At 46.0% G+C, this 72,089-nt stretch overlaps 1 protein-coding gene across 2 annotated transcripts; it reads left to right on the forward strand.

Moving 5' to 3' along the window:
* Positions 1-8,635: 8,635 nt before the first annotated feature.
* On the forward strand, positions 8,636-55,580 carry LOC126522293 (thiol S-methyltransferase TMT1B-like). 2 transcript variants are annotated; one of them, XM_055066329.2, is made up of 5 exons: positions 8,636-8,812; positions 13,238-13,453; positions 13,523-13,848; positions 49,742-49,891; positions 55,259-55,580. In XM_055066329.2, exons 2-5 carry the CDS (start codon positions 13,399-13,401, stop codon positions 55,490-55,492), a joined length of 765 nt encoding a protein of 254 aa, XP_054922304.1. In that variant the 5' UTR covers positions 8,636-8,812; positions 13,238-13,398; the 3' UTR covers positions 55,493-55,580. The 2 variants fall into 2 exon arrangements, with proteins under 2 accessions (XP_054922304.1, XP_050026973.1); XM_050171016.3 differs by having other exon boundaries at positions 8,643-8,812; positions 13,238-13,848.
* The last annotated feature ends 16,509 nt before the right edge of the window (positions 55,581-72,089 follow it).

Below are 72,089 nucleotides of genomic sequence, written 5' to 3' on the forward strand. Positions count from 1 at the left end.
GTAACATACTTACTTGCTACAAACCTGTGTTTGCGCACAAAACGTTTTAAGATCCTCTACAACAAAATGAAACGCACTTAGCCCTAAAGTGAATATTAAAAATTTTGCATATATCATCTTAGTTGATGAACGAATATAGCAGGACATAAAAAATTCTCTAAGGAGCGCCACATAATGACAAACCATACGCCGTTGGTTTCATTCAGCTGCCGCTAAACACCTCTATTATATCCGCATAAGTTACGTGAAACACCCTGTATAGCCTTGTCAAATCTTTCCCCTATGTTTTCAAATGTCTTCGCTCGTGCTGCTGTAACCAGTTGCGTTCTTTTCGCCACCGTTCAGGTGTCAGCTGCTGCAGCCAGAAAGTTCTGTGAGCAGTAACGTCCTTCCCCATTTTGACACCACGTGTTTTACGTCATTCGCAAAAGAACATCAAAAATAGGGTGATATACATTTGTAGCCGTCTTGGGTTCATCGTCATCATCGTCAGCCTGGTTACGCCCACTGCAGGGCAAAGGCCTCTCCCATACTTCTCCAACTGCCCCGGTCATGTACTAATTGTGGCCATGTTGTCCCTGCAAGCTTCTCAATCTCATCCGCCTACATAAATGTCTACCGTCCCCTGTTACGCTTCCCTTCCCTTGCAATCCAGTCCGTAACCCTTAATGACCATCGGTTATCTTCCCTCTTCATTACATGTCCTGCCCATGCCCATTTCTTTTTCTTGATTTCAACTAAGATGTAATTAACTCGCGTTTGCTCCCTCACTCAATCTGCTCTTTTCTTATCCCTTAACGTTACACCTATCATTCTTTTCATAGCCCGTTGCGTCGTCCTCAATTTAAGTCGAACCCTTTCGTATACCTCCAGGTTTCTGCCCCGTACGTGAGTACTGGCAACACACTGCTGTTATACACTTTTCACTTGAGGGATAATGGCAGCCCGCTGTTCATGATCTGAGAATGCCTGCCAAACGCACCCCAGCCCATTCTTATTCTTCTGATTAATTCAGTCTCATGATCCGGATCTGCGATGACTACCTGTCCTAAGTAGATGTATTCCCTTACGACTTCGGGTGCCTCGCTACCTATCGTAAACCGCGGTTCTCTTCCGAGACGATTAAACATCACTTTAGATTTCCGCAGATTAATTTTTAGACCCACCCTTCTGCTTTGCCTCTCCAGGTCTGTGAGCATACATTGCAATTGGTCCCCTGAGTTACTAAGCAAGGCAATATCATCAGCGAATCGCAAGTTACTGAGGTATTCTCCATTAAGTTTTATCCCCAATTCCTCCCAATCCAGGTCTCTGAATACCTCCTGTAAACACGCTGTGAATAGCATTGGATAAATCGTATCTCCCTGGCTGACGCCTTTCTTTATTGTGATTTTGTTGCTTTTTTTATGGAGGACTACGGTGGCTGTGGAGTCGCTATAGAAATCTTTCAGTATTTTTACATACGGGTCGTCTACACCCTGATTCCGTAATGCCTCCATGACTGCTGAGGTTTCGACTGAATCAAACGCTTTCTCGTAATCGATCGAAGCTATATATAAATGTTGGTTATATTGCGCACACTTCTCTATCACCTGATTTATAGTGTCAGTATGGTCTATTGTTGAGTAGCCTTTACGGAATCCTGCCTGGTTCTTTGGTTGACAGAAGTCTGAGGTGTTTCTGATTCTATTTGCGATTACCTTAGTAAATACTTTGTAGGCAACGGACAGTAAGCTGATCAGTCTATAATTTTTCAAGTCTTTGGCGTCCCCTTTCTTATGGATTAGGATTGTGTTAGCGTTCTTCCAGGATTCCGGTACGCTCGAAGTCATGAGGCATTGCGTGTGCAGGGTGGCCAGTTTTTCTAGAACAATCTGCCCACCATCCTTCAACAAATCTGCTGTTACCTGATCCTCCCCAGTTGCCTTACCCCTTTGCATAGCTCCAAAGGTTTTCTTTACATCAGGTGTTATTTGTGGGATTTCGAATTCCTCTAGATTATTCTCTCTTCCATCATCGTCGTGGGTGCTACTGGTAATGTACAGATCTCAATAGAACTCCTCAGCCACTTGAACTATCTCATCAATATTAGTAATGATATTGCCGGCTTTGTCTCTTAACGCATGCATCTGATTCTTGCCGATTTCTAGTTCCTTGTAATGGCACAGGGAGCGTTATACAATCTTTTTGCACGCGGAAGTTTGTGAAGAATAAAATAGATTACCGTACGAAGTACGGATGGCAGTTTTATTGGTCGTGTAAACTTGTATTTGCTTGCTAACTAAATTAGCTATGATAAAATGTATAAGCGTGACTCAGCGAGGACGCAGAAAGAAACAGACACACAGAGACAACGCTTTCTTTGTGTGTCTGCTTCTTCGTACGCCCTTCTTGAGTCGTACTTACACATCCTAGCATAGTTCAAAACCAACTAGCCCAACAGCGAGTTTTACCTAAATTACCCACCGCGGTGTCACGCGCGCACACTTAAAAATGCTCGATGTTATCGCTCGATGACCGCGATAACCCGCTCTCAAAATTCTGGAGTGAGGAATCGCTGCAGCAGGAGCAAGCCAATTGACTTACGTGCATCTGTCGCTTCAACGCGAACGAAACGTCGAAAACACAGCGCATAGGAAGATACCGACACTACGCGCACTCTGCAAACATCGCACATCTCTTTCAAGACACATACACGGACGCCGGCAACGCATCCCCATGGCGGCCGCCAAAGGCGTCTACTACAACGCCCACGATTTCCGTGGCCAACGCTGCAGTAGATGCCGTGATTGTCTCCGCTCTGTACGGAGCAGCGAGCGAGGCAGACATAAAGGGACCCTGGCAACCACCGGACAAGACCGCCCCTCCTCCCTCGCCTGACCACCCTACCTCACGCGCGACGGGAGAGGGCAAGCATTCGGGCCGCGTTTCTCGCTCGCGCACGCGAGATTGAACCGCGTTCGCCGGCTCACCCTCGCAGGCTTTTGCTCATACGGAAGATCACGGCGATGCCGATGGCAGGAAAGCGCCTGGAGTGTCCACATGATTGCTGTCGGAATAAACATACAACTATGACTGCTAACTTTATTTCACATTCTTTTTTTCCGACGCTCCGGGCAGCTAACGGTCGCCATCAATACTATAACGTTACGTATTTCATGTTGGCATTTTTCGCCGAGGGTCCCCTCCTGTTGTCCAACTGGTACAACTGGACCATTCTCTTTATGGTCCAACTGACGAGGGATGCTGATATAGCTGCACGGACGCTTGAGCGCCGTCTCATGCTTCACTCGAAAAACATCATATTTTCACGTTATAGTGCCGATGAAGAACTCAGCTATAAAACTGTGAATCAGGAAAGTAAATTTTATTGAACCAACCTGTGCCCGCAATAGGAACTAGACTTGAGGCACAGCGACACCAGTGAGCACAGTGCGCAGTCATTGAAATCTGATGTGCGCGACCAATGCGTCGGGTTTTATACGTCACTCGTTGAAGGTTCCGGAATAATTGCTGCTGTCCGTGTGCCTTCCAGAAATTACCGAACAATTCGCGTCATGAATATAATTAGATAACACAAGTTTCCATGACAACACCCAGCTGATAGAACCAGCTATAACACACGAGAAATTTCATGTAAAGAAAGGTGCGTCTTGCGCTGGGCGATCACTTTCAACATTTGTTAGCCGGTGAAAGGTCACCATATAAGGTAATAGGTACACGCGCCAATATTTTTAGATGTCTTCGTGAACGCCGATCAATGGTATAGTGACTATAGACATGTGAGTTCCAATGCAACAGATTGTTTGCCTCTTTGCGGAACATTGCAGTAGGTTCCTGTGTCGCCTTGTATGGGGCCTCTTCAATTGAAACGAGAATTTATACAGCAGCAGTATTAGAACTAGCATATGTTAGCTCATAGCCGGACGCTCTACCAATAGGGTTACTTGCGCGGACATATAATCGGCCAATCACTGTCAATGTAATGCTTCGCACAGCACTGATTCTTGTTGTTAGTGGATTCTGCTTAATTTTCTTTCTCTATTTAATGATAACGCCTAAAATTCACTTTGTGGCGATTTAATACAATTATGGGCTCCTTATACACTGCCCGCAAGCACCCATGTAATTCTGACGCCAATATTGTTTCAGTCGCTACAAGTACTAATATCGTCGCTGTGCTGGTGCAAAATTATTGACGGCATCATGATGGAGGGGGGGGGGGGGGTGGCAGCGGAAGGTTCTTACGCGAGGGAACAATAATTTACCTACGACTGAGACCATCTCTATGACTGGTGAACCGAAGATAATTAGCGCAGAAGTACAGTCTAGCGGTCGCACTCACTTCTATGTTTAAGTCTTCCTTTCCCTTTACACTTTCAATATAGGTCTGCAGTACTGCGCGTTTGTTCAGAGCTGCTAAATTATACAACGCAGTTCATGGTGACAAGCGCTTCTATTTAGACGAACATTCCTTTTTGTTTATTCATCATGTACCGACAATTAGCAAAAGACTGATCAGTATAATTAGTACATTGCCAAGAATAAAATAGTGCAATACTCTGGATACAGGGTGCTCGCGTTATTTTGTTTTGCGTTCGGTCCTGCATATTGTGCTATTTTCTCGGGGATAATGTTTGCTTTTCAAGAGTTTCCAGAAAAGATGACTCGTCTCTGTTGGAATGCTGGCTTATTTTAATAAAGTAAGCCTTAGAAATGTTACGTGACTATTCATTTGAATGCATTTCAAATTCGATTTTTCGCTTCTCGGCGCTGCCAGCCCTGATTGCTATATATTGTGGCATGCCTTTTATGAACAATTATAATTGCCGTAGAGAAAAGCCTACTTCTAATGAAGACGAGTTACTTTAGAGATTTAATCAGGTGCGCGGAAGCATTTACGGACGCCAGGCTATGCCAATTTCCTCGCGCGCTTGCCCGAATTACTTTGTTCACAAATAAGCATGAGAAAGCTACCAATAAACTACTTGATAGTTATTGACCTATATGTCCAGGGCCTTTAAGTGAGCCTTTCATTGCACAATTTCTCGTGAAATTGAAAAACAATCTAAGGCGGGTGAGTAAAAGTGAGTTAAGTGAAAATTCTCTGCTCAAGTAATAACCACATGTGAAACTGTGACGCAGAATGAATAGGACATTCAATTCAATTTATTTCCAGAATTACAATTGTTCTGGAGGATACCAACGGCTAAAAGCTGGTGGAAAACAGCTTGACTAGGCGTATGGTCCGTAACAAGGCATACATGGTGGTTGCATCAAAATCGCAACATTGTTAGACACTCAGAATAAATTAATTAGATAAATGCATGATAACAAGACTGAAAATAATATAGAGACTAAGAGATAAGAACATATTCGATACATCAGAAAAATGGAAGTATTTATGTAAGGGTTACTAACAAAGCTAATACAATTCGCTCTCATATAGACACTAGATAATACAGACTAAAAAATGTAGAAACATTCTATACACCAGAAGATAGAAATAAATGTGTTTGGGTTACAAAATCAGTAACATGTACAGTTATCTCTGAACAACGATAAACAATCACTGATCACATGTTTACAAAATGCATTCGCAGTTCCTTCGATGAAGAAGTATATGTACCTTTATATTTATTTAAAATATGTTGTAGATTATGTTTTCTACAATGCTCCTAATGTGTGCGCCTGCTCGTGCCTCCGTATTTGCATTTTTATGCGCGCGAGTGCGTGTATGCGTGTGTGAGCGTCCTCGGCGTGTATGCATGCATGAATTTGCATGTGCGTGTGCGGGCGCGTGTACGCGCGTGTTAGTGCATGCGTGCGTGGTTGCGGTGCATTGGGTTTGCGCGTCTGCGAACGTGGCTGTTCGTTTTTCAGCATGCATACTTGTGAACAAATGTGTGCGTGCGCATGAAGATCTGTGCGTGCGTATTGTGCGCATGCAAGAGAGAGATAGATTGTGTGCGTTCGCGATCGAGAGAGAGAGAGAGAGAGAGAGAGAGAGAGTGTGTGTGTGTGTGTGTGTGTGTGTGTGTGTGTGTGTGTGTGTGTGTGTGTGTGTGTGTGTGTGTGTGTGTGTGTGTGTGTGTGTGTGTGCTTGTGCACGCGCGTGTGCGAGGGTCCGAGAGTGGAGACGTGCGAGTTAGAGAGAGAGTGTGCGTGTGTGTGTCTGGTACAATGAAGGTGAGACCACTGTAATGGCAGAAGTGCATGGTTGGGCAAGAGCGTTTATGTCCATAAGGTTGAATTGCGCCAAGAAACCCGGACCCAAGCTTTCACACTTGCTTTATAAGACGCGTACTACACCATCAATATGCCGGCTGTTAATAACTGCACTAAATAAAAAATTAAACCGTTATAACTTTTGCTGACATTTTATCATTTGCGTGTTCAAATCAGTAACCTCTAGATAAGGAGTAAGTTGAGCAGTTGTTTGCACAATAAAGAAAACGACGGTAGTGAACTTGTCAATAATTGATCTTAGCTGGCAAGAGGAAATGCGTAGTTTAGAGCAAGTCCTAGAGATTATCTAGATGAGCGCATATATGTTTGTTAAACCTGCTTCTGTAAGAGTCACGCGAACAAATACTTTGCAAATAAGCTCTTTGAAAGCAGAACTGACGCAGAAAAAGAACACCTGAAACAGCGAACGCGCCGCGCCGAGTAATTTGTGATAAGATATGGCTCCGGGAGCATGTTCCTTGCGGTCAGTCCGCTTTCGACATACGAAGTGTACTTACTATCATGGGCCGAGATTTTAATATATCCAAACGCCCCGTAGCTGGACAGCATCAAGGTAATGTTGTTTGCCGTTACTTGGAGACACTCACGCGCATGTTTTTATATTCCAGCTAAATACAAATTAGTCGTTAATTAATAAACTTATCATATATTATAGTTAGGTGTAAAGTGCCAATGAGAAAATTGTAGTGTAACAAGAAAAACTCCCGAAACAGCTTTCTGCTGCTCAATGCATACTACGTAAACGCGCTTTTTTCTGAGCGTGAATTTTTTTCTGAGTGTTCATTGCCGCGCGACTGGCCACTCGAGGCATTTTGCGTGTGTTCGCGGCCTTCACAGCAAACGGATTTTCTTGCGAAGTTGTTGAACATCGATGCTGCAACGGAAGAACATGCGGTCGTGCATGTGCGTCCGTTCACGACGACTGCAATGAGAACAAAACCCGAAATAATACCGGGAAGTAACAAGGTATTTAACACTACGAGCTAAAGCGCGTCTGGAGTACGTGCTTTGTAAAGGACAGACACAACTGACTCCATTAGCATATTCGAGAATATGAGCAGCACAAAGGAACACGCGAAGCTGAGGCTGAAAAACAGGATGCGCATGTCGAAGCGGTATGCGATCATCTCTTGGTGCCTGCCGTTCGCTCGGCAGGCAGACACCCCTGCTTGACGGTGACATCTACTTTTGATGCGAAAGCATTTCATGTCCAATCAGGTAGAAAAGACATGCGTGTCCGTCACGAGTGGTAACAAAAATAATCATCGGTTACGTCATCAGCGTATTGTCTGACGTCAGTGGTAACAAAGAAATAAAGTTGGATTAAGTTCACTCAAGGTGGAGCAAAGTTAATTAAAGTGAAGTATACTGAATACATGCGACTTAAAGTGGAATAAGGTGAATTAAAGTGGACTGGGGTTGTTACAAATTCTAGCAAAGTGGATTGAGGTTGGTAGAAATTACAGCAAGGAGGATAAAGGTTAGTACAAATTAGAGTTAAGTGGGTGAAGGTGGGTTACGGTAGACCTGTGAAGGACACGTGACAATGTGTGACCTCACGTATCCTGGACGTTACCAATTAATTAGAGAAGTCTTATTGCTTTCGCATTAAAATCACGTAAGAATACTTAAGTGTCTGTCAATTTATTCCATCTAGGCAAGCCAAGTTAAGGTTTTCGTTAGCATGCTCCGAGTCTCGCCATGCAATTATCATTGTCATATAATTGTCATTTCATACATGGCCCTTGCGCCATTAAACACCAAACATTGATTCATTCATCATTGTCATTTCTGTAAAACTATATATAATATACATGTGTCCCTTTGGCACTCGCCGTAATATTTCTGATATAGTTTTAGGCCAACGTCAAGCCACATCCTTCCTATTTATTTTCTCAATGGGACATCCACGATAGTCACACGGTGACATATTTCACTCGCTGCCTCAACCGTTGGCTAAAGCCCCCGCTACAAAAGCATGAATGTTAAAAGACACTCAGGCGTTAACTTCTTCTAGACCTTGACACGACGCCAGCAGTTAGCGCAGCTTCTGCTGCCAACGCTGAGCTCGACTGTCTGGCGTAACATCGTGAATAAATTTAAAAACCAACAGCCCCTCAAGAACGACACAGAAGCGGCCTAGGTAGTCTGCGACAGACATACCTGGGTATTTTTTTTTTTAGAAAACTACGTGGGCGAAAACATGATGTCCTTTTCATGGCATATAACGACGACTTCGCATTCCCGAGAGCGAAAGCGGTAAGTGAGAGAGAAAGCCTAATAGACCATCATGGTGCGAGAGGAAGAGGCGTGCTTTTTTGGCGCGCATTTTTGGCACGCGGGCATCTTCGATAATAGGTCGTCCACAGGATCACGGACTGACAGACGATAGGATCAACGCTACGCCACAAAGGCCTCCTTCCTCTTGGAAGACGACTCGTGCGCAACAAAATCTCGCCTTTCAGTCGTTCCTCGCCGCTCCTCCGCAGCCCTCGCGGGGTGGACACAAGGGCGGAGATTGGCTTTGAAATCGAACACCAGGCAGGATCGTGCCGTGCTTCAGGTAACTCTGCAAGATCGTCTCAGTTAATATTTCTTCATTGCCTTCGCGAACACTCTCTGCGTTTTATGCTGGGTATTTCTTTCCCTGCACGCAATTATTCAAGTGAGACTGAGCGACGGAACTGTAAACAAAACGAGCAGAAACGGCGGGGCCCTATTTTGCTCAACAACAGTAGCCATGAGGGTTTCTTGCCGAATCATGAACGAAGTGTGTGCGTTGTATTTTGACATGTGTCTTTCTTTATGTGCCTTCTTGTGTCCGAATTACGTTTCGCGCTGCGTCAACATTATTTCGCTGTTCACGTTGCATTTCTCAGTGCCACATGCAGGTACTGGCCCGATGCATTTTGCTTTATTGCTGCATATTTTGTAATTGCAAGAATGTACATGTCTTGTTGGTCATTTTCTTCTTAGGCATGTAATAAGTATGAGATAAGGAGTATCGTGCCATTATTAAGTGCATCTTTATCAAGTCATCTGACACGTTCAGCCATTGCACGCTGAATAACTAATTCTCGCTTACAGTTAAAATTATTGTCATCTAGCTTCAGTGCGACATCTGTGCGGAATTATTATTTTTCATCCGCAATGTCAAAAGTTCTACCTGACTTTAGAGTCGCACACTTGTCGAAAGCTTATCTAGGTTCTACTGGATCTCGAACGTAAAGCTTGTTTCTGTATGCTGCACTTTATCGTATACTCACGAATTTGTGCTAAATATATTAGTATCAACAAACACTGACACGTTAGAACGATCCAGCGCTGAAAACTATAGTAACCGACAAAAAAACATAAAACTCAGCAGTTAGTTTAGGAAAAGGACAAAAACAAAGCATGCTACCCACTTCGCGTACACATAAAGAAAACAACTTTTTAAGGAAGGTTTCTCTAACGACTAAATAAGGGGATTTTCTAATTCATGGACCCTGCAATGAATGTTCTGCTTGACAAGTGTTTCGGGAAATGACGAACTTCTCCTGCTTCTGGTCATGAGCCGTGACAAAGTATGCAGCCTATCTCTCTCGCACATATTTCACTTTCAAACCTTAATTCATATCTCCATATATGGAGGTGCTTGTGTACGCGCTCGCATGTGGGTCTGTATGTGTCTGCTTGCATTTGTGTGCGTTGGCGTGTATACAGGGTGTTCTTTTATCTGCACCAAATTTTTAAAATTATAGAAATATAGAAAACGGTAACATTAAGTTTACCATTTGAGTGCACGGATGCGCAACCTCTATATACAGTGCAGATTCCGCACTTACGTACGTAACTAGCGAAGTTACGGTAATAAACTTTCTGATTATCAACCGTAGGTGGCTACAGCGAATGAGTATATTGGGGCCCGTCCTCGACATTATACCTATCCTACCGATCAAATTCTGAATAGCGGACTTCATGTGGGAGCTACACGAACAATTAGTTCCTCTTGGCAGGCTCCCTGAAACCGAAACTGGCTGGAGAAAAACAGCGTGTGTGCTGTCGATGTCGCCGCCCCCAGTCTTGCGTCACGTCTCCGAGGTCACCGCCGGTCCGGCCCCGCGAGGAGCTTGCGTTATCTCCTTGCTGTCTGCGGCGTTGGCCCAGCGCTTCAATGCTGGCGGGCCGCCACATTTTCTGTCAATCCGTCTGGCGCCGCATAGGCGTTGTAGGTCCAACCCCTCTCTTGAGGCCTTTGTGTACTGCAGGTACAGCGCCATATCAGTCTGTATCGTTCACTCGAACGACACAGCTCAGAATGGCATCACTGGTCGACACTAGGCTGTCAGTCCAAGAAAAAAATATTGACATAGCGATCGTTTATTTGCCTATGAACGGAAACGCGTGTTTGACGTTCCGGACGTGCCCCGAAACAACCATTTGTTGTGGCTACCTATCGTTGATAATTAAAAGGTAATTACCACAAGGTCGCTAATTACGCACGTGAATGCGGAAATTGCACTGTGTCTAGAGGCTGCCAATCCGTACGCTCGAATGGTAAACATAACATTACCGTGATTTATATTTTTCTAAATTTAAAATTTGGTGCGCCTTAAAAAACAAACACATTGTATATTTGGGTTTAGTTGTAGGCAATACGACAGCGAACAACAATTTTCTTTTCAAGCAGATTATTCGTGGCGTCTGTATTTGAACATAATGTGTTTATGTGTTACAAGTGGCTTTTCTATCGAATATATAGTGGCATCAAGAACTTTAGTGCGAGAATTTCGTGTTAGCCATTACGGTATCCTGAAAGCAATTAAGGTGTTCTATCTTATACGGCATCTTGGGATATGCATGTATGTATGTATGTATGTATGTATGTATGTATGTATGTATGTATGTATGTATGTATGTATGTATGTATGTATATATGTATGTATGTATGTATGTGTGTATGTATGTATGTATGTATGTGCTCCTCTAAACCTTGCGCTGCTGCTTTATATACGCTCGTAATCCACGGTTAAACAGGTATCTTTCTAAGCGTTTGTTGGTTTTATTAAAATATAATTTGTCTTTTTCTCATTACTCCTACCCTAACCTTTACCGCTAAGGCAGCTTTAGTGAAAAATTAAAATATTCAATATTGCACTGTCCCAACGCTCATTTCCCCAGTTTAACGCTAACAGGACCAATAATTACACATAGTGCATGTCTTTGAGCTTGAAAGCATATGCTGATTGTAGTAGCAAGTGCGAATGTAGTATGCAAGGTGATCAATTTTAGGTTTTATAGAATTTAAAAAAGATCACCTGTGGCAAAATAGCATACCTCGTTTCGTTGAGCGGAATTATACAAAGATGTGGACAATATTAACACAAGAGATCGAAAAACATACTCAACAAATTACAAAACATCACTAATTAACCTATCAATCGTAAACATACTGCACATATTGCAATTACCAGATGTAGCCGGAAAACTTGCAATACGCATCCATTCGAAATAAATTTCCAAAATGACACCACGTTCTAAATATGATTTTCCAAAGTAGGGTACGAAATGCATGGGCGTTCCTGTTACGTTTGTGCTTCTATGCAAAAAGCGGTCCATTCTTAGGGTGAGTTTGATGGCGCATATCTCCTAACTGGCGTGATCCTGGAAATTCATTTGCAATAGATACGTCTTGCAAACTCACCGGCTGCAATTCGTAAATTGCGGGTGCTTTAACGCAAGCAAAGGCCACTCTTTGCCCAAAATATTGTAGTTTAGCTACAAATAAATGCTCAGAGAATTAAATCATGCACAGGTAACGCAGGTAGCACAAGGCTTGCCATTCAAGCAAATATGACATGTTCGTTTTGTGCATTAGATGATCTTATAGGTGCGATTTATGTTTAGTGCAGCTATGCAGTTGCAGGCTGTAGTACATAAATTGTTTTAGCGCTTTTCTAGACCATGTTCTGGTGAAACCTGATTCACATGGTGGTTAACTGCTGCATACAAAACAGCGACAGTCGCTCAACTTAACTGTTTAAAGGCGATTAGTTGTTCTGGCACGTGATTAGCACAGGTCAATAATGTTTTCTACATTGGTGCTTTCTACACGACAGTTTTAGCATTCTTTGAAGAAAATGAGGGTTTCTTCAACGTACTGCTACTGCCACTCACAAACAAAAGGGAAGCGCTAAATGATTGAAGAGTAAGTAAAAAATGTAATAAATTATTGGGCGGGTATGCAGGAGTCTTTACATAATCCTTGAGCCTTATTTTATTCAATGGCGCACTGACGGGTCTAAGATTTTCATTCTTCCCACTTTAGCTATACAGGGTGTCCTAACGATCACGCACCCAGGTTTAAATATATTCAAATGCCACGTGGCTGGACAGAACCAACGTAATGTTGCTTGCCCTCGCTTGGAGATACTCAGGTTACTTTTTTTTGCATTCCGGCTAAATACATAATTTGTCTTCATTGCACTTATTCAACTGCTGAAATATTGTAATTTGATAAAAACTCTGAATCGGAAAATTGTAGAGCAATATGGAAAACTACCGACACAGCTTTCTTTTGCTCAATACGTGTTATTTAAGGGTGTTTTTTCAGAGCGTGAAAGAAGATTACGAATACACAAAAAACTGCCGCGCGACTGGCCTCTCCGGGCACATTGGGATTATCCGCGGGCTTCTTTCACGCTCGGAAAAACACTTTTATGTAGCCCGTATTGAGCAACACAAACCAAAATGGGGAGTTATTTATGTTGCTCAAAAATTTTCATCCCATTGTTTCTCATCTATCAAGAACATTTCGCCTCTGTCGCAAAAAAAAAAAAGGAGCATGCAAGTAGAGCTCTTCATCGACATATTTAAATCTTAAAGAGTCTCGTGGTCGCCTGTAATTGCAAAATACGGCATTCATTAAACACTCATCTGGAGTTACCTTGGTGAACTATTTGGTGTCGTTTACGAGGCTTTGTTTTTTCTTTCTTTCCTGTTTCAGAGGCGCCTATGTTGTCGTGACTGCTCAAGGCCCTTCTCTTCTCTGCTTCAGATTTCTTCACGAAGTGCTGATTCGAGCTTTTAAGCGATACTGCACGATGCGCGTGTGACGCCCTAGTAAAGTAACCTCTGCCATTACGAGCTTGAGGAAACTGAACAATTATGAACGGCAAGAAGGGTGTCCAATTGGCCAAGCAACGGCAACATCTGTGCCCAGGTATTGCAGTTAAGTATGCCATTGATAAATGGCTATACGCTTTTTTGGGGCACGCTTTCATCATCGTAGGAGGCCTCGTCGGTCTTTTGCTCCTTCCTGCGCTGCTGGTCAGCCACCACTTGCATCAGGCCTTCTTCGCCTCAATCTACAGAATGGGCCAGTGGATCTGGGGAAACAGCTTTGCTGAAGTACGACGCACACTACTGACGCAACTTGACGGCTTAGTGTCGCACAGCGAGTCGCTCAAGGCTCGAGGAGCTGTGCGTGTGCTTGAGGTAGGCGCAGCATTCGGACCCAACCTAGAATTCATGTGTCGACCTGTCGAGTACTGGAAGATGGAGCCAAATACTCAGTTCGACGCAGCGTTCCAGAATAACCTCCAGGCGAATCCAAAGGTATTCACTTTTTATTCTAATTCCAAAATGTTGACGCAAGCCACAATGTGAGGCGTTTACGAACGGCGATTTCACCCCATGTTAGGGTGGCCTTCTAGCCACCCTACCCATGTGCGCTTTATTCAGCTAGAAATTGTATGGAGACTTCAGGTGCATTTTTGCCGTCGCCGCGATGTTCCGTACAATATCCGAGGGCGATAGCGCCGTAGGCTCATCAAATGCAGCATGTGGGAGTGAAGGCACGCGAGGGAAGCCGACAATCGCGTCCCAATATGGCACGCACGAGGGAGGAAAGCGTTGAGGAAACGCGCCGTCTTCCGTTGTGCGAAAGACTGGGACGGAGGGAATTGGCGCTATGCTCCCGGAGCAAATGCGTTTTCGTCACCGGGCGAAAGGGTTACTGACGATCGCGGCACAATCTCGTGCACGACAGCGAAGGCGAAGGGGGGGGTCTTCTACCCCATCAGTAACCGCGTACTTTGCGCGGCCGCGCGCCGGCAGGCGCGCCATATCTTAAAAGCGATCTGCAGAAGAATCATACTTTTGTGCGTGCTGTGTTCTCGCCGCTCAGTTTGCCTTGAAGCGATAGAAAGCACGAAGGTCGTTCCAAACGCAGATATTAGACAGTTTTAGTTACACGTACGTGGAGGCTTCACGTACGCAAACGTGAAAAGCCTACGTACCTTACGTGCACGCCATCTGAAACGCTTTTAGCTACACGTACGCGACGCACGCCAATAGGGACCCCGTAGCCACATCTATCGGGAAATGTGAACACGGCGGTAGCCAATTCGATCCTGTCGCCGTGTTTCAATGCAAACCGTCTGCGCGCGCGCGGCCCGCTATCGCTTGTTCGTGATCTCGCGGAACTCCCACGCGAAGCTGTCTACGTGCGCAAGAAACGCACGCAAAGAATTGAATCTCACGTACGTCCGTGAGACGCGCGCGCGCCCGCTACGTTTTACGCATGCGCACTGCTGACACGTAGAAGCTCTACGTACGCAAAGCCTCTACGTACGTGCAACTAAAACTGTCTATTGCCTCGCTTCCTCACGCCAGCGGCTTCACAACGAGCGTCCGCGGTCATCGAGTGTGGTGTGTTATGTTTTCCTGTGCGCACTGGCACCAGGGTTGTTAACTCAGCTAGTAAGCGTGTGTTTTCAAGTTTATACGGCCGATAAAACCACTTTTCTTAGTTTATTCTTACTTATCGCGATCGATGCTTCACCTGTCGGTCGAAACCGCCACCTGCCACAATGGCTTAGCGGCTATGGTGCTGTGCTGCTGAGCACAAAGACCAGGGATTGAATCCTGGCCGTGGCGCCCACATTTAGATGGGGTCGAAATGCAAGAACTCTCGTGTCCTGTGCATTGGGGGTCCGTTCAAGATCCCCTGGTGGTCAAAATTAACTCGGAGAGCCCCTCCCCCCCCCCACCCCCCTCTATGGCGTGCCTCATGATCTAATCGTGGTTTTGGAACGGAACAACGCAGAATTCATTCATTACTTCCTTGGAAACTGCGACATCGTTTCATAAATTGCAACTACTTTTAGTTCATTACAAGCATTCAATTTCTACAATGCGGCTATCTACACAAACGCAATTTCGCGCACTGCTAATCGTAGACCTCGACTATTATTTTGCTACCACCTGTACTCACACTAAACTTCCAAATTTTGTCTTGCACATTGTAACAGCATATAGTCCAACAGAATTTATTGTGGATTTATGTGCGTTAAACGTCTTTATAGGGGAACATTAGGCGACTATTTGTTTCGGTTCTAGTATAAAATTTTCCAATGAGTTCAACGCCAAAGTCAAAACAACAATTTTTTTATTTATATCTAGCTTCGTTTTATAAATAACATTGTTTTACAACTAAGTGCTTGTTAAACCACACAGCATCATTTTTTTTTAGTTAAAGGAACAGAGAAAAGCATATATGCTGATGCCAAATGCTGTGGGAATCGAATGTAAAATAAAAAGATGCTGCGATACACTAATTAGTGGGTTTACGACGTTATACCCATGTGCCCCACCACTTGTCAAGTAAATCCTGTGATTTCACTGGTTACTGCACTATTTTTCGCACTGATCTGAGTATTGTCATGCCTTCCTCGCTATTTTTTCTGATGAGATTTTTTTTTCTATATGTAACTTCGGTATTGTGTCCATTTTTATTTTGCCACTCTACTAATTTGATGTTCCGTAATTTTTAATGTGCGTTTGTGCCTGTCTGTATATCTGCGTGGTTCCGCTGCCTGTCGGGCACTGCCACTCAAGCTCAATGAGGCTTTGGCAGGCCGGATTTTTTTACATTCTTTATTACTTGGCGCAATAAAGTATTGTTATTATTATTGTTATTATTATTATTATTATTATTATTATTATTATTATTATTATTATTATTATTTAAGCGCACCTTGGTATGCAGTTTGCTCTGATTGACGATAATTAGCGCGGATGTTGGCGGCTAATGTGTAACTTCTAGAACGTTTAAACCAATACAAGAGCGGCTAGTTGATGGTAAAGGTAACCTTGTGTGCACCACTGCTGTTTGACTGCCTAATCCAGAGGACACACAGTGAGACGTGTTTGCTTGAGGGGTCGTTTTGCGTTATTGCTCACAATCTCTGAAAGGGTTGAGCATTACTATTGCCTCACATGCAATGTCGCACTGTGGCGGAAATATCAAATTTCGATTGAATTAGTTAGGTGGCTGTACGTAATTCAATTAGTTCTTATAATTGTATATAGGCATTGTATACATACATTCGTGGTCGGCACCCCGTTTCACTGCGTACCGAAGACGACCCTTGTCTGCGCGATCCTGCTTTCGGTACTGGGTGTCGTGGAAGCTGACCCTTTGGAGCCATTTTTCGGCACGTGTTTACGAGCTATTTCTGTATGTGTGGCCAGCGCGCTGTTGACACGCCAGCTGAAACATTGCAGGCGCCAAGGATAGTCCGAATAACGTGACATTGAACTATGTGGCCGTCTGGCGTGACAAAGGCGATGTTTTCGCGATCTCTCTCGTCAACTTCTCTTAGCCAGTAGCCAGGCTTGAGATTCATCTAGAAATGTTTAGCGTTGCAGAGCCGATCCAATGCTTTTGCTATCCGTGGAAGGGGTCTACGTCCTTGTTCGTCATCTTGTTCAGTCGTTCATCTTGTTCTTCTTGTTCAGAAACGTTGGGTGCCGTCATTTTTCTTCACTAAGACTACAGGAGATGCCCAGAGGCTTTTCGACGGCTGGATAATTCGTGGCGCAGAATTTCGTCCACTTGTTGCCTTATAGCGTCACGTTCTCGCGTCAAAACTCGGTAAGGGCTCTGGCGGAGTGGTAGAGCGCACTCTTCGGTTATTATGCAATGTTTTAAAACTGGTGTCTGTGGCATCCTAGATGACGTCAAAAACCAGTAATTCTTTAGCCGGAGAAGACTTCTGAGCGCTTCCTGCTTATTCGTGGGAAGACTTGGATTTTTGTCTAAGTCTAGTTCGGGAACTGTGGTCGTCGGGGTAGATACGGCAGACACCGAGAGGTCGAACGCATTGCTGGTTTCTTCAATTGCCTCGATGTATGAAGTCATCGTGCCCTTGTTGATGAGCTGGAAGTCCTGGCTGAAGTTTGTCAGCATCATTTTCGCTTTCCCTCCGGGCAGCCGAGCAATCCCTCTTGCGACGGAAATTTCACAATCGAGCTGTACACTTTGGTTGCCCTCGGTGACGCCTTCTACGTTTCGCTGCCGACGAAAACGATAATGCCGGAGCGAGGCGCGATGCTGACTAGGTCCTCAGGTACACTCAAGGAACGCTGACTGAAAGGCCTCTGCGTCGGTATCGCTTGGTCAGTGGACAGTGTTATCGACTTCGTCCTCAGGTCGACGATGGCGCCATGTTGGTTCAGCAAATCTATGCCCAGAATTACGTCTCGCGAGCACTGTTGGAGGATAATGAGCGTTGCAGCATAGGTCCGGTCATGAACTGTAATTCTTGCCGCGCAGATTCTCGTCGGCGTTATGAGGTGTCCTCAAGCTTTACGAATTTGAGGGCCCAACCATGCAGTTCTGACTTTCTTCACTTCGCGGCGAACACTCCAGTAATGACGGAGTAGTCGGCTCCTGTGTCAACTAAGATGGTGACGGCGCGGCCGTCGCCAAGCACGTCGACGTTGGTCGTTCCTTGTCTTGCATTGCAGTTAGCTCTTGGCGTCGGACCACGGCTGCATCGCGTTGAGGTGTGGCGGGTACGTAGCGTCGTCAGGTCTATGGTGGGTGCATTGTTTACTTGCAGGCTTCGTCGGGATGGCGGCGGGATGGTTGCTGCTTTTATTTTTCCGAATATGGGCTGACGGACCGGTTCCGGGCTGGGCCAGTGTATAGACGGCGCTCCGGCGACAGGTAGAACCCTGGTCACGGCGAACGAAATGGTCGTCAAGGGATCCACTGAGTAGCGGCAAGGTAGTCGGAGATATCACGAGGGCATCGCTTTCCTGAGGGCGCGGTGCGTTGACGGCGAATCCCCACATTCCCAAGTCGTGGTAAGGACATCGACGGTATATGTGGCCTCCTTCGCAGTGATAGCCGAGCGGACGGTGGTCAGTGGCTCACTAAACGTCAGTACTCTTTGGAATTCTGTGCGGGGCTATGGGTTGATGTGCTGGCGGCGGCGGTTGTGCACGACGGAACTGTGGTGTTACTGGGCCTTGGGGCAGGTGCGGAGGGGCAAAATAACCGCGGGCTACAGCGGCGTACGCCATCACTTCCTGCTGAGGCTGCGGGTGATTGAGGTATTCTGAGTGATTGCTAGAGATCCTCCCGCACGACCGCTCTGATAATGTCGCGCAGGTCGCCGGTGGCCAGTGATTGAACTCCGGCGTAGTTTCTAGAGTTCGTGCGGCGGTTGAATTGCCGGTTCCGCATTTACAGTGTCTTCTCGATGCGGCCAGGCGAAGAAACTCGTCGACGGTCTTCGGTGCGTTTCGTATAATTCCGGCGAAAAGTGCCTGCTTTGCACCACGTATGAGAGGGCGGACTTTCTTTTCCTCCGACACGGGCCATCTTGTCCGTGAAAATTGTGATGGTCACATTGAGCAGCTGCGCTCGGGTTTCTAGTAGAGCTTGGGCTCGCTTTTTTCGCACAACGCTTGTAAATCTCTGCAGGAAGACATCATCCAGCCACCGGCAAGCGCGTGGGAATCTCCTATAGTCTTCGTGAACAAAAAGATGGGACTCTACTGCGCCGTATATCGTCGATTGAACAAGATCACGACAAGGACGTATACCACCTCCCACGGAAAGACGACGCAGTGGACCAGCTCTCCAACGCTAAATACCCCTAATCGATGGATCTCAAGACTTGCTCCTGGCAAGTAATTTCGCCAGCCAACACAAGGCATGATGGTAGCGTACGTTTGGAAGGGACTGCCTTATAGGTAAGGGCGGATCTAGGTGGCAGTCCAAATGAAAGCAAAGTACTCGTTTTCTTACTTCGAATAATTAGCTTTTGCATTCAACAGCGACCATCTCGCAAAAACAATGGCCTTTTAAAATCTAACCTTTTTTCACTAGGATGGCGCCGACGCCTGAACTGCCTGTGTTGGTGTGGATTTCGGTCTCGGTGTCTTGGTCGAAATGCGCAAGCACCGCTGGTGATTGGATGTGTTGTTGGAGTCTTTGAAATGCGTAGGCGTGCGGCGTTTCCTACTCGAACTAGCCATCACATTTAGTTAGATGGGTCAGCGGCTCAGTGATGTGTGAATAGGTGAATAAGAACATGATCAAATAAGTAATGATGAAATTATTCCCCCTGGCTATCATGTTTTTAGAAGGGATCGTGGTTCAACGGGTGGGGGTGTCGTAGTTATTGTGAAGTCGTTTGTTCAGGTCACTGTTCTTGACCAAATTCCAGAGCATGAAAGCCTGTTTTTAAATGTGTCATGTTGGGGCTTGACCTTCTTATTATGAGCGGTATATCGTGCTCCTGATTCTCCATTAGCATTCCTTGAAAGCTTATATGACCACTTCTTAACCAAGCGTGAAAACAATGTGATTATGACGGGGGATTTCACTCCACCAGGCTTGGACAGGAGGAGTTTAGCTAACGGAAGCTGTGCCTCTGGTGATGTAATTATGGACATCATGTTAGCTTTAAACCTTAACCAAATTGTGCGTGACTGTACAAGTAAGAATGCTGTGTTAGATTTGTTCTTTGTCAGTGAATTATTCTCTAATGGTGAACTCAGAGTTGAGCCTGGTATTTCTGATCACCATTTGCTTTTTTTTTCTTGTCGTACTAATTGCGTTGATAGTACTCGACAATTGTCTGTTGCCTACGTCCATGATTTTGACCGCGCTGACGACACTTCTATTATTGATTATTTGGATGATGTACTGCTGCGTACTAATGAGGGTGATGTACACAGCTTATGGGAACGCCTCAAGGAAGGCATGTTATTTTCTATCACAAATTTTGTACTTCAACGGAGAGTGAAAAATAAGCGTCGAAACCCTTGGGTGAGTCGTGATATTATTCATTTGAAGCGGAGACTTCAACGTCTTAGGCGACATCATTCTACATCTCCTCAGTATTTACAGAATTTAAAACATGAATTAGCACAGAAACTGTCCACTTCGAAACCCCATTATTTTAAGGTTACTCTTCCTTCATTCACAAAAATAAAAACAGATCCCTGCAAGTTTTGGAATTACCTTGGCCATCAAAAAGAGGTCATAAAAGAAATTAAAAGTGTTGATGGGAACCTCGTTACCAAGGAGAAGGAAATAGCTCAACTCTTTCATGGATACTTTCAAACTGTTTTTGGGGGCCTTACAGATATGGTTTTTGATGCAACGAAACGATCCATCGATCCTAGCGAGGTTCCTGTCATTACCACAGAAGGGGTTTTGTCGTTGCTTCGTAAAATAAATATTCGGAAACTCATGGTCTTGACGGCATTCCAAATGCTTTTTTAAAGCGTTATGCCGACCAGATGCCGGAGAATCTTGCTAAAATTTTCACTTTATCTCTGCAAACCACTGAGTTGCCGAAGGATTGGAGGAAGGCTCGTGTTGTACCGATCTATAAAAAAGGAGATAAGTTACTCGTGTCTAATTACCGACCGGTATCAATTATTTCTACATCCTGCAAACTCCTAGAGCACATCGTGGCCCGCTTTATAAATGACTTTTTTAAAGAAAAGGACATCCTATCACCTTTTCAGCATGGTTTCAGGAAGGGTATGTCAACCATTACTCAACTAATTACGACGGTTCATGACTTTGGATAACTCGGGACAGATCGATGTTCTTTTTCTGGATATGACGAAAGCTTTTGACAAGGTACCGCATTCGAAGCTTCTTTATAAATTGCAGTTGGTCTTCCGCTGTATCTTGTAGAATGGGTCAGAGCATACTTAAGTGGTACAGCGCAGTCTGTTGATGTGAATGGCGCTCTTTCTGAATCGCTTGCTGTTACTTCCGGTGTTCCTCAAGGTAATGTGTTAGGAGCTTTGCTGTTTATAATATATATAAATGATTTCGTAAATGTAATCCCACGGTCAGTGTCAGTAAAACTGTTCGCAGATGACTGTGTTGTATATAAAGAAATAACATCAATAGAAGACCACAAATTGCTCCAAGAATCTTTGCTTAAAATATGTCACTGGTGTGAAGAATGGAATATGGATTTAAACATTGATAAAAGTGTACTTCTCCGAGTTACGCGAAAAAGAAATATTAGCTGTTACCAATATTGCCTCCATGACAGTCACATTAGCGAAGTCTCACAATATAAATACATAGAACTAACACACCTATAACTAATACCTATAACACACCTAGAACTAATACCTATAACTCTTAACAACCGATTAACCTAGGGCACTCATATTTTTGAGATCTGTTCAACTGCATTCTCGAAGCTCTGTTTCTTGAGAAGAAAATTAAAACATACTCCTAGTCATATTAAGCTCTTGGCTTATAAAACTTTCATCAGGTCCAAACTTGAATACTCGTCCGTAATTTGGGACCCCCGCACTAAGAAAGAGATCTATCAATTAGAGCTCGTTCAGAGAAAGGCAGTACGTTTCGTTTTTCACAAATACAGAAGGTTAGACTCCTCAACACAACTTATGAAGGACAATAATATCATGTTGCTTAGTACACGTAGAAAACTGAACCGCATTTCTTTCCTTCATAAAATTTTGGCAGGAAAGCTTAGCATTGCTCCCCGGTCATTCCTCAGGCACTCCACTACTCGAAGGACCCGACATTATAGCGAACACTCATTACAGCCTATATTTGCTAAAACAACCTCATTCAAGCAGTTTTTTCCCTCAAACAATAGCTGATTGTAACGCGCTTCCTGAATCGATTTTTCGCTCTCCTGACGTGGAAGAGGCCCTTCAAACTTTGTTTCTTCAGTAGAAAGTAAAGAATTTCAATGTTCATTGTTTTCGTTCCTGCTCTGTCATATCTTAATTTTTGATTCGCTTGTATGTCACACGCAATGTAATGTATTTTTTTTTCATGTGCGTGCTGTTATGATTTGTGTTTTCATGCCCATCCTGCTTGGGCCAATCTGGCCTGCAGTATTGTGAAATAAATAAAATAAAATAACTGCTTGACAAATCGCCTGTATTAGGGAGACGTGCCAAGCAATCTACGCACTGCCTTCTTTTCGATGGACTGCTGGAACATTGCGACGGCAGCTGTCTTCTGCGGGTCGGGGTGCACTCCAGATTTGTTGATCGCGCAGCCGGCAACAGATCCTCATCGTAAGCAAAGCGTCACTTTTCCGGCTTTAGAGTGAGCACCGCTGACTTGATGCCCTCTAGTACTGTCACAAGTCGCGTAAGGTCCTTGTCGAAATTTTGGGAGAAGACGACGACGTCATCTAAGTAAACAAGACAGGTCCACCACTTCAGTACTGCTAAACCATGTCTATCACGTGCTGGAACGATGCAGGCGACGAGCGCCTTTCGAATGACATGACCTTGAAATCTGAGGCCGTCTGGCGTGATGAGGGCGGTATTTTTGGAAACCTCGGCCGAAAAGCGAGGCTTGTGATAACTTCCGAAATGCGGAATCTAAGATAGGTCAGTTTCTGACGGCCAGCCCTACTTTTGCAAAGTGGCATGTGCCAGGCACTCTCGCTATCGGCAGGTTCGGGAACAGTGCCGCGTGTCGCGATTTTGCCGCGGCTGCGACCAGTCACTTGTGCTAATCTTTCTCCGCTGGGACTGTACACGATGTACAACACACAAATTATTTGTTTAAATTTTCAATAGTGTTCCCACTATCATGCTGCACTCGTGTTTCTGATGCGTCGGATTCTTATAGTTTAACACTTGGACTAAGACTGCCCCTTCGCGTCGGCGCATGCGAATGAACCCGAGTTTTGTGACGTTTGTGGTTATCAGGCAAGTTTGTAGGGAGTGTCCCAGAGGTGTGAGAAAGATGCGTGCCGTGTTCAAACTTGCAGGTGTCGAAACGACCGTGGTCGAAAACACTCCAAGCCGGCACATGCGTATATGCTTCCAAGGCTCGGTCACCGCGAGCCCACTTTCGAAAGCGGAAGCCAGGTTGCCATGGCGTCGCGGCGATGCCCTCGCCCCTCAAGCAACACCTGGCGAGCTATCGACGCAGACGGTGTTTCCTTTCGCCCAGTCTGCTCCGTCGAGAGGCACTTATGACGTGGCGTCGCAGCCAGTGGGACTTTAGGTGCCATTTCACTGCTGCAGGCTACAGAGGCCGGCTTCCTCTCTCAGTGTGTCATTTGCCGCTGTCGCATCGAAAGTGTCTCGAGCTCAGCAAGAAAGATTTGCTTTAAAAAGAAGTTGAATATCCTGCCCACCTTAAGAATCGGCGCACGTGAAGTTTTCAGGAGCCAGCAAGCTAAACTGTAACGTACTGGCTGCAGTCGTGCAGTATGACTGCTTAGCTGTGGCCACAGAAAAAGGACTTGTACTTTTCAGCGGTCACGCCCTGGCCGTCTGGGCTATGATAATTGCACGTGAATTCCTGCGCAAGAGCACTGCAGACACTCACACGACAGAGTCAAAAGACGGGATTATTGCTCTCCCTGACGCAAGCATCTATACGCTGCGTGTGGCGTGTGCAGCGTTAGATGTACGGGGTGATCAAGTTGTCCCGAAATTTCTAGAAATAGCTTCTCGCATGTAGCATAAATCTAGTCCTTGAGCTGTATTATGCAGAGAGCTGGACACTACATTCAAGAGAAATGAAAACACATATTCAGCTAATTATATACATTACCTAATTATCTGTTTTAATATATTACTTTAAGGCACATTTTAGAATTTACAAATCGCACCCGGTGAGATTCTAAGGCGTGTATCCACTTGAAATGAATCGTTTCAATCGTTGCCTCAGTAATACGTGGACGGTTTCGTCTTAACCCGAATGTCGCCCACATGAACGGGCAGGTGGAGTTTTCTCGGCCGAAATTTTGTAGCGATGTCTTTACGGGTAATATTACTATCGAAGCTTTTCGCCAATTGTTAGGGATAAGAGTGACGACCTGCCCGCGGTATCTACGAAAACCACTGGATGTGAACGGTGGAGAATAAGAGTTGCATATAATCAAGCGGAAGGTATCGCTACAAAATTGTGCGGCATGGACGGTCCTCTAGCGTCGAACCATAGAGAAAGAAATGCAACGAGAGCGGACGCTCCTATAGAGCGCAGCGGCCGAATGGACTAGCGCACCAAGCGGCTGGCATTAATAGGTGAACCAAACTTCCAGTTTCGGGCGCATGCATTTTGAAATCTCGCTGGCACGCATTAGGCCTGCTGCGCGGAATCTCTTTATTATTTTGTAAAAAATTGTTGCCAAAGATTATTACGAGTGTCCATTGAATCTTTGCCACGTAAAACTTAATCATTTATACGCAATACACCTTGTGCAATGAGGAAACGTTCATTTCGCGTCATATTAATGCTTGTTCCGGCCTGTTTGTGCATTCATCGAACGTTGTGGCACCAGGTAGGCAGCAGTAGTTCCCGTACGAAGGTCCACCGGGGGGCATCAGCAGAAAGAAAAGTAAATTACAAGCGTGTGTAGTTTTGATATATACACCTTTCAGGAATACTGCGTGTAGAGGCGAAACCTTAGAAAGTGGTGAATAAGCGGCATTACAAACAAAAGGAATTCGCTCTTGCATGCACGGTGTGCAGGAAATACCGAACGCATCGCAAACAATGCTACAAAATATGAAGAAAGCATACTATTTCCAAGCATTCCTCCATTCTCGCACATTAATTCCTGCACTAAAGAGGACAAATACTCGTGCGACTGCGCGTTGCAAAACAACTTGGCCTTAGCCGACGCGATAGTACGCTACGTACACAGAGGAGGCTACAACGAAGACTCTAAGCCAGATCATGCTAGACGTTCCAAGAATGCTTTCTACTCGAAGTCAAGGCAAGTGCGTAGGGGCAAAGCCTGTTTTCAGTCGTTCAGAAGACGGTATTTTCAAGCTCTTGGTTTTTCAGCTCCTCGGCGTTATCTTTTGCGCATTCTGCTGGCGCATGCAACATACTCTCTTGTTATCACTCTTGGCAATCGCTCGTCGTATTTTCCACAAGCGTAAGTACGGAAAGCAGGTATATGTTGATGCGGGGCCATAAAAGGCATTAACAAAGTTGTCGCACTAAGATTCACTACACGCCAAACTTTGTCACTACGGTCGAGCTGCTTTTGGCTAACTGCGCCAGAACGCCAGACGCGGCGAGCGCGCCTCACAAGTATCCCAAAAACTAAGGGAGTTAATTACAAAATAAAAACTCGGTGCTCTACCACTCTGTGAAAAAGAATGATCAGCGAAGCTGTGTATGTGGGCCCCTTAATGGCGAACTGCACCTCCGCCGCGGGTCGGGCCGGTATTGCACTGTCTTAAGCATCGGCCCCCGTATGGGGAGTGCTTAACGCCTGCTTCACCTCCGGCGTGGGTCGACCCGGCATTGCACTATCTTCGGGATCGGCCCACGTATGGGGAGTACTTAATGCCTGCTTCATGTGAACTCCGCCGAGGGTCGGCCTACCATTACACTATCTTGGGAATCGGCCCACGTATTGGGAGTGCTTAACGCCTGCTTCACCTTCGCTGGGGGTCGGGCCGGCATTGCACTATCCTCGGGATTGTTCCACGTATGGGGAGTACTTAATGCTTGCTTCACGTGAACTCCGCCGCGGGTCGGCCGGTCGTGTTGGAACCACCGCCGCTGGAACCGGTGGCGGCGCACCCTTGGGTTGTCGCGCTGCTCCGCGGACGGCTTTGGTGCTCTCCATGGTTGTATGCCTTGGCCTCTTTTGCCTCAAGGCAGTCCGAGGGTCAGTCAGGCTTGTGTCCTGTAACACCGACATGGCTGTTTGTGTGTTGAATGCAGTAACTCAGTGTTGCTGCACAACAACAGCCCCCTTGTCCGGGAAGGACCGTTGGCCCGAACCAAAGCCCCCCGCCTCGTCAACCCGGGTTCAGGGGGGGGTGAACCGGGGACAATGTATCGAGTGATGCTGGGTTGATGAGTACATGTAAGCTCATGGACGCGGCGCCTTCAAAGGTGCCAAGTCCTCTTCCCATCTGACAACGGTTCCGTTGACGCGCCCATCGGAAAAATAAAGTATGAAACGTTTTGTTTATTTTTATTCTTTCCCGCTAAAGTTAAATAGTTTTGCGTATAAATGAACTTATACTTCGTGAACTATTATTTTGCGTAACCCAGCAACAAGCTAGCGGCACGCCAGACGCGCCATACGCATGCGTCATTCGCCAGACATGCCACCGAAGCGAGCGAGGCCGGCTGCGCATGTGAAGCTCGCCTGTTCGGTCACCCGTCTCTTTTGGACGCAGCCCGTTTTTTGGGCTCCCGGCGTTTTCTTGCGTTCCGTCTGCATTTCGACACGGCACCGCTGCACTATTGGACTGCAGCAAGGTGAGGAATTTCGTTTGACAGTTTGCGACGCACTTCAAGCATACTTAGACTTACTGCACCAAACTGAGCCTAAGAACTCAGCCATAAAACTGTGAATCAGGAAAGTAAATTTTATTGAACCAACCTGTGCCCGCAATAGGAACTAGACTTGAGGCACAGCGACACCGGTGAGCACAGTGAGCAGTCATTGAAATCTGATGTGCGCGACAAATGCGTCAGCTTTTATACGTCACTCGTTGAAGGTTCCGGCATAATTGCTGCTGTCCGTGTGCCTTCCAGAAATTACCGAACAATTCGCGTCATGAATGCAATTAGATAACGCAAATTTCGATGAAAACACCCAGCTGATAGAACCAGCTATAACACACGAGAAATTTCATGTAAAGAAAGGTGCGTCTTGCGCTGGGCGATCACTTTGAACATTTGTTAGCCGGTGAAAGGTCACCATATAAGGTAATAGGTACACGCGCCAATATTTTTAGATGTCTTCGTGAACGCCGATCAATGGTATAGTGACTATAGACATGTGAGTTCCAATGCAACAGATTGTTTGCCTCTATGCGGAACATTGCAGTAGGTTCCTGTGTCGCCTTGTATGGGGCCTCTTCAATTGAAACGAAAATTTATACAGCAGCAGTATTAGAACTAGCATATGTTAGCTCATAGCCGGACGCTCTACCAATAGGGTTACTTGCGCGGACATATAATGGGCCAATCACTGTCAATGTAATGCTTCGCACAGCACTGATTCTTGTTGTTAGTGGATTCTGCTTAATTTTCTTTCTCTATTTAATGGTAACGCCTAATATTCACTTTGTAACGATTATAATACAATGATAGGCTCCTTATACACTGCCCGCAAGCACCCATGTAATTCTCACGCCAATAATGTTTCAGTCGCTACAAGTACTAATGTCGTCGCTTTGCTCCTGCAAAATTATTGACGCCATCATGATGATGGGGGGGGGGGGGGGGGGGTGGCAGCGGAAGGTTCCTACGCGAGGGCCACAATAATTTACCTACGACTGAGACCTTCTCTATGACAGGTGAGCCGAAGATAATTAGCGCAGAAGTACAGTCTAGCGGTCGCACTCACTTCTATGTTTAAGTCTTCCTTTCCCTTTGCACTTTCAATATAGGTCTGCAGTACTGCGCGTTTGTTCAGGGCTGCTAACTTATACAACGCAGTTCATTGTGAGAAACTCTTCTATTTAGACGAACATTCCTCTTTGTTTATTCATCATGTACCGACAATTAGCAAACGACTGAGCAGTATAATTAGTACATTGCCAAGAATAAAATAGTGCAATACTCAGGATACAGGGTGCTCGCGTAATTTTGTTTTTCGTTGGGTTCTGCATATTGTGCTATTTTCTCGGGGATAATGTTTGCTTTTCAAGAGTCTCTACAAAAGATGACTCGTGTCTGTTGGAATACTGACTTATTTTAATAAAGTAAGCCTTAGAAATGTTACGTGACTATTCATTTCAATGCATTCCAAATTCGGTTTTTCGCTTCTTGGCGCTGCCAGCCCTAATTGCTATGTATTGTGGTACGCCTTTCATGAACAATTATCATTGCTGTAGAGAAAAGCCTACTTCTAATGAAGACGAGTTATTTGCAGACGTCAGGCTATGCCAATTTCCTCGCGCGCTTGCCCGAATTACTTTGTTCACAAATAAGCATGACAACGCTACCAATAAACTACTTGATAGTTATTGACCTATATATCCAGGGCCATCAAGTGAGCCTTTCATTGCACAATTTCTCGTGAACTTGAAAAATGGGTGAGTGAGGTGGGTGAGTAAAAGTGACTTAAGTGAAAATTCTCGGTTCACGTAATAACCACATGTGTAACTGTGACACAGAATGAATGGGACATTCAATTCAATTTATTTCCAGAATTACAATTGTTCTGGTGGATACCAAAGGCTAAAAGCTGTTGGAAAGCTTAACTAGGCCTATGGTCCGTAATGAGGCATACATGGTGGTTGCATCAAAATCGTAACATCGTTAGAGACTCGGAATAAATTAATTAGATAAATGCATGATAACAAGACCGAAAATAATATAGACTACGAGATAAAAACATTTTTGATACATCAGAAAAATGGAAGTATTTGTGTAAGGGTTACTAACAAAGCTAATACAATTCGCTCTGATATAGACACTAGATAATGCAGACTAAAAAATGAAGAAACATTCTATACACCAGAAGATAGAAATACATGTGTTTGGGTTACAACATCAGTAACACGTACAGTTATCTCTGAACAACGATAAACAATCACTGATCACATGTTCACAAAATGCATTCGCAGTTCCTTGGATGAAGAAGTATATGTACCTTTGTATTTATTTAAAATATGTGGTAGATTATGTTTAGTGACTGTAGGCTATATTTATTACGAAACCACGGAACATACCAAGTATCACTATTTCCTGTATTGGAAGAATTGAATTTTGGTGCCAAAGATGCACTAGAACTACGAAAATTTTGAAGGCAGTATTTGAGAAATAAAATTAATTTAGGAGGCGAAAAGTGTAGAAATATTCTATTTTTATAATTTTTTGCTTTCAGAACGCTGGCCGCGTAGTCTCCAGATAACCCATGTTGGGAATGTACCGAATCATTTTCTTTGCCATAGAAAGGATTTTCATCATATTTGTCTTTCCTGTAGTCGCCCACACTAAGCTACAGTAATTTAAATGGGAAGAAATAAGGCATAATAAATGTTCAGTTTTGCTGTGGTGGGAAGAAGATGCCGACATCGAGACAGAGCGCCAGTGATAGCAGACATTGTTGTTCAGATATTTTCAATATGTTTATACCATGTAAGGTGCGAAGAAAAAATGGCGCCTAATATTTTATGCTCATCCACAATTTGCAGTTCTTTACCAGCACACATTAAAGTTTGATTACTAGTATTAACTTTATCTTTTGCGCGAAATAAGATTACTTTAATTTTCATGGGTTTATTTTTAGGCAATTAGCGCCTGACCAATCAGATAGCTTAGTGAGTAGATAGCTACATTTTTCCATTAATTCTTGTGAACTCGGACCAGAAATGAGAAGATTAGTGTCATCGGCATACACGATAAATTGTAGTATTGTCGTTAATGTAGAGGTTAAAAAGCGTAGGACCTAGTACGCTGCCTTGTGGCACGCCATTTCGTAAAGGAACAAAACTTTGACTTCACGTGTTTTATGCATACTGATTGTTTTCGATTAGTAAGGTAAGACTCAAATAATGTTCAAGGAATACCTCTTATGCCAGTCTGTGATAATTTCCATAGCAAAATTTCATGATTTATGGAATCGAATGCCTTACTGAGATCAATGAATAGTGCCAATGTGAAGAGATTTCTTTCTATGTTTTTAGTACATGTTCCTTGAGTGTGAGCAAAGCAGTTTCTGTTGACCTGCCTTTACGAAAGCCGAACAGAGCACTAGATAAAATGTTCTGTCTGTCGAGAAAGTTTGATAAGCGCGAAAAAATAATCTTTTGTAATCCTTTGGAAAATACTGGAATGAGTGAAATGGGGCTGTAATTTGACGCGTCGTTTCTGTTGCCTCCTTTAAAAACTACAGTTACCCTACTCATTTTCATCTTTTCTGGAAACACCCCAGACTGTAAAGCTAGATTAAATATATGCGTTAAGGCGGGAGTGATGTATTCTAAAACATGCTTTATAGGTTTCTTCAGTGTCAAGAGCTTTACTATTTTGAAGGTTAATGATAGTGCTAAATACTTCAAATTCACTAGTGGGATTGAAAAATAAGCTGTTAGAAACGGAAAGAAACGATGACGTATCAAGCCGGGTTTGCTGTGGCACGGTTATACTTGCAAAGTACTTAGTGAAATTGTTTGCGAGTGCTAAACCTGAAATTTCATTGTTAATATAGATTATCTTGCCTGGTGAGGTAGAATGCTTTTCGCTGCCAAGAACCTTAATGATAATGCTCCACAAGGTTTCAGGATGTTTGCCAGTGGCGTTTGCAAACAGATTCTCATGATAAGCATTGTTAGTGCGTCTAAGTTCCGTATTTAGTTTGTTTCTCTGCTTTTTAAACAATATCAGCGTTTCAGTCGAGTGCGTGGTAAGAAATCTATGGTACAGTTTATCTTTGTGTGTTATCATTTTAAAAGTTCCTGTGTAATCCAGGGTTTTCTTACCTTTTTGGATTGCTTATTCTTTTTGAAAGAAAAATGTGTGCTGTAGATTTCTACAAACGCTGAAATAAACTTGGAATACGCGACATTTACATCCCTTATTTCATATAGGAAAGACCAGTCATAATTGCAAACTGTGCGTTTAAAAAGATCCATAGTTCTTTCAGTCATATCTTGTATAGTAAACACATTTGACTCTGAACAACTTTTTCTCACATTTACACGATATGTCATAAACGCAGGACAATGATCACTGACGTCCGTCGTTACTGTTCCAGTATGCTCTACGACAGTGTCAATATTCGTAATAAGAATGTCAAGACATGTAGACGACGACAACGTAACACGAGTTGGTGTGCTAATTAGGTTTACAAATCCCGCACAGCTAAGTCTATTAGCAAAATCCAGTGTAGCAACAGTATCTTCCAGAAAATTTATGTTAGTGTCTCCCCCGCAGAGAAGTCGAAATTCGTTAGCAGATGCATATTCCAGTAAATTTTCCAAGAAATTTAGAAAGCCAAAAATATTTCCATTTGGCGGGCGATATACGAACTAAATTATATCGAAGTAATGTTTAAACGTTAAAATTTCATAGTCGTTTGTTGTTTTACAAAATTCTGATACTTCTTCACAGTTCCATCCCGACGAGACATATATTGCTTCATCCCCTCCTCGCCCATTAGTTCGATTTAGAATGCAATCAACATAGCCATCAAGGTAGAGCCGAGCACTGCTGTCATGATACCATGTTTCGGTTAGCATAATGATATCGAACTTGCAAGAAAACAGATTTTAAAAAATACTAATAATTTCTTGTTTGTTGACTGCAGATCGAGCATTCAAGTGTAGAACGGACATGCTAGAGTTAGATTGCAATTGTAAACGATGCGGTGAGATAAAATCGTGATATTCCATGGCATTTTTTTAGTGAGCGTTCCCAGTCACGTCAGAAACAGCAGACGTAATCCTAGCAAGAACGTTCTTCCGATATTTGCACAGCATCAGAGGTATCACTTTTCCTTGCATAGATGTTTCCCTTGCTGGTCCAAACCGATTTCCATTTATGCTCATATTTCCTTTTCACTGCCATACCAAGCAGCCTGTTTAGCGCTGGGCACAAATGTTCGTTCACCGAAACGGGGCATGTAGATTCCAATCGTAGGTCTCTGTTCGTGATTCTTGTCTTCTTTGCTTTCTTCAAGGTGGCATCACGTTTAGCTCTAGATTCAAACTGAACGACAATGTTTGTTTTATCCGGGTTGCGTGTTGGAACACGGTGACAACACTCAACGTCAGATGAACTGATTGGCTCATGAATTGCAGTTCCTATATCAGACAAAATAGTAGAAAGGTCCTCATTTTCATTTTTTACAACGCCCTGTAGCGTTTCGTGAGTACTGCTCCGAATGCGTGAGTCACCTTTCAAGTTTACCTGTTTTCTTTTCCAGAGCAGCACATTTAGCGCGCAGTTCGTCATTTTCCTTTGCCTGACTTGCATTGTTTGAGAGCTCAGAATCAAGCTTTTCTCTCATTTCCTCGATTGACTAATGCAAAAAGTCAATACTCTTACTCATTTGGCGTTGCTCATTGCGCACCTTCCGGATCTAGTTCCTTAGGTCACGTTCTGATGCATCTTTGAAAGCTTTGAATTCTTGTTTAATTTCTTTGAGCAATTCAGCTCTTATCTCTTCCTTCAGCTTTGCGAGTTCCTTACCCATATCGGCAATCCTAACATACAGCAATTGATGCCCGAAACAAGCAAAAACACACTCAAACTTGGAAGTGGCGACGACACTGTATGAATATAAATGCCAATGTATATGTACAATGGGCACAAACCTGTAGTAAGAACAAGCAGTAACCTTTAGCTGAGCGCCAAGCAGCGTGGTCACCACTGCCAAGTCTGATTAAAGGTACAATTAAAGGCCTTCTAGAGTGCGACGGAACCTCAAGATATACATGACGTTCATGAGTTTGGACAGAGACAAGAATAGGCATAAGCGGGGAGAGATAGTGTAACCTAACTATAAAGGCTTTAGATTTTCGACATTGAACGATGATGACCACTGAAAAGACAACGTAAAAAATTTGACTTTGGGCTCTCAGGATACCACCAATCAAGAATGGAAAAAACTTGCAACATATTAAAGCACAAGCAAGAGATTAAGTAAATTAACAATAATAATCACTCCAATAAAGGAATAAGGAATAGAACTTTCATAAAACAAGTTCATCGGGGAAGGAAATATTTATAAATTTAACTTCGCATATTCCCATGTTTTCATAATCAACGTAAGTGCAAATGGGGGACTACGTGACAACAGCCAAATTCCACAGAAAGCACTAAAGAAAATCTATATTAATGCAAAGAGATGGCATGCCATTACTGAGACGTTGGTTGGAGGCAATTTGTCTTTCTGTACTGATATATTCACTTTATTATTTCAGTGAACTTGACGGCAAGGCTGAAGACATCTTATACAGATAACTCAGACGTCGTTGAATAAATTAACCTACGTAACATCCTATTTTAGATTCTACTAAAATCTTGCTTCAAAAGCGACGTAATGCCAAAAATGTATACGTGCGAGTGGGCATATTGCTTTTTCTTAAGGAACTGTTTAAAGGGTAACAATTAGGGTAAAATTGAATAGCTTTCTTTGTGCTACCCACGTATTTACCAAAGAAGGCCTGCTCGTGAATCATGCAATGCGAAATTATTGGCTTTGAGAATTCGTCAACTTCGGTAGCCTTTATTATTTGCCCTACGATTCCTTTTCTAAGTCTGAACATGCTTTTCTAACTCGGGATATATGCACGTTCCTTTGTGTGTGTTACTGTTTTTTTCTTGTCACAGCAATTGTATGGACATTCCAAGCGTATTTCTGCCGTCGTCTTCGTCAGCGTGATGTTCCGTATAATTTTCAAGGGTCACAAGACCGTCACTTCGCGCCGTATGCCGTGTAAGAGAGTGAAAGCTTGCCAGAGTGAGCGAACAATCGCGGCTCAATCTCGCGTTCGCAACAGAGGAGAGTGCGGAAGAAGGGCACCGTCTTTCGTCGCGCGCAAGGAACCTAGGGGAGGTGAGGTAGGGGGGCGGCCGTTTCACTTGAAGAGCGCCTGCCTATGGCGCAGCTAGGTGGGCTGACGGCTCGTAGCTTTGCGTTTGCTGTGTTCTCGCAGCTCCGTTGGCGTTGAAGCTATAGACGGCACGAAGGCCATTTCGCTCTTTGCTGCTGCTGCGCTTCCTCACGAGAGGGTATGAGAGCGAGTGTCCGTGGTTATCGAGTGGGATGTGTTCATGTTCGCCGGTGCGCGCTGATAACATGCTTGGTAATTTTCTTAGCACGCGAGTGTTTACAAGTGAATACGGCCCATAAAACTATTATCCTTACTTATTATCGCTGTCTACTAATTTGTTACCGCAAGAGCTGTTTCGACTTTCGGGTTACACTGCGAGTTTTTCATCCCTTTCTCTTTCTCTCTGCGTGATTTTTTTTACCATTCTGTCAGCAAACAGGATATCATTCTTATGGTTAAGCGCTTTGCTTTTCGCTTCTCAGTTATCGCTCTCTCTATCAGATGAAGTTGTCAACTCCCCCGCCCCCATTTCAGTTGCGAAGTGCATCAATTGTGGCAGATTGCAGTTTGTCCCACCATAAGCTGTACGTGGACAGAGGCTTTTCTTGTTCTTTCGCGATATCCTCCAATGATACCATACCAAGCATGGCGTGCACCATAGAGATGACCTTAGACTATGTACTACTATTTACATTATGTACTTCCGTATGTGCAAAGCTGACGAAAGCTATTGAGCCTAGCACGCCTGGGCGAAGTGGAGAAAGCTTCGGCATGTCTTCTGGCGTGCTGTCTTGGACCGGTCACTCGGAGCATCACGCGCTCTTCACGCGATGGTCGCATATGGCTCCTGATTTGCTGATGCTGTCTCACACGGGAGAATGTTGCTGTGCAATCCTATAGCTGCAAGTGAAGTCAACTTCTAAAGCTATGGGTAATAGGACAACATTTTCCGCAGCAGCCTCGCTTTTAGGAGGAGGAGCTGTGGTGGCTTTGCGGGGAAAAAGAGTCCATTGGTGGGTCATGCTTCGTCGGATGAATTGGTGCCGTCCGGATTTTAATTGTGAGGCTTTCTAAGGCTGTATCTGTAGTTTAGGGACCCGTGCTCTAGAGCAGAACATCTTTAAAATAGGGAAGGACTTACTATTGGTAAAGCCGTATGCCGTGATTGACTTTTGTGAAAGCGCCAACGGCGAGGTGCTGTTCCCGACATTGAAAAAACGAAGGCTTGTCAACACTGCCGTCGTCGCCTTCAACTTCAGCAGGCATGTTCAGCGGCGGCATCTCGTCGCAACGTACCTTCACCCTGTCAGAACCCTCGCTGACACCTCCCTGGGAGAGTGTTAATAAGGAAAGAGTGATCTCGCCTTCTAGGCCTTCGTGTGGGTTGTTGGTATACTGCTGTTGGAAAGATTGGCAAGGCCGGAGAAACCTCCTCGACCCTCTCAGCATGGAGTGCCTCGAGACACTGAGACATTTTTGTGCTCCTTTGTCGCGTTCATTGTACAGCGGTCGACGCTGAAGTCCTCGCTCTGCCATCTCGGCCTGCCTGCTGCCTCTTGCGTGAAGTTGCGCTTCGCAAAGCGTCGCCATAGCATTGTGCATAGGCCTCCCCTAGAGCACCAGGAGGCAACCGGGCTGTTGCGATCACTCTGGGGGCCCGCCAGGTCAATACAGTACGTCTCTTTTGTCGCTTTCTCATCGTCCTTATAGGAGCAGAATCACTCTACGTACATATAAACTGAAATATCGCCTCCTTTTTCCACGTAACTAATATCTCTCCCTCACTCTCTCCTATACGTTAGGAGAGTTTTACAGTCGAGGAGGGGCTGAACGACGCCGTTGTCGGGCAGATGCGTCGAAGTCTCGCGCTATTGCTGATAGATCCCGACCAAAGCGTGGCACGCTTGACAATGATTCCAGAATGTTTTCCGCAGATTTCCGGAAAGTGAATTAATGGCCAACTGGACCAGTTGGCAGGGTATCGCAGTTGAAAAAGGTGCTTCACTGGACGCAAAGATAAGACCAGCAGTAGGATAGGATTGAGAACGCGATGCGCTCGTTCCGGCGTCTTTTTTCTTGTGCGCCGGTTCCGCTAGCGCACATTTTTCCATTATAAAGGCTACAGATGTCTTCTCAGAGCTGAAAAAAGCAGGAAGATCCGTGCTACCGAAGTGCCCCTGGCACAGTCTCTGCGAAAAAATAAAAGACAGTTGGAAATGATGCAAACATAGATACATTTACTGTGATAGGAAAGCTGGGAGGTCGGGCTCAATTAATTTGAAGACCTGATACTCGCCATTGGAGAAATGAAATGGCGCTAAAGAGAGATATAGAAGCAAGCGTTCATAATGCATATGAAAAGCGCTGTGATTGAACTTGAACACTGAAGACGGTTTCGCAGTCTTAAATCCAGACGTTTCTATAGCAAGATTTTGATCAGACCTTTTGGTACATCACGCCGATAAATACAGCCAGGCCAAAGCACTAATAGTACCATTTCATAATAAGGTTCATCGATCAGCTTGAACAAACGCTGTGCCAATTATTGTCAGTCCAGAGCATATCTCATGCAGATGCCTTTCACCTGTTCTGTAGACTGGAGTGTATTGCACTTTTACTTACATGCACGGTAAACTGTAGGTAGCGCCGAGCGAACGCTACGTCTACTTGTGACTTGCGCGACAAGTTTGTATTGCGTATGGTTATGGTGGGCGGTAACTTCACTTGAATATCTGAAGAGAGTCCATGAAGCTAGTGAGGATGTCAAAATGAAGACGGTATGTCATTGCACTCTAGGAACGGAGATGAAGCCGTGACGAATGGAGCTACCATTCGAGCATTTACATATAGTTTGATTGCTCACCGTCATTATTGCCGATAGCAGATTTTTATTTATTTATTTATTTACATACCTACTTCGCCCATTGGGCATTACAGTAGGGAGGACAGATAATCAATATATAATACAAGATTGCACACTCTTAAAAAGGTTAAACACTTCAGACCGTGGGTACAATACTAATCATACATGTGTTACATTCTGAGGTAGCACATGAGACAGCACTAAAAACAGGTTTCGCCCAGGTAACAAGATACACTCATTAACACAGCACGCTGGCTAACATTGCAAAACATAAACATGAAAGAAAGTTTCAAATGGCGAGTGCATTTTTATCTACGAACATATGCTTAGAGAGCAGTGGGGAATGTGACATCAGAATCAACTTCAGTTAGTTCAGGAGCCGGAGGTTCCATTCGTGTATTGTACGGGGAAAAAGGAGTTTTGGTATGTTGTTGTGCGCGCGCATATTTTTTTTTATCTTAAGTAAGCGGTCGCGGCGTCTGGATATGTATGTTGGGGGCTGTAGATAAGTCTCTTTGTTTAGTGGTGTGCGTTTGAAGACGGTATCTCGAAGAGAGGCGGGAAACAACACGGCGTAGTGAAAGATCTTCCAAACATATGTGCCCTTTTATTTCTGTGATGCTGCTTGGAAATGAGTAAATGCCAGTTATGAAACGGGCCGCACGTTTCTGTATCGCTTCTAAGCTATTGACAAGAATTTGTGTATGCGGGTCCCACACAGCAGACGCGTAGTCGAGAATCGGGCGAACGTTGCTTAGGTAAAGTGTTCTCTTGGCATCTAGTGGCGCGTGCCTACAGTTCCGTTTAATAAAATTAAGTACTCGCCCTGCTTTTAAAGTGATGCTTTGAATGTGGCGATTCCACGTCAGATCGGCGGAAAATGTGACACCTAAGTATTTAGCTTCATTTGTTTCTGATAAAGGGGAGCCGTTCAAGTAATACTGTGTACGGATTGGTTGCCGCTTGCGGGTGAAATAAATATGCTTACATTTTGAGATGTTGAGGGACATAAGCCACTTGTCACACCATGAAGAAATTTTATTTAGGTCTGTCTCTAATACTACTCGGTCCGAATCATTATTAATTTCTCTGTAAAGGACGCAATCGTCTGCGTACAGCCGAATTTTCGAGGTGATTCCTGTGGCACTGCCATTTATATATATAAGAAATAAAAGAGGACCTAAGACGGAACCCTGCGGAACGCCACAAGATACGCATGCGTATTCTAATTCTGTGCCATTATTTACGACTCTTTGTAAACGACTTGTCAACTAGTTTTTGAGCCAATAAAGGATTTTTTCTAGTAAACCAAGAAGTGAAAGCTTATGAAGTAAGAGAACATGGAACACTTTGTCAAACGCTTTCTGGAAATCTAATAGTATGCAGTCTGTTTGTAAACCTTTGTCAAATGATGTGAATATGTCATGGGTAAATTCCACTAACTGACTTACGCATGAGTGACCAGCTCTAAACCCATGTTGGTAAAGAACAAAGAAACTATTGTTTTGAAGGTAGGTAAAGATCAGCCGTGGACGAGAGGCATAACACGAGAGGTGACAGAAAAAACAACTTCCAAGTTTAAATAAAGGAAAATTATGCGAGAGATCATAAAAACCAGAACACATAAAACGACAAGAACTTCTCTAAAGGCGAGGGGTGAGGAAACAGCAATATAGCACGACGCCCACAAGAACGCCCACCAAGTGAGGATTTACAAGATACGAAATGCAAGAAAGTTACACCAGCCATATATATATATATATAGGGTTGGCGCTCTTTGGCCATGAGCAGCCCTTGCGCCATAAAACACCACATATCATCATATATATAGGGTGTCCCAGCTAACTTGGGCCAAGGTTTTAAAGATACCCGAGAGTTCTAGAGAAATCGTACCGATTGCATAGTAGCCGTAGTCGTATGTACTTACGGCCAGAATTTTTTTCATCGCGAAGTATTAATTAATTACTTTTAATGTTGAACTTTTTAATTATTGCGTGAATCGCAAACATATAAATCACAAAGTTGTTGGACGCCTCAAATAACCTCCGAATCAAGCATTTGTTTAGTGCTCAGCTTTGCCTCGTTGGTTTTTCTGAGAAAAATCAAAAGCGCGCGAAACATCCAAAATACGAAATAGATAAGCGCTCGCGCGCCGCTACTCAAGCGCTCCCAAGCGAATACCCACGGATACACGGCTTTACTAGCGGCGGGAGCTCGATACAGGGCTTCACGCTATGTGATGGTCGCGGCATCAAAAGAACACGCCGCTGACGCATTGATAAGCGTTGCGGAGCCTTTTTCGATGCGGCGATAAGAGAATGCAGCCGTATATCTTTCAATGGTTGCTTGTAGGCGCTTGAATAGCGGCGCGCGAGTGTGTATCTATTTTGTATTTCGGGTATTTCGCGGGCTTTAGTTTTTTTTTGGAAAAAACAACCAGGACCGCTTCAGCACAAAATGCGCATTTGCGCATTTGAGGCCAGTAGAATCTTTCTTTTGTACGACTAATGCCGCGTTCAGACTACAGTCGCATCCGCTATAAGTGGCGTATTTATTGCAATTTACGCAACTGCTGGAACGACTGTTTACGCAGCTAGCAACCGCCTATGTTCACATTGAGCCTTTCGATAAGATACTTTTTTTACGACTGGCCAATCACCGTTCTGGGACAGCCGCGTTTCGCATTTGTCAACATGGCGCGATCAGCAAGCGGCTGTTAGCGCAGATCGAGGCTCTTCAAACCCAAAGTTTTCAGGCGCTGGTCATATAGTATCGGCCTCTGTCGCACTTCTTCAATTAGTAATTCATCGCTGCACAGCGAAGAAGCTTCCGCACTTAGCATCATCACTAGGCACGGGCAATGTACACAACACAATGAGACCAGAAAACCGCACTGCACTCAGGGACACCGCGCGCGTTCGGCGCGAACCCGGGAAAACCCGGATGGCGTCGGCAGCAAGCAGCAAGGAACAGCGTTGCAACGCCGGATTGCTGGGAAGGCGGTCACCGGATGAAAACGCGGAATATGGGGAGGCCGGAAGCTCCGTGACCGGAAGATGCAAACCGAAACTGCTTCGTGCATTGGCGGCGTCGTAACAGTCGTATCTGTGCCTGTCGTAAAAGTAGCGGGTACTCCAACATTTACGCCCAGGCTGGTTGCGATTGTTGCGTACTTTCCGCTAAATGCAGCAGTAGTGTGAACAAAGTAGTTGCGCTTTTTGCGTTTATGCTTACGTTCCGTGCGAACGATCCGTACGTAGCGCACGTAGTCTGAACATAGCATAAGTGTTCACGCGATCCCTAAGAGACCTGAGGTCGGGTGATCGTGTGTAACGTGCAGAACAGATGTGTACAGAGACTCCGGAACCACCAGTAGAAAGTGGGCGCGTGTCGATGAGAAATTTCTCCTGTTAAGAAGACCAGTTCGGACGCAAAATCGACCTGAAGCGACCTGAAGTGGCCCTTGTGTGACAGAGAAAGAAGCCTCCAAGCTTCGGTCTTCGCCCTGCTCTGTGATGAATGTCAAGGCATCGGGAAAATCAGCGAAAGGGAAGCGATAAGATGATCAAAGTTCTCGGCTTCACAATCCGTCGTATGTTGTGGCCTCCTAGAAAGGCAATCAGCGTCAGCGTATCGACGGCCACTCCTGTACGAAATAGTTAACACATATGCCTGTAGACGAAGGACCCATCGCGGGAGGCGACCGGACGGGTCACGGAGGGTGACCAGCCAGCACAGAGAATGGTGATCTGCGACGATGGTGAACGGGCGACCATAGACGTACGAGGGAAACCACAACACGGCTGATACTACTGCTAGGCATTCTTGTTCCGTCACAGTGTAGTTCCGTGCACGCTTGCTTAAGGAACGGCGTGCGTACGCGACGCCATGTTCGTTGTTCCTAGAGCGCTGAACGAGGACGGTACCGATGCCGAAACCACTTGCGTCTGTATGAATCTTTGTTGGCGACGAAGGATCGAAGTGCCGGAGGATTGGCTGTAAAGTTACCAGAAATTTCAGTTGGCGAAAAGCAGCTTCACCCTCAGGGGTCCAATCAAACGGAGTGTTCTTGCTCACAAGATTCGTTAACGGGTGAACATCCGCGAAACCGGGTATGAACCAACGGAAATACGAGGAGAGCCCGCGAAGCTGTTTGACAGATTTAGGTTGCTCGAATGATTTAACGGCTGCCGTCTTCGGTTGGTCGGGTCTAATGCCATCCTTATCGACGAGATGTCCTAACACCATAGTTTGGCGCTCGCCAAAATGGCATTTTTTGAAATCCAGCTCAAGACCAGCCTTTTCGATACAGTCGAGTACAATAGCGAGACGAGCGTTGTGCTGCTGAAGTGTGCGCCTAGAGATTACATCATCAAGGTAGCACATACAAATCTGCCATTTCGAACCACGCAGAATAGTATCCATGAATCTTTTAAATGTCGCCGGTGCATTGCACAAACCGAACGGCATGACGTTGAATTCGTACAACCCGTCAGGCATAACGAATGCCATCTTTTTTTTTTGTCAGCCGGGTGCATCAGACTTTGCCAATAACCTACTCTCAGGTCCACGCAAGAAAAGTAGGAAGCGGAATGTGGACAGTCGATGAGGTCATCAATACGGGACATCGAATAGGCGTTTTTCTTTCTAACAAAATTCACTCGGCGGTAATCCACGCAGAATCTCCATGCACCGTCTTTCTTCTTCACAAGAGTGACGGGAGCGGCCCAGGGACTTGCTGACTCTTGAATTACTCCCTTTCCTAGCATTTCTTGCACTTGTTCGTTGATCATGCTATGCTCTGACGGCGCCACTCTAAGGTTTCGGCCGTATGGGATGTGCCGAAGGAGTGTTTATCCGATGACGTATTTGAGACGCTGGAATTAGAGGCATTTTGCTGCTTTTCCAAAAGTCGAACACATTCGAGTTCTTGGAGAGAACGCCCAGGAGTCTATGACGTTCGCTTTGACTAAGTGGCTTGCTGATCATTTCTAGAAGTTGCGAATCTTCTGAACCTTGAGGATCTAGATGTTCATTCTCGCCTGTAGCAGCAGCAAGTGCAACCAGCGTAGTAGAGGATTCGGGTTCGAATACAGCGAGTTTCATGCCACGAGGCAACACTGCAGCCTCTATTGAACTGTTAATGATCCACACACTTGCACGTCCTTCGACTACAGACACCAGACAATGGGGATCTAAACGTTTTTTTCACATAAGTCAATTGAATCGGTTCCAGCGTGTCATCAAACATGGCAAGGTCGTTACTAGAAGAGGTTCCTGGAACGCACACAGCAGAAAATGCAGGAACGACCGCGTTGTCGGTGACGACAAAGATGCATTCATCCCGTGATGAATAATCCAAGAGCGCAGCTGGGAAACTACCCCGCACTGAAAGGTGCCCACTTCTACCGTCAACAGTTGCCCCACACTCCCGCAAGAAATTGATTCCCAAAATAACGTCATGTGTGGATCGTGTAATAACCGCGTGTTCTGTGGTAAACACCTTGCCACACAAAGACACGTCCGCAGTACAGACTCCCACAGGACACAATGCATCAGCGCTCACACCGCGGAATATCGCACCACGGCTTAACCCATTAAAGACCAGCGTGACCATATGGTCACGTTAGTCTGCACAGTGGATTTAAATTAATTAAGAATAACAAAACGGCACCAAACTCGCCTTTGACATGCCGTTAGACAAATGAGAGTTCGCTTTATGGATATCAAGTGGCAGCAGGTGTCAGTCGTTTCGTTGGAGCCCCTCACAAAGGCTGGAATAAGTGTTGCTGTGCGAGTAGCGTTGCCATGCATCACTCCAAGGGGTAATGCGTTTTTTTTTTTTCACTACTTGTTTAAGCAATAGTCAGATATCCTTATCTCCATATTGCTCTTTGAATATGTGACCTTCGATGAGCATTTGTGAAAGATTAATGTTTGATTTATCCATGAACGAGCGTGTTATCTTGCGCGTTGCCATATGGTCACGCTGGGCCTTTAGGCTACCTAACTTTTATTTTTTTTAAACTGCACTCTCATCTCTTGCACGGCTGCTGGCGCGTTCCCACAGTGGTTATTTCTTATTTTATTGTCTGAATAGGTTGATGTCGGAATAAATAGCGAAGATACTCGAAGAAGACGATGACGACGTGTTAGTGATTTATATCGACCCGCAAGAGGCTTGCACCTATTCGGATGAAGAGTCGGCCGATGAAGACTCAGGCGGGCTCATTGACAATCTAATCGGGCGGCAGCTATGAGCCGGCGCTGAAACTGTTTTCCCTGACGGACGCCGCATTGGTGTATCCGACTAGGACGATGACGACCCCGGCAGGCAAGGTGACGGAACATGAGAGGTTTCTTCTGCTGCAGTTGATGCGGCCATTCCTGCGAAATTATCCACTGCTTCTAAGTGGACGAACGGTGATCTCTAGAGAAGCCTTGACATATTTCCCTACCCAAACTTTGCTGCTTACAGGAACTTTTCACCTGTTGAGTTGTTCGAAATTTTTTTTTTGACGAAGCCGTCGTGGAGCTGCTACTCAAACGAACAAGAAAGTATGCGTTATTTTTCAATACGCCCGATCCGGAGGTTACCAAAGAAGAATTAGGTTTTCTTGGAGTGCTCGTTTTGTCCGGCTATAACCGCTTGCCAGGGAAAAAGTGCTATTGGGACAGCGGCTTGGATATGCGCAACACGATGGCTTACAATGCTATGCGAAGAAATCGCTTCATACAGATAATGCGATTCCTGCACTGTGCGAAATGCAAGCCTAACGCTTAGTGACAAGTTGGCAAAGTTGCGTCCATTGATGGCACTATTGAAAGGAAGATTTCTGGAGCACTTTCAACCTGTGCGTCACCTGAGCTATGACGAAAGTATGATTTAATATTATGGTCGTCATGGCTGTAAACAGTTTATACGCGGAAAGCCTATCCGCTTCGGGCATAAAGTATGTTGCCTAAATGCCAAGAACGGATACCTTGTAAACTTCAATGTGTACCAAGGCAAGCAGGGGATCCCGGAACACTGAAAAATATGAAAAGGACTTCGAAAAAGCAACGGCGCCACTTCTTCAAATGGGGGATGAACTCGCAGCAGAGACGCACGACCTTCCTTCCTTTTTCTATTTTGATAATTTATTCACAGGCATGCCGCTACTCAGACATTTCAAGGCACAGGGCTATGAAGGCACGGGCACAGGGAAGCAGAACCGTGTTCCCAAAGAGTGCCCTATCTCTCGACCACAATTCGTCAAGCGCCAACGTAGCGGGCACGAAGAGCCCGTGCTGAGCGACAATGGGATGATTGTTGTCCGCTGGATGGACAATTCTGTAGTAACGATCGTAAGCACCATTCACGGCGTAGCGCCAATGTCATCTGCAGACAGCTACTCTCGTGTTCAGAACATGCAAATCAAGGTGGCCCGCTAAAAACACTGTTGCTCAGTACAAGTTTCATGGGAGGTACGGACCAGATGGATGCAAATGTAGGCGCCCACAGGATTGTAATTCGTGGCAGAAAGTGGTGGTGGCCGATTTTCACTTGACTTTGTGGTGTATCTATCAGCAACGTTTGGGCGCTAATTCGTAGTACAGGGTTCAACGTCACGCAGGTGAAATTCCGCAGGCAAATTGCACAAAGCTACCTGATGCGATAGGACAGTAAGCATAGAGGACCTGGTCAACACAGAATCCCAAAGACTGGTGTGTGCTGACTGGTACACGGTATGACCAAGTGGCCCTCTTTGTTGCACCAATACCTAATGGCAAGAGGTGGAGGTGTGCATGAGATAATTGCAACAGTGCAGTGCACACACAATGCACAAAGTATGACGACGGCATGTGTATTCCATGATTTAAACCATGTCACACTAAATAAGTGCTCCACTGTTCACTATGTATGTTTTTTGTGATGTTTCATGGCTTGAAATAAATGTTTTTCACTTCGTGTATTTTGCTGTAGCGTAAGGGCCCAGTGTAACCATATGGTCACGGGCTATATTTCAAAAAGTAATTAGGCAAGAGTAATAATTTTTTGCATGTGAATTATTAGTATAAAGGTAAGTTAATATATTAGATTTATTTCAAGATAGCAAAAAAAGAAAGAAACCGGTCCCTAATGGGTTAAGGAAAACATCACTTTCAGTTCCGTAAGCTTCTTAAAATTGACACTCATGCCAGATATTGTCGCGCATGCATCCGCAAGGTAGGTCATCAACAGGTACATCAACTTTGTTCTTGAGCGGACGATGTGTGTGCTGTTATGTGCTATCTCTCTCTTCTCCCCATCTTTAATCCGCCCATCTCGCTCCCATGTGTAGGGTAGCAAACCGGTTAAGCTAAACTGGTTAACCTCCCTGCCTTTCCTTCTTCGCTTTTTCCTTCCTTCCTTGTTCTTGAGCTAAGCACTGATAGAGGTATATCTGTTGATAGTGCGTGGTATTTTGCGGCCTCACCCCCATTGGCCGCACCGACTAGTGTTCCGGCCGAGGTGACTGCGTGAGTCGCCGCGGCGATGGGAATCGTGGAGCACGGGGAGCTCGTGGTGGCGTTAAGCTTCGATCAGAGGGTGGCGAGGGGTAACGTAAACCGGGAGGTGTGCGTGGTAGCCATGGCGTAGAGAACGGGCAGTCGGAAGATTGGGAAGACATGCGCTGGTAGGGGCTCTCGCTGCTATGAAGGGCGGTAGTTGCGAAAACGCGAGATGTGACCCGCGACGCCAGAGCTGTAAAACACCGAAAGGGGTAGAGACACCTGCGGCAGCTCGGAGTAAGCAGTCCTTTCAGAAGGAATTGAAGGGTAGCATCACTCTTCATTGGGACGGTAGCCAGCCGATGTTCGTTGAGAGAAACGCGACGACCGAAAACGGCGTTCCTAATTGGAGGGTGGTCGATATGACTGCCCAGATTGCAATGTTCCTGGGCATTCATGGACGACATCTGCTGCATCAATTGATGGCTGCCATGGGGCCGGAGCGCCGGCGTTCGCGTGTCTTCTCTTCCAGTTGCATAGCCGTCCTGAAAGCCACCGGGGCAATGAGAGATTTATTGACATCGAAGCAATTCTTCTCTCACAATCTGCCGTATTCTCGACGAGAGGTCAGTAGGCGGCATTGTATCGACACTGGCCGCTGTTAGACGTTCGAGAGACGGCTAAATTTCGGAGCTATCTGTTGCATCTTCAGTGTTTCAAATGTGCGACAGTGCAGCATTACCTCCAACACTGAGTTCAGGTTCTCTTTGCAAATCGGGAAATTGTACACGTCTTCAGTTATCCCCTTAAGAACGTGTCCAACCTTGTCCTCGTCAGGCATCCTGGGATTCACTATCTTGCACAACTTCAAAACTTCTATATATCTGGTACATGTCTCCCCTGGAAGCTGTGCCCTCTAAGCCAATGTCTGCTCCGCTCATTTTTCTTCGCGTTAGAATCGCCGAAGCACTTGTGCACTTCCTCAACAAAACGATCCCAAGTTGCGAACATGTCCTCGTGGTTTTCATGCCACATGAGAGTGATGTTACCGAAAACACAACATGACTGAGCTGCATGGCCGAGTCCCAGCCGTTGCTTCTGCTCACCCGATTGTAGTTCTCGAGCCACTATTGATGCCTTCTCCTCAGGTCCCGCCGAAGTACGGCGGCACTCGATAGTACGGCAAGGAACCGGTAGGAGTTGCCCCCACCGCATCAGTGGTCTGGACTTTGGACATCACTTCGATCGGCGAAGGCGGGATCCCGGCAAGGCGGCGGCTGGGGCGAAGTCTAGGGAGTAGTTTCCGTCGTTGGGTTCGTCTTCGTGTTACCCCACACTTCCACCAATCTGTTACGGTTACCGAAGAGAATTAAGGGGCCGCTTTATTGATCTCCAAGGCACAAATAACCCTCGAAATTGTAGGAGGAACGTCGTCCTCCTCTTTCTCCACTCACGCTTTCCGCGTATTTACTTGCAGAGACCCTTTGTAACAATATATATATACCTGCACCACCCCTATATGCAGCGCACATTGTCATCACAGAACGTGAAACAAAATACTAGGCAATAATTCCCTAAAATGAGCGATCAAAACAATAAATTAAAGTACCGATGGAAGTTCTGAAAGCCATTTGACACATGGGCTCATCTGCGGAGTGTCGATTCGAACATCTAAGTCTCATAAATACTGGGCTTCCGTGTCGTGGTTGCGTGAGGCAGACGCGCGCAGGCTTGGGCCTTGTGTACGCGGTCTGCAGCTCTGAGAGCTTAGCCTGCCGGCCACAACTTTACTTCACCTCAGAGGCAGGTGCTCTTCTCTTGCACGGTTCAAGAAACTGTTCCCGCACGCCGCGGCACACCCGGTACGCTCTCTCTCTCTCTCGCCGCGCGTTGTCTATCACGTGATGAAACAGACGGGCAAATGGCGGCATTAAAGAGGACTTCGCTCCCTACAAGTGGGCAGGTAGTGGCGGGCCTCTGGGTGTACAGTAGGTCACGCCGAGTGACACATACCCATAAACTGCATGGGCACGTCTGTGGTATCATTGTGATCTATCTTTGCCTACTCGTCGGTGACCTCATTTTTGTGTAAGCGGGAAATAAGGGCGTGGAAAACGAAACTACTAAAAGACATGCGACGCATTAGTGCGAGCACAATTCAGCAAATCAAACATTGCGTAAAGATCACAAAGCTGCCTCTGTGGGTACCAGAGCGTGACTATGCGGCACTCAAGTCTGCGGCAAGCACCACCTAATGTTTTTTTTTATATGGTGCTAAGGAATAATCTACCAGGACAAGAGATAGGATGCCAAATTACCAGGAAAAATAACACAGTAGTACACAAAGGAGTCACAGCTATAGAGTCAACAAGAAGGACACTATATATTCTCTCTTATCGGCCAGAGAAGGTTAGTATGAGAAGCCGCCGCCCCTCATTTTCTAGCACAAGTGATTTTTCTCAAGGTCTCCCGAAGGCTTCTACTTAAAGCAAACTACAGCAAACAGCACATATATAACCTGATGGCCCCCGTGTACATTGTTTTCATGTGTACTACCGCTACAGATGAGCCGGATTCCAGGCTTTATACCAAGCTAAATTTCGCAATGAAACAAGCAGCAATATTTTACATGATCGCTGCAGTAACCGTGAACCTCGAAACGCATAATTGCTTTATCAAACAAGAGTGTTCTTTTTTTTTTGCTCTTTCACGATTTTTCGTATTCGGAATTTCTACGCTAAGTGCTACTGCTCCGGCAATCGAGTTGAAGAGCGCATTCGTCGCCGAACTCGGACTCCTCTTTGAGATGCACGTGGGGGTGAAGGAGGGAGAAGGAGGCGCTGGCGAGCGAGAGCTCTTCGAGATCTGAAGGTTGAGACGGTCAGTAGTAGCGACGTAATTCGTTCCTCCGTCACCTGGACGTCGAGTCACGAAATGCTTTCGTCCCCAATGTACGCTGTGCGTCCCTTGTGCAGTTGCACCGATTGCTCTCGCCGGCTCAGCCAGCTTCAGTTGGACCGGCTCCAATGGTGCGTGTTTACTGCGTGGTGTTAAACCGAACAGTCAAGGAGAACATTTTCTTGCCTTCTTTTTCGTACTGTCGAAATGTACTCTTCTTCCATGGGTAATGAACATTTCAAAGTCACGTAGTGGCAAACACATTTGTGACTATTTTTTCTGTTAATACGGTACTCAGCCCGCGCAGTGTCCGCGGTAAGGAAGTTTGGTTATAAATTTCATTAGTCCTCAGTGTATATTTTCTGTTATAATACATTCTGTAGATTTTGGTAGTTGTTTATTTTTATTTTTTGGTTACTCTATGTGCCTTAAAAAGGCATTTTGTGGTAAATAACTGCTGTCCCAATTGACAGTCGTCAAATACGTAAGGCAAGACCATTTGCTGGCGGAACACTATATGAAAGGGCTGGTGTAGCCGAGCTGCAATTTTTTTTAAAAACTGGACTTGGCAATCCCGTGGAGCTAAAGATAGCACTGAAGCTAACGGCAACGTGCTTTTTTTTCACATGTAACGAGCCAACTGAGTTAAACTGCCAATAAGTGTTCACAAATACTCATCGTGCCTTCAGCATCACCTGTAACCTAAGTGTGAAAATATATCTGATCTGAGGGCAGCACCGTAACCCTCTTTTTACGTCACACTTTGCAGGTTGGCAATATTGCCATAAAAATTGTGCCGCGGCCAGTGCGCTGTTCCGTCACTTGGTTGCTTATGCTTTCAGTAGACATTCTTATGTATGTAGTGCTCGTTCATTCATATTTTCTAGAAACCTGCAGGGAATGCTTCAGCATACTTGGGTTGAGACGTGTTGTAGCATTGTCACGTGGGGTGCGCATTGATCTACAGCGCCAATATATGCACGACTTGTGCGCGTAAGGACGCGGCACGCTAATGACAAGGGCCTGAGATGAGGGCCACCTGTTTGCGTGCGAAGGCGCCGCGCTGGTTATTAGTTACCTTCTGCAAGTTTTAATAAACAGCTTCTTTTTTGTCGATGCAGCGTTGATTTTGGTCCCGCGTAAATGACGGGCGCGGACAAATTCGCAACAAATTCGCAAGGACAAATTCGCAACAAACCTTGCAATTAGCCGGTTGCACGTGTTTTGCTTATTCAGGAGTAAATGAGCCCACATGAGTCTGCATCTAACGCGTACATATCTTTCCGAAAACTGCGACAACTATTCAATCAGAACCTGCTTTTTGATTCAGCTCACTATTACAACTGTTATAGCTTGATGGGAACCTCTGAACTAAATTTTAAACAAAAACCATACTCACGCAATCCTATAACTATTCTGAGAGCTAACGGAAAAAACTCTACGCAGGTGCAGCTGGAACGTTCAATATGTGGATATGGTGAGAACATGGACATGATACCGGACGGCTTCTTTGATGCTGTGCTGATGACCTACGTACTCTGCTCAGCGCAAGACTGCCGCAAACTTCTGGATGAGTGCAAACGTGTTCTGAGAAAGGTGACAGTGTTTGATCCTTACTCGGCTAATAAAACATAAGTGTAGCTGTCTTGTCCACTTCTTATTTTTGTAAAGTTTTGTTAGCAATTAATGCCTGTTAAAAATACCGATATCAACGCTTATCCTAATCCCACTGTTTATATTTGTGTATATGCGTTCCTTTATATTAGGTCGCATATCATGAAGGATACCGAAGAGCATATGAAATATGTGACTGTTTCATAAGGCTCTATTTAAAAGCCTGATATTTTCTCGTGGTAGAAAGAGGGTCAGTTTTGGCACGACAAAGCTTCTCTAGCTTGATTTCCACCCCAACAGTTTCTTAGTGCCATACCAGGCGGCCACAGGCAAAAACTGTAAGTTAATAACCGTGAGCTAATGCTATGCCAAAGTTCATTTTAACATGTAGAAGAACCACAGAAAAAAAGGAATTTCGGAGACTTTACTTAATAATCGACATTTAGTATCCCAATTAACTGCTCTTGGCCGTGACGGGCACAATAGTGGGATGATCAGGAATACGACCTGCAACATTTGCTTAACACTGGCGCACGTTAACATGCGCCAAGGTAGCCGCTGAACCTTGACTTTCACCACCCAGCTCATCCGACTGTGGATGCAGTTTCCAATAAGCTACTTCCCTCTGTATTCACTGCAGTATTGTAAGCCGTCAAATATGGCTGATATTATGGAAAGTTTATAACGACACAGTCATAGTGCTAAACCCTCCACCAATAATTGGCAGTAAAACGCAACTATGTCTAAAATATCGTCATATTTTAAAGTCCGCATAATGATCATGCAATCCTTAAAAAAAAACACTGAGCACCCGCAGCACTTTCCCCTGCACAAAAATTGCAGTTAACCCGTATTCTAGTTGAGTGAAAATTCACCTCTCCTGACAATGCGCTAAATGTAAACACCAGTGAACACAGTGCATGGTGCTTTCACATGGTAAAAACATTCAACAGGGGACGTGTTCCCGCGTGGCATTCTAGTTAGATAATAAATATGTGAATAAAGAGGGACTCGTTTGAATCCTCCTTTGTAAGGAATTTTAATGCAGGCAGTAGTAGGTATCAGAAGACTTTTGTTTACGTGCTTTCCCAGCGTCCACTATTCAATATATATATATATATATATATATATATATATATATATATATATATATATAATATGCAGCATTTTTGGAAAACTTCCATCTGTATATTATATTGTGTTAGAAAATTCAAGAACCACTAAAGAGAAATGGCCTTGTGTAGAAATTGTGAACGCTGAATAAATGCAAAACACACTTATGTATCACAAAAAACTTGCGCTTAATTCTTTTTTGTAGTGTACTAATTGCTCAGATGAACATTCATAGCGAAATGGAAGGATTATTTTACGAGTCTAACGAGAAAGAGCAGTAATATATCAAGAAAGATGAGACATTTTGGAAGCTTTGGTCAATTGAGTAACTTCAAAATTGTCAGCGAATTGGTAGGTTGCGTGGGACTAAGGAGGACACACTTATCAATATGTTTATCATGCGCTCGAAATTCTCATAACTTCCTTGGGGACGAGCGTGGAGGATATCACGACGCTAGTCAATTAATGTTACTTTGTAAAAGGACGCTAGTCAATTAATATGTTACTTTGTAAAATGAAAGAAAATAAATAATACACATTATATCCGAGTGAAGTGAAACATAACAGTTTTTTTAGCTTGGCTTGCAATGCGGCCTAACTTAGAATGAATTTAAATATAAGCATGCAATACCAATTAATGCAAATACCTTAAAAGTGAGTTTCTGGAGTTTCATGTCCATGCCTTAGAATTACGAAGGAAACTGCAATGATATATATGTGGCCTAAAAAGCAAATCTGGAATGTATAAGACTCGAACAAGTATTACTTCCATCGAATAAACACAAAAAATGTCCATCGAGTTTCTATATATTAATGGAAGAAAAACGCAAACGATATCATTTACTTTGAATTGAAAACTACAGTCATTTCTTAACCATGCGACATGCCTCACAAAGTGGTTTCATTCCCTAATAGCCGGGTAGGGCGAAAACAGAGTGGTTGGTTAACACTACACAGAGTGGCTAGATAAGTTTCTTCTACAATAATAGAAAAATGAAAGGCAGGCCGGTATAGTAATTTTCTATCCAACTTTATTACGGTAGATGTCAGAGCATCTTGGAAGGGCGCTAGATCACATGTGCTAGGATCTTACGATCCATTCAAAAGTAAGATCTCTTCTTTCCTTGTTAGCTACCATAACCTTACATGGACATATGGGTTTATATGAGAACATAAGTGTTCACATGGTAGACGCTTTTTAATTGCATGGAATTATTGGTGCAGGGTAAAGGGAAGGATGTAATTTCTTGATAGTTCAGGTAATTATAAGGCTCATTAACCTCATAAGAAAGCTCATAGGCTTTGGAAAGGCGTTTCTGGCGTATTGTAAACAGCGCCGGTAGGTTCCTTAAGATGTTTCCTGGAGGCTTTTATCCGGGATGTCTGGGCCGGCAACTGCGCCGTTTGTGCGCGGATCTGGCAGTTGAGCACTTTGATTCAACGTCTGAGCGAGCACCTGGTTCCCCATATATGCAAGCAGAAGGAGCGAGACCAGGCACGGAATCCCAGACCAATAAGGAAATACCTGTTCCACGGACGCGCGTGGAAAGGGTGTCTGCAAGTTGTCCAGTGTATTCATCTTTTCGACCTACAGGGATCAAATAAGGTGTTCCACATTGCCAGTCTCTTGGGAATTTCTGCATAACGGTAAAGTTGCCAGGGAAGGTTTTAATGCGAACGCTGAAGTGCAGACCGATCTCTTAGTTTACCGCTGGCGTTACTGATTTTGACAAGATAGAGCATAGTAGACTTTCTCTTCTACCTCTTACGTAAAGTACAAGTTGGCGCGACCTTTAAGAAGAATCAATTAACGAAAAACGAAACATTCGTCAGTTAGGAGGCCAAATTTAGATCTCAGACATGCATAAACACGATTCAAATATAGTTAAGCATAATATCTCTATATTCGTGGGTAATACTTCTAAATTTAAAGCCTCGAGATATGTTGCAATTCAAATGCTCATATGAATATAGAAAATTGTAACTGGTTAGATAAGCGTAAAATATGTTCAACGATCTTGCAACACAAATGTACAAACGGTGGTGCTTGGTGATTAGTTAGTGCGCAGTGTTAACTTTTGTAAAAGGGAATGACAAATGTCATCGTTGAATTACTTCGGCATCATGTTTTCGGACCATCAATTTTATGTCAAAGAGAAAGCTCTTTATGCGGACCTCCGAAGGAAATATTTCACACTTCCACACATATCAAGCAACCATCATTACGCTAGTTTCTTGACACCCGCACAAGATGGTGCTATTTTCATTTTGTGAGGTGGAAGTGGGGCAGTCGGAGAGCGCCACCAGAGAGCGTTGCCGTCTGCGCATCATCTCCGCGCAACATGTTTGGCAGGCGGTTGGGACCACACCCAGCATGCGCTTTTGGTGCCAGGATAGAAAAACAATGCGAAAGGCGATCAAGCACAAAGCTGCACGATCAGTCTGCACGGTATTTTCGTTTCTTTTGTGCGTGTGCTCGCGCGTGCTCGGCAGCGCGAGCGTGTGGCGGGCATCGCGTTTGCGTTCGCTAAAAGAAAATGCCATGTGGTAACGACGCAATTTCACCTCAAACAGAACCACCGTCGCGTCTCATCTACCTGTGACGCTGTCAGCCTCCCGAGGGCTGGTTCAAGGCAAACTGCAACGAAAATTCACTTGCGCTAAATGATCAAATTCCCTATAAATGCTTAGCGTATACTATCAATGTAATCTTGGCAAAGCCGCAGGGCTTACAAACAGCCTTTAATCGCACCTATGTAAACGAGCCGTGCACCTGGCGGTGAGCGGTAGTGGTGCATATTTGCGATAGTTTCAGAACCGTATACGACTGCTGGTCTCTCAGTTGCGCCTTCGCTCCCAGGCACGTCACTCGCTCGACATCTGCAATTCGACGGTTGTCTCTCGGCGTGCTTTCTCATTGTGCACGTGATTTCAACTTTTGCGAGGATGCCTACGCATTGCGTGGTTGAACACGTGCTCGAACACGGGCGAAGACTGAGCACGAGCGCGCATCGTGCTGCAGCAGCCAAGTGCGACGCAGACCACCACGGACCTCGCGTGCTTACCATCGCTGTCATTGGTTCGCTGATCGAGGGAAACTGTATACATGTTAATGAACTTTTATACGTGACTATGTTACTAAATGTTACTGCTTCTTTGAATGCACGTTACAGTATCGTTGTACGACCAAATCCTTTAGAAGGCGGAGAAAAACTTTTTCGAGAAGGAACCTTCAAATTTTAAGACATTCACCATAAGCGACCTTTAAGCTTGGCTACCGATGAGGTGCGCATACGATAGCTTTTGAATAATTTATTCGTTTCAAGAACGTGAATCCCATGGACGTGAAGCATTCACATGGACGTTTTATATGGAGCATTCGTTTCCGCTTGCCGCTTTATTGAAGCATTCTTAAACATCACTCACTTCCACCACGCTTTCACAGGTGTACACTTTAAGCCCATTAGCAACCATAAGTGTTCTTCCAGTTTATGGCTCACACCCTTGCACAAGTGTCACTTATACAGCGAATTCTACACATAAAGACTCTTGCTGGTTTAAATCGCTTTACAGTGTACCGAGCCCGCTGGACAAAACGAAGCAAACAGATTTATTTTGCACTAGCTATAGTACATAATCAAATTAATATGTGTGAAATCTCAAGCAGCGCCTGCATATTCCTGTTTGTTGCCGGACAACCGTTTTCTAAGTTTGTTATTAACATTCAGCTTGCGTTGCTAACTTAAGTGTGATATGATGCGTTCGAATTACGGTCGTTGATAGGTATAGTTACATCAAGGCGATGTTGAGTCCCGGAAGCTATTGAATACGTAGGTTAAGTCCGCTCTCACCTCGGCAACAGACGCACATCCGTTTATAGCTTGCTGTGGCTAGTTCCGTGGGCCATTCTTCAAAACAGTAAGCAATTCTACCAATTTCAGACTGCAAAATTTGCTCATCATTGGAAATGGAAGAGAAAATCCGATCAACATATAATCAAGATCACTGCATATTTAAAAACGTAACTTACTGTACCGCAAACCAGGCTTGTTGATACCCTTCAAAACAAGTATATCAAGTAATTATTTAATAAATGAAAATCTCCGCAAATAATAAACTATGTGTGTGATCCATGTAAAATATAGGAGTATAGGGTAGGGATGTTACTTTTTCCTTAAGATTTGTTCCCATTTATGCAATAGACTTGCTCCATCTCATTGCTGTAACACTATGCAGGGTGGACTTCTCCTCTTTAGTGAGCACGTGGGCCATCCCAAGGGCAGCCTGGCCAGATCTTTCGAAGACTTCTTCACCCCATTGGCCAAGAATGTAGCCTGCGGATGCCACTTGAATCGTGATAGCGGAGATTTGATAAGAAGTTCTGGATTTGCCAGCCTGGAAATGCACGAATTAAACCTGGACATCCCGTTTGTGGTAAGCCGCCAAATATATGGTGTTGCCACAGCATAAACAAGCCGATGTAAGACCGCTCTGCATAATTTTTCTTGATACTGCTCTCCTAATAAACATTTCTTCGTTGGGAAGAAATACGGACCAATTTTACTTTTACGGACCAAGTACTGCCACCCTGGTGCAGTACTTGGCCACAACCTCCTATATGAAAACAACAATCAAACCCCCGCCCTCAGTCCTCAGCAGCTGCGAATCAACTGACCACGGTGGCGGACAGACCTGCGACGCAGCAGAGGGTGCTAAGAATCCCTGGCTCCAGACAGGCCGCCATTGGAATATGAACCTGGAAACGTTTAACGTTAGAACGTTATCTAGTGAGGCGAGTCTAGCAGGGCTATTGGAGGAATTAGAGGGCAGTAAATGGGATATAATAGGGCTCAGTGAAGTTATGAGGACGAAAGAAGCATATACAGTGCTACAAAGCGGGCACGTCCTGTGCTACCGGGGCTTAACGGAGAGACGAGAACTAGGAGTCGGATTCCTGATTGATAAGGATATAGCTGGTAACATGCAGGATTTCTATAGCATTAACGAGAGGGTGGCAGGTCTTGTTGTGAAACTTAACAAGTACAAGATGAAGGTCGTACAGGTCTACGCCCTTACATCCAGTCATGATGACCAGGATGCCGAAAGCTTCAATGAAGACGTGGAATTGGCAATGGGTAAAGTCAAAAGAAAATACACTATACTACCCTGGCGACCTCAATGCCAGGGTAGGCAAGAAGCAGGCTGGAGACAAGTCAGTGGGGGAATATGGCATAGGCTCGAGGAATAGCAGGGGAGAGTTATTAGTAGAGTCTGCAGAACATAATAATATGCGGATAATGAATACCTTCTTCCGCAAGCGGGATAGCCGAAAGTGGACGTGGAGGAGGCCGAATGGCGAGACTAGAAATGAAATAGATTTTCTACTCTCCGGTAACCCTGGCATTATACAAGATGTGGACGTTCTCGGCAAGATGCGCTGCAGTGACCATAGGATGTTAAGAAGTCGAATTAGCGTAGACTCCAGGAGGGAACGGAAGAAACTGGTACATAAGGAGCCGATGAAGGAGTTAGCGGTAAGAGGGAAAATAGAGGAATTCCGGATCAAGCTACAGAACAGGTATTCGGCCTTAACTCAGGAAGAGGACCTTAGTGTTGAAGGTATGAACAACAATTTTATGGGCATTAAGGAATGTGCAATAGAAGTCGATGAAACTCCGTTAGACAGGATGCTAGCAAGCTATCGCAGGAGACAAAAGATCTGATCAAGAAACGCCAATGTATGAAAGCCTTTAACCCTACAGCTAAAATAGAACTGGCAGAACTTTCCAAGTTAATCAACAAGCGTAAGACAGCTGACATAAGGAAGTATAATATGGATAGAATTGAACATGCTCTCAGGAACGGAGGAAGCTTAAAAGCAGTGAAGAAGAAACTAGGATAGGCAAGAACCAGATGTATGCGTTAAGAGACAAAGCCGGCAATATCATTACTAATATGGATGAGATAGTTCAAGTGGCTGAGGAGTTCTATAGAGATCAGTACACTACCAGTGGCACACACGACGATAATGGAAGAGTGAATAGTGTAGAGGTATTTGAAATCCCACAAAGAACGCCGGAAGAAGTAAAGAAAACCTTTGGAGCTTTGCAAAGGGGGAAGGCAACTTGGGAGGATCAGGTAACAGCAGATTTGTTGAAGGATGGTGGGCAGCTTGTTCTAGAAAAACTGGCCACCCTGCATACGCAATGCCTCATGACTTCGAGCGTACCGGAATCCTGGAAGAACGCTAACATAATCCTAATCCATATGAAAGGGGACGCCAAAGACTTGAAAAATTATAGACCGATCAGCTTACTGTACGTTGCCTACAAAGTATTTACTAAGGTAATCGCAAATAGAATCAGAAACACCTTGGACTTCTGTCAACAAAAGGACCAGGCAGGATTCAGTAAAGGCTACTCAACAATAGACCATATTGACACTATCAATCAGGTGATAGAGAAATGTGCGGAATATAACCAACACTTATATATAGCTTCGATCGATTACGAGAAAGCGTTTGATTGAGTCGAAACCTCAGCAGTCATGGAGGCATTACGGAATCAGGGTGTAGACGAGCAGTATGTAAAAATACTGAAAGATTTCTATAGCGACTTCACAGCCACCGTAGTCCTCCATAAAGAAAGCAACAAAATCCCAATAAAGAAAGGCGTCAGGCAGGGAGATACGATCTATCCAATACTATTTACAGCTTGTTTACAGGAGGTATTCAGAGACCTGGATTGGGAGGAATTGGGCATAAGAGTTAATGGAGAATACCTCAGTAACTTGCGATTCGCTGATGATATTGCCTTGCTTAGTAACTCAGGGGACCAACTGCAATGCGTGCTCCCTCACCTGGAGAGGCAAAGCAGAAGGGTGGGTCTAACATTAATCTGCAGAAAACTGAAGTAATGTTTAACAGTCTCGGAAAAGAACAGCAGTTTACAATAGGTAGCGAGGCACTGGAAGCTGTAAGGGAATACATCTACTTAGGACAGGCAGTGACTGCGGATCCGGATCATGAGACTGAAATAATCAGCAGAATAAGAATGGGCTCGGGTGGAGTTTGGCAGGCATTCTCAGATCATGAACAGCAGGTTGCCATTATCCCTGAAGAGAAAAATATATAACAGCTGTGTCTTACCAGTCCTCACGTACGGGGCAGAAACCTGGGGTGTGATCTTGTACGCGTTCCAAAATAGAACGGAGGCGGTCCGTTCCATCGAGTCGCACACGATTGGTCAATTTGAACCGCGACGAACGCCATGACGTCAATTGTCACCTGAGCCGTGACGTCTTGCTGCTGTCAATCATTCCGTGTCGTCTGCTAACGGACGAACGCCACGGAACGGACGGAGAGTCCGTCCGAAGCGATGGAACGGATTAGAACGGCTACCAGACGGCTCGGCCAAAGCTACCCTTTTCGGAAGGCGTTCAAGAGGATGACGCTTCTTGAACAACTGAAGGCGGGTACGGGAGGGCAACTAGCTTGTCGAAGCACAGCACTGAAGCTTTTGCAAGATAATATTATCCTTGCGCTTGGAAAAGACGTGGAGGTGCTCGGTGGTAGAGGCGGGCAAGTTGAGCTGGTCATCGCAGTAATGGTGGAGAAGGCACCAAGCGTGTTCAGGCTCGAACAACAGGCCCGTGGAGAGGGGTTGAGACGTCCAGGAGGAGGTGACGCTCATATTTAGCACGGCTCGCCGAGTGTCGGAAGGCTGCCGAGCACGTAGCGACAGGGAGCGGGCCGCAGACCTCTGGCGTAGGGTTCATCGGTCAGCCGGTACGACAGGATCTGAAGGGGCATTCGGAAGAGCGGAAGGAACGCAGTAACAACGTCAGAAGTAACCTCGCGCCCATGTATAGGAAAGCCCGGCAGTTGAATTCACTGGGAGCAGAACACGCGAAAACTGAACACGAGAATAAAAAGACTTGCATTTACTGGCATGCACATGAGAAAAAAAAATAAAGAGAAAGGAAACTAGGGAATGCGGCTAAGGCAGTCAGCATTGGCATGGCGTTTGCCTTTCTTGTGCCGCACTAGAAAATCGAACTGTTGGAGCGCGAGACTCCACCTCATCAAGCGACCATTTTTGTTTGACATTTGGTTTAACCACACTAAGGGGGAATGATCGGTTTCAAAAATAAAGGAAGAACCTTTCAAGAAACATGAGAGCTTTTCGAGAGCCCACACTAAGCAAGCGCATTCTTTTTCTGTTGTGCTGTAGGCTTGCTCGCGTGACGTTAGCTTTCGACTTGCGTAGACAACAGGTGACAACAGGTTTTAAGTCAGGTGAACGAAAAGGCTCCTCGCGTTTTTCGTTCACCTGACTTAAAACAACGCCCATTCCGTGGTCACTAGCGTCACACTGAACTAAGAAAGGGAGAGAGTAATCTGGTGCCGCGAGAACCGGTGCGCTGACAATAATCTTTTTAGTAGCAGCAAATGCGTCCTTACGCGCCGTATTCCAACGCACAATAGTAGGCTCGGTCTTGCGCAGAGCATCTGTAAGAGGACTAGCGATATGTGCGAAGTTTGGAATGTAGCTTCTGTAATAGTCAGCTAATAGTCAGTCAGATAGTGAAAAAAAAAACCCCAAAAAGGAACGCAAGTTAGTCTTTGATTTTGGCAAAGGAAAGCGAGTGATGGCCTCAACATTTAATTCGGAAGGGCGTTGCTTGCCTTGGCCAACAACGTGCCCCAAGTAGTGGAATTCAGTGTTTGCAAGACAGCATTTGCTTATGCTATCTTCGGCTGGCCGTTTCTGAGCACTCTGGAGTGCTCTCGCGATCGGCGTTGTCTTCGACTGGTTGAAAGAGGGTGCGCGCCCTGCGTTCGGCTGGTTCTTCTCGATTGCTCTCCTCTATCTTGGATCGCTCTGAGGCGCTCCGAGCCCTGTCGTCGGAGCAGTCATCGAGATTGAAACGTCATCGCAGCGCCGCGTCGCTGCTGTTGGCGACGGCCCACCGTAACCTTGGCAACCTAGGCCACTGCATGCTGGCGTCTCGACGAACGTTCGTCCCGCCGGCACGTCCGCCGGCTTTTTGGGCAGCGCCGGGAGCTTCTGATAGGCGAAACATCAGACGTTGGCAGTAGTCACGTGGTTTCGCATCAGCAATTTGCTCCTCCGAGAGTGAGTCGCACGTTCGGTTTGCGCGCTTGTCCCCTTCCTTTGAGCTCGGGAAACGACCGATCTACCCGACTCTGCTTCGGGGCATACAGGCGACCAGTCGAAGATACCATATATAAGTTTGAGAGTCAAGCCTGCTTCGCGGATTCGAAGGAATACTTGCTGCAGATGGTCCAAATGCTGTTTCCAAGTGCTCGAGAAAACAGCGATGTCATCGAGGTATGGCGCAGCGAAAGACTCGGTGCCTGTGAGCACTTGATTCATTAGTTTTGAAAATACGAACGGTGCATTCCTGAGGCCGAAAGTGAGCACCAGAGGGCGATATGTGCCTGTCGGAGTCATGAAAGCGGCGAGCTTACTGGCGGTTTCCGTCAGTGACACTTGCCAGAAGCCGCGTACCATATCTCACGTATAAATGTACTGTGCCGCGGAAACTTTCTCGATCAAGGCTTCAACATTAGGAATGGGAAACGTCTTTGTTTTTGTTATCGCATTCAGCTTACGATAGTCAATACATAGTCTGGGTTCCTTGCCCGGACTTTCTACGATGAACATCGGTGACACGTATTCGCTTTCCCCTGGCACAATTAAACCCAGTGTCAACATGTTCTGAACGGAATCGTTCAACAGCTTCTCATGACGGGGCGAAAATCTGTGAATCCTTGTACGGAAGGGATGGTCAGATGTCAACTCAATGTCGTGTGCCACAAGGTGTGTCCTACCGGGATAGGGACTGAACAAATCGCTGAAGTTGTGTACAAGCTCTTTTAACTCCTTTCTTTGCTCGATTGTTAAAGAAGCTCGTTTAGTGACAGATTCGAGTATTTCTTCTGTTGACGGAGAAGAGCAAGGGGTGGGTACTTGAGGGACTGGAACATTTGTTTCCTCCGGTTCGCTTAGGACGATGCTCAGCGTTTCCGTACGTTCGATAAATGGCTCCATTAGATTGCAGTGGTAGATTGTCACGTCGTTACGTTTACCGGGCGTCGTTACCAGGTAATTGGTGTCTGAAATCTTTTGCTTAACCATGACCGGGCCATCCCATGCTACTTCCAGTGTGTTTGCCTTCGACGACTTCAAAATTAGCACTTTATCGCCTTCCTTGAAGGCTCGAGTGCGTGCAGATCTGTCGTAATACACCTTCGCGCGTTGCTGCGCTTCTGCCATGGTTATCTGCGCCAATTCTTGCGATTCACGAAGGCGTTTCAACAAGGTGAGCACGTACTCGACAACGGATTTGTCTTCCCACTTTTCTTTTAGCAAGGTAAGCGGGGAGCGAAGCGCTCGACCGTAAACAAGTTCCGCCGGGGTGAATCCAGTTGCTTCGCGAGTGACTGAGCGCAGAGCAAAGAGCATTGCGGGAACAGCTGCGTCCCAGTCGGTGCCCTTCTCGAAGCAGAGCGCGCGCAGAATGCGCTTCATTACCGAGTGAAGTTTTTCAACTGAATTGCTTTGCGGGTGGTAGACAGAGCTGTGGTGAATGGATATGCCACATTTCTGCAAGAATGTCGTGGTAAGCACGCTTGTAAACACAGAACCTTGGTCGCATTGGATTTCACTGGGAAATCCGATTCTGGCAAAGACGCCGAGTAGCGCGTTGACTACAGCTGTGGAGCTTAATTCCGGTAACACCACTGCTTCCTGAAACTTCGTGGCAGGGCAAATGAGTGTTAGCAAGTATTTTTGTTTCCCGCCGATATGACTGGTAATGGACCAACGATGTCGACTACCAATCTGCGAAAAGGCTCGCCAATCAAAGGCACTCGGACCAAAGGCGCCTTGAATTTTTCGTTTGGCCGTCCGGTCCTTTGGCAAACGTTGCAAGAACGTACCCATTGCTCAGATTCCTTGAAGCACATCGGCCAGTAGTAGTCTCTCAGTAATCTGCTCTTAGTATTATTCATCCCTAAATGGCCAGCCCAGCTATTGCTATGAACCAGATCGAGAAGTGCAGCACGATACTTCTGGGGAACTACCAGCTGTTCGAAAGAGCGGCCTTTCTTGTTCTTGAATGTTCGGTACAAGAGGCAGTCTTTTACAGTGAACGATACTGCTCCCTTTTGGTTCCGTCTTGACCTTTCCCAGCACGTTTGCAGCGACTCGTCGTTCGCTTGATCCGTTTTGAGAACGCTTTTGTCTACTTTCGCAAGAAGTTGAAAGCTATCACTGACTGGGCTTATCGTTTCGTTTCCGGGCGCGGAAGCGACCGGGGTGTTATCAATGGTCCGTGTGGCTGGAACGGCTTCGCGCGTTGCGGCAGCTTGTGACGAATTACCTTGCTGTGGAATGTCGGCGGTACGAGTAGCGTTAGTAGCTTGCGCTCTTGTGTGGGACCTCGTGACTACCATGACAGGGTTCGTATGCAGTTCCATTCCGGCGTTTTGCAAGTCCCTCATTGATCTGTTAGAAAAAATATAAGGGATTCTTTGCGGCAGCTTGTCTGAAACAGCGGCTTCAGTTTGAAATTTGCCGAAGGCGCCCGTCATTTCAACTTTGGCTACCGGCAAGTACTTCGTGTCGGGCTCTAGTGCCTGACGCACCCATACACACGATCCGGTAAAGTCTTCGCGCTTAACAAACGACGGGTGGACGATATCAAATGTAGATCCTGTGTCACGTAGAACCCTGCAACTGACGCCATTCACCCTCATGTCATAGGTGTAAGGCAAGAGTAAATCGCTCTCTTCAGTTAGCAAGTTAACGGACCCAGTTGCTTGTCGGCACCCTACTTCGATATGGCCTGGTTGTTGGCATTTGTGACAGACTAACGGTCGTTTTTCTTCGAACTTGGAACTTTTTGGTTCACCCGAGTTGACCGCATGCACTTGGGCGGGAATGTTCTCGGATTTCCCTTGGTTGCGTTCCCTCTCTGCTTTCTGAAACCTTTTGAATGCTCCCGACGGTTTCTTTTGCGCTTCTGAAGTTTGCATTCTGCGGGAACAGTATTCGTCAGCCAAAGTGGCTGCCATTTGCAACGTATGTACGTTTGACTTGTCCTGAATCCACAGGCGCATTTGCTCCGGAATAGACGCATAGAATTGCTCTAGCGCGAACACTTCAATCAGACTTTGCTTGTTCTCGTATGCGTTGGCACCTTTAAGCCATTCTTCCTACAAGCTCGTGGATTTATAGGCGAATTCCGAGAGTGACTCTCCTTGACTGCGCCTCGTCTTACGAAACTTCATCCTTAAGGCTTCTGCAGACAAGCTGTACCTTCGCCTCAGCTGAAGCTTTACTTTATTGTAGTCACGCGCATGTTCCTCTGGCATTCTCGCGACTACGTCCGCTGCTTCGTTTGGAAGCAATGTCAAGAGGCGTTGCGACCAGGTCTCTTCTGCAAGTGCTGCTCTAGTACAGGTCCTTTCAAAGTTGACAAGGTACAAAGTGATGTCGCTACCAGCCCTGAAAGGTTGCATGTATCCGCGCATCTCGAAACTGTCAGTTCGTTCAAGGCTATGCAGCTGCATCTCTTAACTTCAGTTGTATCTCTCTTTCTTTTAGCTGTTGGGAAATTGTCTTCCAACATTCCTCGACTTCGTCGTCTTTCGCTCCGCATTCGGATATTGCTTCAATAATTGCAGGTTTACGCATCGACTTCTGTACAGGGATACCCAACTCTTCTGCTAGCAACACCAGGTTGGGTTTCGTTAACGATGCGAGGTTCATGACTGCTGAGAACAAGTGCTACTCTTACACGTACTAATATTTAGCAAAGTCAAAAATCCTCGACTACAAAGTAAATGCCGCTAATGCTCCCAATGAAGTCAAGTAAGCCGTGCTCTCACCAAACCGGACGCCAAGGCCACCGCCGACGTGCGCTCCATCCGCTGTCCGCAGTCCGCTGCCACCAGCTGTTACGTATTCGACGGCTAGACGCCGAGGGCGGCAGGACGACCGGCCCAGGAATAGAAAACCAACGCAGCGCCAGGAGGACAATCACGTTTATTCGGTCGGCGACGCGCTTTTTGAGCGCTAAGCAGCCAATCAGGGAGCGGCAAAAGAAAGGAAGATATCGTGGCAAGCGGGGCAATCTGATCTGTGGATTGCAACGGAGAATGCGACGAGCACCGCGAATGTTACAGGACATGTAATAAGGAGGGAAGGTAACCGATGGTCATTATGGGTTACGGACTGGATTCCAAGGGAACGGAAGCGTAGCAGAGGGCGGCAGAAAGTTAGGTGGGCGGATGACATTAAGAAATTTGCAGGGACAACATGGCCACAATTACTACATGACCGGGGTAGTTGGAGAAGTATGGGAGAGGCCTTTGCCCTGCAGTGGGCGTAACCAGGCTAATGATGATAATGATGATAAAATGGGCTGGGAGAGTGTTCAGCTATCTGTGCAGGAAAAACATTGATTCACAGTGGAGGAAAAGAACTAGGAAGCTTACCAGCAAGTATGTGGCCTGTAGGGTGGCAACAAAGCAACAAAGACGGTCAAGCGGCAAGTCAGAGAGGCTGAACTAATCTCATGGGTGGTGGCAATGGAAAGGAAACATGCCATGAGTAACTATTTAAGAGGAAAAAATGAAATCAGAAAAAAAAACAATTTATGATAACTCAAAGGGAAACTCATTACTTTTCGAAGCGAGATCGGTATGCCTTAGAACACGCACCTATAAAGCGAGATATACGAAGGAACAAGAAGCATGTGCTTGCTGCGGTAAAGCTAGGGCAACTATGGAGCATGTTTTATTAGAATGTGAAGACGTCTGCCCAGCGATCGATTTAGGCACCACTGGCCTCATTGAAGCCCTCGGGTTCAGCGGGAGCAGTGGAAAAGTAAACATGTCCGCAGTAGACATTTGTAATAGGCGATTGGAGGATTGGTGGACGAAAAGTAGGGAAACGACAAAAACGGAGACGTACAAAAGCACAGTTACCAATAGGGGATCAGAAATTTTGGGTGTGGGAGTTCATAGCGTTTATTTTTTTTATTGTTTAACTTAGGTAGGACATTAGGCAGTATAATAGCAAGAGCTTGGTGGCGTAACCCACCATCCCGTTCCAGAGGAGCGCTCATAACATTCATCCATCCATCCATCCATCCATCCATCCGCAGAAGAAATGTAGCGGATACGTACTTCGCTACGCGTTTAACTGCGACTTCTGTAATTTACATGCTCATAATTACCGATATACACCGTAGTATAACTTTCTACGGCACGTTTCTAAGGCAACACCGCATTCACTAAAGGCGCTCTTGTTCCGCTTTGAAGCATCGAACTCATGGCTGAGTGAAAGATTTAACAGAAGCTCTTACCGGCATTCGTTTAACTCTCTTAAGAACATCTCATTCTGAACCTAGAACAAATACTGTACGATACAACGGTACAGGCAAGAATACACCAAGAAGATCTTTGTACAACTTCTTACTAGTAACAGCGGCCAGGGGGCGTTTCCAGCGCTCGTTCCAGTCGGACGTGTTTTTCCGTAGCTCCGGATGTTCGCCCCGTTTGCTGGTTTCTTTTCCCCGCTACTGGAACTCTGTTGTTTATGGACCGCTTTGGCGGTTCGTAATTACTACTGGCGCCTATCTGCAAGGTCCGTCGTCATCTACACCCTCCTGCTGCGTCGTCCAACTCCAGTTCTTGCGCGGCTTCGCGAGAGCGAGTGCCCCCGCGGCACTCGCCGCGTCGGCGCGGAGCATCCAAGCTGCTGTCCGCTGCGTCGAAAGAGCGGAGCGTTGCCGATGCAACTGCCATCCAAGCCAGGAACGTCTCCTTCGTGGGGACAAGTGTAACGTGCGAAGACGGTACCCTGAGCATGGATACCACCAACGTGGAGCAGAACAGCCCTGCTGTCGTGGCGCAAACCTTAGCCAAGAGAACGAAGGAAGCTACTGGCCTTCCATCGGATGAATATGTAGCTCCAGCAGCCCCGAAAAGACCTCGCTCATCACAAGGCCTGCCCGCACGACCGACACGCACGTCTCCGGAGTCGCCAACGACATTGTGGTACAAAGTGGTTATCAAGCCTCGTGCTAGATATAACATGTCCACTCTGCACAACCGTATCATTCAAGCGGCCCTGGACGCCTGCCTCGAGACTTCCCGATTTCAAGGTTTTGCTCTACACAAACCCACTAATACGGTCTCAGTATGGGTGTCTGCTATGGCACTAGTTTATAAACTCGAAGAACTGCAACAAATACAAGTCTCGGAAGAGTGTGTCCTTCCAGTCCAGGCGTACCTCGCCAGTGGTACCGATTTAAGACGCTACGTGGTTAATGGCGTTGACTTTGACGAAGAACCCGAGAGGCTCCTGCAGAAACTATCGTGTCCCACGCACAAGGTCGTGGCTGCGCGCTACCTAGGCAGCGGTCGTACGTGCCTAATCACGCTTCAAGGTCCTAACTCCCCACCTGAACGTATCCTGTATTACGGCTGCGTACTGCGCCCGCGTCCGTTCAAGCCTTCCGTTATGTACTGCTACTCTTGCTTTAGACAGGGAAACATGAAATCACCCTGCCCCTACCCACCTAAGGACGACACCATGGAGCCTGAACCGTCGGCATCGTTTAGATGCGGCCTATGCCAAACAAACGATCAAGACATCACTTCCACGACGTGTCCTACGAAGTTGAAGGCCACTAAGAAGGCTCGACAACGCCATTCTCGACAGCCAGCAAGGACCCCTCGAGATTCATCAATGAAACAAGTCCCTGTGTACAACCGTTACGCCGTTCTGGCCTCGCTAGAAGAGTACGCTAGCCAGGTGACAAAAGCAAGTACAGCGACAAGTGATGCTGCCACTCGTACCTATAGCGCAGCTGTTAGGTCGTCCACTTCACGACCGCAACGGGCATCACAACCAATAGAAGACACGCCGCTTCCTTTGGCAGACGAAGAATTCGAGATCGACGCTCACCTGGCCAACCTTGAAAAGAAAATCCAACGTCTCAAGGAACACCGTACAGTGCTCCGGCGTCGTCATGAAGGAGCGCGGCCGTCGCATTGGCCGTCAACATCTAGTCCTACTTATATGGCTAACCCGGCATCTGTGTCGAAGCCTCTTTCACCCCAGGAACTCCTGCGCTTCGTTGCGCAACAGCTCCAGCATCTCACCTCGGTTCTACTGGCCAATCGTAATCTATGATGGCTGCTACGTCTTCAAGTGTGCCAGAAGACATCTTACAGTGGAACTGTCGCGGCATCGCGGGGAAGGTCGGAGAGCTGCGTCAGCGTCTCAGATATGGGAAGCTGCGTGTTTGGGCTCTACTGCTTCAAGAATCCAACGGCCTGCCACCCATTCCTGGATATGTGGCATACTCATCGCCTTCAATGTTGGACCGTAGGAGTGCTACGCCCGATGTCCCTCCAGGAAAGGCTGCAGCGTATGTAAGATGCACTCTTCATCAGACTCGCGTTGATCTTTCACGGTGGTGTACTGTGTGGCAAGAAGTCGTGGCCGTATTGGTTCGTCTCCAACGTAAGGACGTTATCATCGTTTCATACTATGCCCACCCCTACAGTGGTCGTGCGGCTCGGTTGCGTCTCGGCGGGCTGGCGCACCTACGACAGAAACATCCTGGTTGCCCCATTATGGTAGCAGGAGATTTTAACGCGCCCCACACCACATGGGGATACGCTATTTCCAGTGCGCGTGGTACATGTGTGCTGGACACATTTATGGACGCCCAATTCACTCTGCGTAATAATGTGTCAGTGCCTACTCGTCGGCGAGACCACCCTCACGCGCCGCCACTCACCGGACTTATCTTGGTGGCTTGGAAGGACGACCGTCTCGTGGTCATGTGAACCCGACTACTGGGGTAGCGACCATCATCCGATTCACCTTGGCTTATCTTCGGGCGGAACAGGCCGCCTCCGCCGACTATGTCGAGTGGTGGACTGGGATCGATACAGGGCGGTATCAGAAAGCAATGTATCCAACTTCATGGTGCACCCGTCCCATTGTCTTAAGGCTGCATTAGTTGAGGCGACACGTACGTCGTGGGTTGATGAATCGCGAACCGCTCCTGATTTGCAACTTCTGCGTCTCTGGGCGTTGCGCCGCCAAGCAGAACTTGCATCAGAACGTGACCCTGCATCAAATACCCTTCGCTTAGAGGCCCAACGCCTTACTGCAGTAGCTCGGCGCCATGAACACCGCTTAGAACGTGGCCGCAGGATGGACTGGTGCTCTTCTCTCGGACCTTCGTCGTCCAATGCCTCCATCTGGCGCACCTTCCGAGTAATGGAACGTGGTCGGCGCCCTCGAGAGCCCGGAGCCTGCGCCCTGTTAGCATCGGGCCAGACACCAGCAGTATTCGCAGAAACTGTCGCCCACACCTTTTTTCCGGCTTTGGACACAGCACCGCCTCCCTTCGTTGTTCAAAACTGCCTTCCCGCGGACGCAGGCACGCCGCCTACGCTTTCTGACATCGAGGGTATACAAGCTGCCTTCACTATGGCGGAATTTTTAGCGGCAATCGACCTGTCGAAGCCATGCAAGGCACCAGGACCGCATGGCATACCGTATGAACTCTATAAAAACACGGAAGGCAAGGTTCTCGAAGTGCTGTTGGGGGCCATAAACGATGCTTGGGCAACAGGAGTCATTCCCGATTCTTGGCGGTGTGCAGAGATGGTCCCTATTCCCAAGCCCGGAAAACTCCAAGATAATATCGCTCATATGCGCCCAATAGCACTAACCTCAACGTTAGGCAAGCTGATGGAGCGTATGCTCGCGACACGTATTACATGGTGGCTCGAGCGGTACTCATGGTATCATCCTGGCCAAATCGGGTTCCGTGCTCATCTAGGCGCAGAGGATGGCCTTGCTTACCTGTTTTCTGTGGTTCTCATCGGAGGCCGCTCCCGAAGAATTCGGACGGTTCTGGCAATGGATATTCCTAAAGCGTATGACCATGTGAGTCACGAAGCAATTGTCGGAATTCTCCATTGGCTTCAGTTCCCTAGCCGTGTCTGCACATTCGTCGAAGCCTTCCTGTGCGCTCGCACCTTCTCCATTCGCCTGGATGGCCAAGCAGCAGGTCAGTTCGTCGCACATCGGGGTGTCGCACAAGGATCTGTGCTCGCACCAGTCCTTTTTAATATTACTCTCCTTCCACTAGCCTGGAAGCTAGCCACGATACATAACGCACAGTACCTAATGTACGCAGATGGCATCACTGTCTGGTCAGTTGATCCTGAAATCTGCCACCAAGAACAAGCGCTCCAAGAGGCCCTAAACATGACGCACAACTGGTGTGCTCAGATAGGCCTTGACATTTCCAAGGACAAAACGACGTATATGTCAGTAGCGAACAAGTATGGGCGCCGTCTACTGGCGCTCCGGCCTCTTCAGTTAACTGTGGATCAGCAACCATTACACGAGGCTTCAACTCTCCGTGTACTCGGCCTTGAAATGGATTCCTCCGGATCTGCGGGACCATGGGTCAAGAATACAAAGCAACAGGCCGCAGAAACGATACAGTTGATACGTCGGATTGCGAAGAAATCTGGCGGAGCGAGCACCAACATGGCTCGCCTTCTTGTCCGTTCTCTATTGCAACCACGACTCGTCTACAGAGCCCAGTTTCATTATCTCACGAAGGCACAATGGGCTCGCCTTGAGGCCATTAATAACGAAGCTATGCGGGCCATAACGGGACTACCACGTCTCACTCCGTTGCCAACCCTACAGGACGAGTCCCAACTCAACCCTATTGACGAACTCGTACACCAACGTCGATGCGGGCGTGCCTTAAAGCCATCATACTTCGGATCGGCTGCTTCACTGGCCCGGTACATGGGACACGAAATAGACAATCCAGCATCTACGAGACCCGATGTAGCTCCGTGGAAAAGGGTACAATTAAGTGACAATAAGCCTCGTCGTCGTCTGTATAGCCCGTTCCCTCGTCAAGCGAATGCCCATGTTTCCCGCCTTCATCGCGCCGATGACAATCAAAACGATGCGACTCTTGTAGCATACACTGATGCCAGTGTTAATGGCACCATGATTGACACAGCTCTCGTGAGTCCATTGATACCAGAGGCAGGCCAAACGTGCTCGTATGTTGCCGATCCTGCACCACCGGCCTACCTTGCCGAGCTTGCTGCCATACGAGACGGCTTGGCCGCGTTGCTACCTACTGTTCAAGATGCTCGATACTCTCAACTCATCATTCGCACAGACTCGACTCAAGCCATCCACGACATATGTAGGGTGTCTCGGTCCACTCTATTCTCAGATAGCATTCACCGTCTTGCTGCCACTACGAATATCCTCATACGCGTCCAGTGGGTGCCTCGAGCAGCCCTGCCGGGTCTCCTTGAAGCAGATATGGCAACCCACCCACAGGTTACAACATACCCACTTCCACATTTTCCTGAAGACGCCTGTGGACGACTGATCCGGGAAAAGGAAAACCTCCGACGTACCACGCGAGCTCTCATACCTCCGTGCGGGTCATACCTCCCTGGTGGGTTAACCCGCCGAGAGGAAGTTACGTTAAGGAGGCTACGTGTCGGGGTCGCGCTCACCCCGTCTGTGACCGCTCTCTGGCCACAACAGTACCATGGTCCTTACGGCTCAACGTGCCCTTTTTGCAACACAGAAATCCAAAATGTGACAGTGACACACCAATTATGGACGTGCCCAGGACTTCATCTAAGCCGTCTCCGCCACCTCCGGGCAACAGGCCTTCGGCCTGGCCGCCCACCCGACCTTGAACGTTCGATTCATGGACCCCATCATCGTTCACTCCTAGATTTTTTGCACGAGTCGAATCTGTTCGTGTATTTTTAACATCATTTGTATTATGCCTAAGGACATGCTTTCGAATTTAAAAAGAAAGAAAAAAATCAGCGGCCAGATATTCACTAGAAGATCTTGCTTTTAGCATTTGGAAAGACGCGACCATTTCACGCAAAAAAGCACTTAAAGGCATTGGCCCCGCGTACATGGATGACACTACATAATCTTAAATCTTTCTTTTTTCAACTACATACAGGCACTCTCCCAGTCAAACTGTGGTTGCAAAGCAAAGGCATTTTTGTACCTTGGTCTGTGAATTTGCTTTTTATGCAAAAAAAAACGGAGACGATCGAGCATATCTTTCTGGACTGCCATGACGCAGTGTTTTTGTGGGATATTCTAAAACGCAGCTTTAAAAAGGAATTCCCGTTAAGTACTTTCGGGATACGCTTCCTGCTGTGCGCGGAACCAGAGGGAGTGCCTGTCGATCTGTTAATGCTTCTGTGCATGCATAGCGTGTGGCGAACGCGTATGGATATTAGACATGAGCGCATTGTTCAGGCCCCAGCACAATTGTGCTATATATACGCGAATTTATCTGTGCACAAAGTGATCCTCCTGATTGGCTAAGTGCTTTGGACAGAGTGACTAGCCTACATCGTTCTTGTCACAACGCACTGGTCCGGCAATGTCTAGTCGTTTTTTATGACTATGTAATATTCACATTGTACTTTCTTTTGCCAAGCCGGTAATAAAGAAAAGACTCATGGCTGAGTGGTAGCGTCTCCGTCTCACACTCCGGAGACGCTGGTTCGATTCCTACGCAGCCCACCTTGCAAGTTGTTTTTCATGAACTTCCTTTCGGGATTTTTCGCTCGCGGTCAACGGCGCCGACACCGACGCCGGCTTTTCTGCGACACGAGCTCCTTAACGCATTCGCGTTAAAAAGGCGTCGTAGCTGGGCGGCCACAAGCTCGCAGGGCCCATGGCAGTGTCAAATCTTCGCCTCTCCGTGACACTTAGACAGGTTGCCGCGCAATGAGCCACATCTAAAGCGCAACTGCTCTCTGTACTGCGCACTAAGCCTTTCGTGCACCTCGGCACAGGTGAGCTGTAGCCACCGCTGTATCTATGAACCTTCTTTGTCGCCATTGAATGGAAGAATCCCTAACGGTCCTGTGAAGTCGTGGCATCGAAAGCCTTGCATGCTTTTTATTTCATCA

Source organism: Dermacentor andersoni, chromosome 6, assembly GCF_023375885.2.
Source record: "Dermacentor andersoni chromosome 6, qqDerAnde1_hic_scaffold, whole genome shotgun sequence".
Taxonomy (NCBI): Eukaryota; Metazoa; Arthropoda; class Arachnida; order Ixodida; family Ixodidae; genus Dermacentor; species Dermacentor andersoni.

Coding starts and splice junctions, on each gene's coding strand:
- LOC126522293 (XM_050171016.3), top strand. CDS start 13,399: ATGAACGGCAAGAAGGGTGTCCAATTGGCCAAGCAACGGCAACATCTG. Junction 13,849..49,741: donor ACCTCCAGGCGAATCCAAAG/GTATTCACTTTT, acceptor AACTCTACGCAG/GTGCAGCTGGAACGTTCAAT. Junction 49,892..55,258: donor GCAAACGTGTTCTGAGAAAG/GTGACAGTGTTT, acceptor AACACTATGCAG/GGTGGACTTCTCCTCTTTAG.